At 41.3% G+C, this 55065-nt stretch overlaps 2 protein-coding genes across 2 annotated transcripts in view; one reads left to right on the top strand and one right to left on the bottom strand.

Moving 5' to 3' along the window:
* The window catches only part of slc35a5 (solute carrier family 35 member A5), an 11979-nt gene extending 8169 nt beyond the window's left edge, over window positions 1-3810 (top strand). Inside the window, exons 8-10 of the mRNA XM_085766093.1 lie at window positions 1181-1449; window positions 2445-2791; window positions 3435-3810. Coding sequence (XP_085622219.1) covers window positions 1181-1449; window positions 2445-2510 — 335 coding nt within the window. The 3' untranslated portion in view covers window positions 2511-2791; window positions 3435-3810. The remainder of the gene's footprint in view (window positions 1-1180; window positions 1450-2444; window positions 2792-3434) is intronic.
* A 3457-nt stretch (window positions 3811-7267) lies between these two features.
* ccdc80 (coiled-coil domain containing 80) lies at window positions 7268-37554 on the bottom strand. Its single transcript, XM_085766087.1, has 10 exons — window positions 37206-37554; window positions 35880-36077; window positions 32572-33116; window positions 31269-31622; window positions 29192-29348; window positions 24425-24561; window positions 19513-19664; window positions 17186-17289; window positions 10832-10915; window positions 7268-7633 (listed from the first exon to the last, which is right to left on the bottom strand). The coding sequence occupies exons 1-10, from the start codon at window positions 37552-37554 to the stop codon at window positions 7311-7313; spliced, it is 2403 nt and encodes an 800-aa protein (XP_085622213.1). The 3' UTR covers window positions 7268-7310.
* Window positions 37555-55065: the final 17511 nt, after the last annotated feature.

Genomic DNA, 55065 nt, shown 5'->3' with positions numbered 1-55065 from the left:
TATCTACCCTCTAAAACTGAAAAACTTTTGGAAAACAACTTTTCTCTTCGACTGTTAATGAATCACAAAGCTCAACACCCACCACAGGAATGCACATTTGTTTTAACTCGGTCCTCGCCATTTGATATTTGAAATTAAATGTCCTTCTGTGACTGATAATCTTGTGAAACTAAAACAAAATACTTCTGCAAAGTTACAGGTAACTATAGCGGTGCTATAGACTACAAGTACAGTAAAACCAAAGACAGATCAACAAATCAAAACGTAAAACATGGAGCTTTGATGTGGGGAAGAGGAACCAAACCCTGGTCTGCAGTTTGCAGTCTCATGATTTCCTGTGACCAGCAGCCTCGGGCCTCAGATAAACACAGGAGCAGAGCTGTGGTGCGGCTCCGCAGCTCAGTCATTGTTTGCATGAGATCACTTGTCGGGAAAAAAGCTGTTATAAAGGGATAGTTCAACATTTCGGCAAATTGGCCCATTGCCATAATCCCTATAGTCATAGCAGTAGGTTTGTTACCTTTAATTGTCGGTGCAAGCTATTTATAGAACGGCGGAGCAGAGCTGCGAGCTGCTCGGAGCTACGCTACGGAGGCTCATGGGATTTCTTGGTTTCCCTCATCAAACTCATCAAATACACAATCCAACAACTCCACAACGCTCTGGTGGACAAGTTGTGAGCTGCACATTCACCACGCTATGAGATAATAACACAACGTTACCAGACAGAGTTGTTTTAGAGGGAAATACAGAGACTGATGATGAAAAACTGTCCCTGAAGGCAACGCGCATCAGAGGTTTTGCATGAATTTCCCTCTAAAACAACTCTGTGTGGTAACGTTGTGTTATTATCTCATAGCGTGGTGAATGTGCAGGTCACAACTTGTCCACCAGAGCGTTGTGGAGTTGTTGGATTGTGTATTTGATGAGTTTGTTTGATGAGGGAAACCAAGAAATCCCATGAGCCTCCGTAGCGTAGCTCTGAGCAGCTCACGGCTCTGCTCCGCCGTTCTAAAAATAGCTTGCACCGACAATTAAAGGTAACAAACCTACTGCTATCACTATAGGGATTATGGCAATGGGCCAATTTGCCAAAATGTTGAACTATCCCTTTAAGATAAATCTAGTTATTAATATCAATAAACACGATCGGTGCTCATGAACTCGTCTACTTCCACAGCGGCCCTGGGTCTGTCGGTGGCGTTCATCCTGAAGTTCAGAGACAACATGTTCCACGTGCTGACGGGTCAGATCACCACCGTCCTGGTCACCACGCTCTCCTTCTTCCTCTTCGACTTCCGGCCACCGCTGGACTTCTTCCTGCAGGCGCCCGTGGTCCTGCTCGCCATCTTCATCTACAACGCCAGCCGGCCCAAAGACCTGGAGTACACGCTGCAGCAAGAGAAGCTGCGCGTCATCAACGGAGAGGTGTTCGAGAGGTCCCGAGGGGTAGGAGAGCAAAACACACACACAGAGACACACACATAGGGACAAATCTGGCTCTCGTTCCTCCAATAGTATATGGCTGCAGGCCCAGAGACCTGCACGGTCAGACCCCTTAATGCCACCTAGTGGTTGACTGTAAAGTTGCAACTGCACAAAATCCAAATAAAACTCCAAGATCTAATTGTTTGTGATGCTTGGAACACTTTTAAACTTTTTTTAATAGCCTATAATGAAATAAAATGATTTTAAATGTTCTATTGCATGGGGTTACTATTGGTTTTGTATGCTAATGGTATGGCAAAATGTGTCATTAATTTGTCTCTATGTAAAGGGTTGGTCACAACGGCTAGCTTGAGTAGCGCCAAATTCGTCTGAACAAAATTGTAAACAGCTGGTATTTAGACAAATTAACGACACACTGCTGATCTAAACGGCTACTTTCTCACCTAAACATGTTTGAAATGTGGATAAAGTGATATATTTACAGAGTTTAGAGCTAAAATGAAATCAGCTTCTGACTGCTGGTTTCAGCTCGGGTAGGAGGCAGGCTAACACTACCCATACACTTCCAGTGTTTGAGCTAAGCTAATTAGGGGTGATACGGCTCTATCTCCCTCGTTACTGCACGCACAGTCGAAAGGATGGTGTCTATCTGCTGGTCATGGACTCGGGAGTGAGGCAAGACACGGAAAAAAAAATGTTGGCGTATCCCTTTAAAATCCCCCAAAACCCCACAGTGTTTTGAGCTCTAACAAAAAAAAAGCTGCAGGTTAATTAATTTAACGTCTGTGGCTTTAAAATGTGAAGTATTTCCTCCTCGCGTGTTTCCAGGGCAGTAAATCCTGCCCTGCAGCGTCTTAAAAAACAACCAGCAAAAGTTGTTGTTTGGTGATGATACTGAGATGGAGATGAGAAATACCTTGTGTCCTCCTCTTCTTCCTCCTCCTCCTCCTCCTCTTCCTCCTCTCTGATCCTCTCCCTGTGTTTCCTTTCTGCAGGACGGTGAGGAGCTGGAGCTGCTGACGAAGCCCAACACCGACAGCGAGTCAGAGGAGTCGCTGTAGGAGACGAGACTGCACTTTACAGTATAGAACTCCCTATGTGTGTCCCTGAACGCAGCACGGCCACAGCCTCTGTCCGTCACAGCATTTATTACTACAGTGTGTCGACTCGTCAGGTAACCGCAGAAGAACAGTGTTGATTCATCGTGTGTATGTTGAGACGTGTGTGTATGTGTGTGTGTGTGACTTCACTGCGTCGGCCAGTCGGATGAATCCTGTCGCTATGAGCAGCTATTCCACTGCAGCTGATCGATCGATGAGTTTGATTAATGATTGTAACCAGAGTTGCAAAGGGACGGAAAATTTCCAATACATTTCCAGAAACTTTCCATGGGAAGTTAAGCTGGGGAATTTTTGGAAATATTCCAAATCGTAAACTTTCCATGGAAATAATGGGAATTTATTGGAATTATTGGGAATTTATGGGAATGAACTGGAAATTGGGGGTAATTTAAACAAACTGTATCATATCCAAACATAAATGTAAATATTTTGTTTTGTCATAAGCAGACATTCATGCAAAACAATACAATTAAAAAAACATGACATTTCAACAGATTTACTTTTAACTTTATCAAGTTTTAATTCTTGTATGAACAATTCATTCTTTTACTGAACAGCAAAAACATGAATGTTGGGAAAGAAAATGGCCCTCAATAAGCAGTGTGCTGTGTGCATGTGATTGAGGAATAGCATAGATATTATTCAAGTGTACAAGTTAAATCTGGTTGTTTTAGCCAAGATTATGCTACAATATATTTTCCCCAACTATATTTAAGTTCTCTGTTAAGGGCCAACCTTCAATTTTGTAAATTTCTGATTTATTCCTGTTTATTCCCATATATTCCTGTTAATTCCCATATATTCCCATGGAAAGTTTCCAACTCTGAAAATTCCCGGAATTTTGCAACCCTAATTGTAACTCAGCTTCACTCTGTTTTTTACCTGTTGCCGGCACATAAACATGTTGATTCTCTGAGGTTAAATGGAACAAAGTGGGAATGAATCCACACACTGCAGCTTCAATAATAATAATAACTATGACATTTAATATTATTATTAATGAATTAATTACTTTTTTTTTTCATATGTCAGCTGGAGCCATGAGCACATACACACTCACACACTCAAACACAATAGACCATGTAGGTGTGAAACTAGAAGCACAACTGGTTCTTTTACTTGGCCTTGAACTTTATTTTTGCATTTTGCAGGTGAGTGTGTGTTGTGTTTACTGCCAACAGTGGAATATTATCAAGTGTTATTATTTCTATTCAGAATCTTATTTGTGCCATAACGTTTTTACACTGCAAAAACTCAAAATATATTTGTCTTATTTCTAGTCAAAATTATTAATCTCATTATACCTAAAATATGTATATTTAAACATATACATAGTTATACATAAAAAGTAGCTTGTTTTTAGACACTTTTGACTTATTTCAAGTCTATTTTCACTTGAAATAAGTAGAAAAATCTGATAGTGGAGCAAGTTTTTCTTTCTTATTACAAGCACAAAAAACTTCCTTTCACTGGCAGATTTTTCTACTTATTTCAAGTGAGAATTTGTTTGAAACAAGTGAAAATGATCTAAAAACAAGTTCATTTTTAGGTGATGAGTCTTATTCAAAGTGGAAAGAGATTCGTTTTGAACTAGAAATTAGACATTTTGACAAGAAATAAGACAAATATTCTTGGAAAGATTTTGAGTTTTTGCAGTGTATCTCATGTGAACGACATTTGTTCTGAAATAAACTACATTTAAAGTGAACTGCTTCTTTTATTTTGAAGGGTCGATCCATAAGAAGATATAAAAACCACAGTGTTGTAGTGTAAAGGTGAAATAAGTAGCTGAGAATTAATTGTGTGAATGAAAACTGAACCATGATGATGAAGGAGATAAATAATCAGATACTGTTTTTATTCCCCTGAAGTTTCCTATTTTCTTTCTTAATCATCCAAACTTTATTAAATCAATATCATGTTTAAGTCCAAGTGAAATCTTACAAATATTGATCCCCGAAAGGAAACATATTATTACAGTCCTATGCATAATTGTATCCATATTAACCCTTAATTTAACATGTTTTATGTTTATAAACCCTGGAGGAGGTAACTTGAGCTTTATTGATTTCAGCAGCAAAGAACAAATAATAAAATGTGTTGTTTTCATAATTAAATGGCCTTATAAAGTATTTCCTGCTGTTCTCTCATATGGCCACTAGGGGGAGATGTAGCACCACAGAAGTCCGATCACTGGTAGTAAAACAAATGTTTATTTTTCATATAGAACAAAAAGGAGTATATAAATAAGAACATTGTATAGCAACAGGAACTTTACAAAAGAGAAAATACGACGTGACAGCTTCGTTTCAAATAACTGCACCTCAAATGCAAACAGATGTCCAATAAATACACATATTATGTCTTATCTCAGCCCCGTTATCTACAAAATAAAAAGGTCTGTGCGGATACTGTAGGTTGATTATGTAAATTTTGACCTGAAAGGCGAGTGAAGGAAATGTTAGGTAAACGTAACGTAAAGAAACGTTAACGACGACGTGCAAAAAACCACTCAGAGACATGAAACTAAAGAGGACAGGACGCTGACGGACTGACCACGTCACCTGCAGCAGCAGACCAGACACTGACTGGAAATCCAAGAGCTGTGATTGGTGGAAGCAACGTTTTTATTTATTTATTTTTTTTAAAGTTTCCACTAAGTGCTACAAAACATCGGAGGCCTGCTGCCCTGTGGAGGAGGAGGAGGAGGGGGTCGGGGGGTTAAAGAAGGTCATGATAGAGCCAAACACAAGGCTGGCTGCAAGGCAGAGAGGAGGAGCTAACTCCTTTACCCTTGGTTAGCACACACACACACACACAGACACACATACACACACACACACACACACACACATACACACACATACATACACATACATACACACATAGTTGCACAGTGTCATGCAAAAGTTTGTCCTCCCCCCGGTTTAAAATGTCTGTTAATGTGAACAGTTCATCAAGTGGAAGATGAAACGATCTCCAAAAGACATGAAGTTACAGACGACACATTCCCTTTACATTTTAAACCATATATATACACTATTCACAAAAAGTTAGGGATATTTGACGAGAATATCCCTTTAAAAAGTTCCTGCTACAGTGATATTCTATCATGAAAGACTTTGAAGTAGAAAGATGCAATGGTAGTTTCTTTATCTCAAACAAAAGCTCACAACAGTGGTGTGGCTATAGCGCAACAACAATCTCAATGTCTCAATAACAATTTCATCAAAGTGTTGTCTTGGTCTCATGATGTCAACATTTGACCAGTGTTTCCATGACAACTGAACCACTAAATCAGACGGTGCTTGTGATGTTAGAGAACAGCATGTTATTAAATAAGTTGAACACATTGAACAATTGGACAGAAGTTAAGAGAAGGTCCAATTAAGTTCACCTGTAAAGGTTGTATTGCATTTATGGTGCATTCAGACATTTAATCCAAAAGCCAAACATCCCTAACTTTGTGAGTAGTATATATAGCCTATTTTTAATTTTCATCTTTTCCATTTTCAAACTGACCGAAAAGGAAAACTGGAAACTATCAGAGTGTGTAAGTAGTAAATATCTTGTCTGATACATTGGTCAAAGTTATCTGAGAGCTCAAGTCTCCTGGGTTTCCGGTTCTTTTGCAGGCTGCTGCTTTGTAGGGGTGTGCCAAAAAAATCTATTCACATAAGAATCGCAATTCTCATTTAATACGATTCAGAATCGATATAAAATGTCCCAAAATCGATTTTAAAAAAATTAAAAAATGAAACAAATCTGCTGCTGTCGGCCTCCATCTCCTTAGAATTTAAAAGGCAGCATGTTTAACTGCACTATTTTTTTTGTAATAAAGAGGCACATTTAATTTTGTTACTTAAGCAATATGTGATGTTGCTTTTATGCAACATCTAAGCATGGATAAATGTTTAAAACTCAATAAATGTGGAAAAAGACACTTTAGTCATTCTGTCTTGCAAAGCAGACTGAGGATCCTTTGCACACCGACAGACTGAAGCAGAATCAAATCGTTCTGAATCGAAAACCGATTTTCAATCGAAACGTAGCCCCCAAAAATCAGAATCTAATCTAATCGTGAGATAGTAAAAGATTCCCAGCCCTACTGCTTTGTTTCCCCTTTTTCACTCTGAAACTGTAGAAAACTAAAATAAAACACTGATAAAAGAGTGTTTACTGTTTAACTTTATGTCTTTTGCAGATCATTTCATCTTCCACTCGATGAACTGTTAAACACATTGACAGACATTTTAACCCAGGGGTGGACAATCTTTTTGCATGGTACCACACATAAACTGCAAAAACTCAAAATCTTACCAAGAATATTTGTCTTATTTCTAGTTAAAATGTCACTTCTAGTCAAAACAAATCTCATTATACTTAAAATAAGACTCATCGCATTAAAAAGTAGCTTGTTTTTAGACACTTTTTACTTCTTTCAAGCCTTTTTTCACTTGAAATAAGTAGAAAAATCTGACAGTGGAGCAAGTTTTTCTTTCTTATTACAAGCACAAAAAACTTGCTTTCACTGGCAGATTTTTCTACTTATTTCAATTGAAAATTAGTTTGAAACAAGTGAAAATGATCTAAAAACAAGTTCATTTTTAGGTGACGGGTCTAAAGAGGGTAGTGTTGACTGAAATTGAGACATTTTGACAAGAAATAAGACAAATATTCTTGGAAAGATTTTGAGTTTTTGCAGTGTACACACACACGCACACACACATACATACAGAGTTAGTATCCGTAACCCTGGTGATAGCCGTCCTGGTAACCGTGCTCGTATCCGTGCTGGTGGTAGCCGTAGCCGCCGTACTCGTCCTCGGGGCAGCGCATGCCGAGCGACTGCTGGATGGCCATCTCCTGGCGGCGCAGCTGCATGGAGTCGACCAGGTCGTAGATGATGGCCATCGACCACATGGGCGACGGGTACCACGACTTCACGTTCCCGTCCTTCCCCACCAGCAGCATGGAGAAGTACTCCGGGCTGACCTGGAAGTAGTTCCTCATGTCCTTCACCAGCGAGGCCGACATCCCCTCGCGCTCCACCGTAGCAGTTCCTGCACGGAGGAGGAGAGAGGAGGAGAGAGGAGGAGGGGGAGGAGGAGGAGGAGGAGAGAGGAGGAGGAAGAAGAGGAGGAGGAGGAGGAGGAGGAGGAAGAGGAAGAGGCAGGAATGAGGATTTACAGTTGTGCTCAAAAGTTGACATACCCTGGAAGATTTTGTAACTGTGTATAATTCATTAAAGAGATAGTTCAACATTTTGGCAAATTGGCCCATTGCCATAATCCCTATAGTCATAGCAGTAGGTTCGTTACCTTTAATTGTCGATGCAAGCTGTTTTTAGAACGGCGGAGCAGAGCCGTGAGCTGCTCAGAGCTACGCTACGGACTAATGGGATTTCTTGGTTTCCCTCATCAAACCAAGAAATCAAACTCCACAACGCTCTGGTGGACAAGTTGTGACCTGCACATTCACCACGCTATGAGATAATAACACAACGTTACCAGACAGAGTTGTTTTAGAGGGAAATTCAGAGACTGCTTGATGAAAAACTGTCCCTGAAGGCAACGTGCATCAGCGGTGAGGGAAACCAAGAAATCCCATGAGCCTCCGTAGCGTAGCTCTGAGCAGCTCACGGCTCTGCTCCGCCGTTCTAAAAACAGCTTGCATCGACAATTAAAGGTAACGAACCTACTGCTATGACTATAGGGATTATGGCAATGGGCCAATTTGCCAAAATGTTGAACTATCCCTTTTAAGGAAGACATGAGCTTCTCTTATTTTTAATGGGATTCAGATGAAACTGTTGAGACATCCAGAAATAACACAATCATTTAAGAAAACCAACCAGACCGTGGCTTGGTATCAACAGAACTCCTCAATTTCCACTTTTATGAGAGCTTGAACACCGCTGAGTGGCTTTCTCAAGTCTTTGGATATCTTTTTATCTCCTTTTTCTGTTTTATAAAGTTGAACAACCTCCTTCTTCAGGACTTTTGACAGTTCTTTTGCTTTCCCCATTACATGGCTCAGAATCCAGCAAAGTCAGTGCAGCAATGGATGAAATGTGCAGGTGTTTGTCAGAATCTCATTGACTTTTTATACATAGGCACTAATTACTAATTACTAACTCTGAATAAAAAAAGTTTTGTTGCACTATCAATTATACACTGCAAAAACTCAAAATCTTTCCAAATCTTTGTCTTATTTCTTGTCAAAATGTCTCATTTCTAGTCAAAACAAATCTCATTCTACTTAAAATAAGACTCATCACATAAAAAGCAGCTTGTTTTTAGACACTTTTTACTTCTTTCAAGCTGATTTTCACTAGAAATAATGTGATAATGGGGCAAGTTTTTCTTTCTTATTACAAGCACAAAAACCCTGCTTTCACTGGCAGATTTTTCTACTTATTTCAAGTGAAAATTAGTTTGAAACAAGTGAAAATGATCTAAAAACAAGTTAATTTTTAAGTGATGAGTCTTATTTTAAGTGGAAAGAGATTAGTTTTGACTAGAAATTAGACATTTTGACAAGAAATAAGACAAATATTCTTGGAAAGATTTGGGGTTTTTGCAGTGTATTTTCTGAAATGTATAGCCAGTATTTCACAAATTCTGCCAGGGTATGTAAACTTTTGAGCACAACTGTATATATATAGTATATATATCTTTTTTTACAGCCGTGTTTTTACTTTGCAGACATGTTTGACATTTGCTGGATCTACGCTGGCAGCCGCTCTGGTTTTCACCGTGTTGCACAAGCCTGACTCCCGTTTTTTATTCCTTGTTTGTTGAGCAACATCTGCCCAGTCATCCTACACCGTCTTTCTGTTAAAGCAGGAACCTTTGAGGCTCCTCTGGTGGAATAACAAGCGGAGCGTAGATTCTCTTTGCTGAATTACTGATGAGTGGTGGGACTCTGGAGAAACTCTGGACTGATTGAGATTCTGTGGCTGCACAAAACACCTCAAAGTTAAGATTTTTAACCAGAGTCGAGGTTAGATTAGATCAATTTTTACTCCCGAAGGAAATTTGTTTTGGGCTCAAAGCGCTGAATACAGCTACACAACCCAACAAACAGACTTATATTAATCGTGGATGTTCTTTCAAGGTGTAAACATTTGGTTGAGTTTTGCACGATGATTGTACTGTATATTAATCAGCTGTGATGAACAGAAGATGAACAGAATGACAGAAAACAAGATAAAAGACTAATAATAGATAAGAAATAACATGTAATTTAGAATAAAAGGATCAAATCGAAGGCTAAGATGTCTCTAAAAGAAAAACAGTTGCACAAGAAAGCCTTAACATTGCCAACTGAAGTATTTATTTTTCTCCTTATCTAAGTCTAAATAAAGAATCACTTAAGGTCAGTTCAACCGTTACACAAAAGCAGTTTCCAAACAAAATGAGGAAAAACTAAAGAACAGACTCAAGTTTGTGCTGATAAGAGTTTCTGTCCAGCTCCCTTTGAAAAGATCTGATTCAACCTGAACTTAAAGGAATAGTTCACCAAAAAATGAATTTCGGAGTAGTTGTTTTTTATTCCTCAAAGTGCATCTGGAGACCCCGGAGGTCAGTTGTAACGGTCCAACGAAAACTTTATATGAGAGTCAATAGGGCCTGGCCCAAAAATGTCCATAAAACTACACAGAAACCATTTAATATTCCTCCACACTGCGGGGAGCATACGTCAGTCCGACTGCCCAAAAGTCTGACGGCTCATTTCTCCGACTACCCATTCTACAGTGTTACGGTTAGGTTTAGGGTAAAGTTAAGGGTCAGGGCTACTTAAGTCGGAGAAGTGGGAGGTCGGACTAATGGACGCAAAAATAAAGAAATGTATGGTTGGAGAAATGGGTAGTCGGACAGACGTCATGCGCCCCCACACTGCTCGTCCACTGCAATCCAAGTGTCCTGAAGGGAGATAGTCCAGAGTTTACCGGAAACAACCTCATTTAGGACATTTTTACAGCCTGAACAGTCCTGGATTGTGCTCTGACGTTCATGCGCCCCAGGCAAATTCAATACAGGACTGTTTAGTTTCGAGTAAACTCTGGACTATATCCCTTCAGAGCAGTGTGGAGGAATATTAAATAGTTGTTGTGTAGTTTTATGGACGTTTTTGTGTCGGGCGCTATTATTACTCTCATATAAAGTTTTGGTTGGACTACGAACCGGCCTCCCGGGTCTCCAGATGCACTTTGAGGAATGTGGAGGAGGAACTCCCATCGATCAGGAGGTTCTTACCGTTGATTGGATAGAGCTCCAGGACTCCGCCCATATCCGGCGTCTCCGTGCCGACCAGCTTGAGGACGGCGATGTGCCTCAGACCTGCGTCGCCGCCGCAACGACACAAAATAAACACAAAAGAGTTAGCACATGACATCACATGCCAATTTGTTGTATATACTTTTGTACATTACATTTTATTTGCTATTTTATTATGTATAGTTTGAACGCTTGCGTTGAGGACTGTAGCCTCTACATGGGGTGGCCGCTTTAACCACTGCGCCACGCACCACCCCAAATATCGCAATATCTTTTTTGACGATTTTTAAATCGATTTTTTTGAAAAAAAAATCTTTTTTTTGATTTTTTTTTTTTGGGGGGGGATTTTTTTTTAATATTGTGCAATGTGCATTTGTTCGCCTTTTTTACATACAGAGAGTACAGGTTTTGAAAAGGGTTTAAGTTCACTTTATAATGGAGTATGTTCATTTATAGGCTCCTACAGTATTTGTGTGCAGATAAATGTTAAAAATGCAGACTAAAGATCGAGAGAATCGGCAATATCGTAGAATCGCAATTTAAATCGAATCGCCATCCAAAAAAATCGTAGAAGAATCGAACCGGGAGAAAAGCATATCGTCCCAGCCCTACTATCTATCTATCTATCTATCTATCTATCTATCTATCTATCTATCTATCTATCTATCTATCTATCTATCTATCTATCTATCTATCTATCTATCTATCTATCTATCTATCTATCTATCTATCTATCTATCTCTTAAGAGACAGATAGTACCAACTGGTTTTCTAATTCCTAACCCATCAGCCCATCTGCTCATCCAAACTGATCCCACTGTGGCTTCACTCCTGTTTATTATTGGAGCCGTCCTGAGCGCCGGCCTCTAAGGTAACAGGGAGGAGGAGGAGGAGGAGGAAGAGGAGGAGGAGGAGGAGGAGGAGGAGGAGGAGGAGAACGTGGTGTAGGTCCGTCTGTCTGGAGGAGCCTGTTTTCCTCTGAAGCGAGAAAAGACTCCACATTACTGTAAACAGCCGAGGAGAAGAAGGAAGAAGAACGCCGGCTTTTTTTTTTTTTTACTTGGTGAGAGCCAAAGTCCTGAATACCAGGATCAAACCTCTCAGGCCTTCAGCCCAGTCAGCAGGGACCGGCCTTTTGTCTGTCGGCCGGCGAGGACGGGAGGGATCGAGCAGCCCTGCCTGGGTGCCAGCCGGGCCAAGAGCAACACATGAGTCGGAGGAAAAAAAAAAAGTCCTGGTGGTGCACGGTGTGGGTTTGCTGATAAGCGAGACAAGCTTCCTCCTCCCTCCCCCCTGGAGTCACCTGACTCACTCATATGGAAAAACATTCTCCAGGCTGACGTCAGAGGAAAAGAGATCTCACTTCACTTGAATCAGGCATATTTCACAATGTAAACTCTATAACTAAGGAAAGCATTTGTAAAGGCTCCACAGATTTAAAGGGATACCGTAGTTCAACATTTTGGCAAATTGTCCCATTGCCATAATAATCCCTATAGTCATAGCAGTAGGTTCGTTACCTTTAATTGTCGGTGCAAGCTGTTTTTAGAACGGCGGAGCAGAGCCGCGAGCTGCTCAGAGCTACGCTACGTAGGCTCATTATGGGATTTCTTGGTTTCTCTCATCATCAAACTCATCTAATACACAATCCAACAACTCCACAACGCTCTGGTGGACAAGTTGTGACCTGCACATTCACCACGCTATGAGATAATAACACAACGTTACCAGACAGAGTTGTTTTAGAGGGAAATTCATGCAAAACAGCTGATGCGCGTTGCCTTCAGGGACAGTTTTTCATCAAGCAGTCTCTGAATTTCCCTCTAAAACAACTCTGTCTGGTAACGTTGTGTTATTATCTCATAGTGTGGTGAATGTGCAGGTCACAACTTGTCCACCAGAGCATTTTGCTGGTTGTTGGATTGTGTATTTGATGAGTTTGATTAAGGAAACCAAGAAATCCCATGAGCCTCCGTAGCGTAGCTCTGAGCAGCTCGCCGCTCTGCTCTGCCGTTCTAAAAATAGCTTGCACCGACAATTAAAGGTAACGAACCTACTGCTATGACTATAGGGATTATGGCAATGGGCCACTCTGACAAAATGCTGAACTATCCCTTTAAAAAAGAAGAAGCTCTTTACGGCTTTAGTAAGATGGTTCATTCATCAGACGACCTTTGGCCTGTCTGACTCCTCACATGTATTCATCAGGAGGTCAAGGGGAACTCTTATGAGACCACAGTGAAGTACGTCAGTCCACCTGACCTACAAGAGTAGCTTCCATCTAGACTGTAAACTTTTCTTTCTTCTATTTTAATGACTCCGTTTTTATTACATTTCTCATAAAAAAGAGGAAAAAAAATCATTTTACATATTAAGATGAAAATGAAATGGTTTGAAAAGAGCCAGAGAGAGAAAGCTCCAGTGAGAGAGGTCGTGAGAGATCCATGACCTCTGTTAATGACTTTCTGACTGACTAATAATACATCGAGTGTGTTAAAGGGTCCATTTAATGATTTAAAGTCCCACATTGTACAAAGGTCAACGACCATAATGTGTAGTGTGATTATAAAGCAGCTCTAGGTTCTATATTAATACTGTGAAAGTATCAAAGCCTCAGTCCACAGAGAAATGCACACAGCCTGTATTCAGAAACTGAGCCTTAAAACCAGCCGTCAGGACTTCCTGTCACTTTGTGATGTCACAACAAAGCCCCGCCCCCTCACCACCTGGACCCACCATCCAACAACTTTGCAAGATTTGGTTTCTCTGAGTGTTTTATTCTGAAATCTGCTCTGTTTTTTATTGGATCACTTTAGAAAACAGTCAGCCAATCAGAAGAGAGGTTCAAAGCCGTCTCTCTTGTGATTGGCTGACACCGACTTGTTGTTACTAGAGCTCCAGAGAGAAGCTGAGAGAGGAGATGGAAAACTACACTGAGTTTTTTGTATATCCATTGTATTATACTTTTACATACTGTAATATTATAACTGAAACAATGTATACCTCACCAGTGGAGCTATTTTAAAATATACTATATCTGTGTAATTTGAGTCTCTTGATATTTAACACAGTGATGCAGTTATTTGCTGCTCTAACAACTTCCTGTTGCTGCAGCCAGAAACAAACAAAACAGAAAAACAGGAAAGGAGGCAACAACATGCTGAGTCATTGTGTTGTGTTGTGTTGTGTTCGTCCTGACAGACAGACACAGTGTCGACGTTCAGCCCCACGGAGAAGAATGTTGTTATTATTGTTATTAAGAAGTTATTATTGTAGTTGTTCACATACACTGCAAAAACTCAAAATCTTACCAAGAATATTTGTCTTATTTCTAGTCAAAACTAATCTCATTTTACCTAAAATATGTACATTTATACATACATACATAGTTATACATAAAAAAGTACCTTGTTTTTGACACGTTTTACTTATTTCAAGTCTATTTTCATTTGAAATAAGTAGAAAAATCTGATAGTGGAGCAAGTTTTTCTTTCTTATTACAAGCACAAAAAACTTCCTTTCACTGGCAGATTTTTCTACTTATTTCAACTGTAAATTAGTTTGAAACAAGTGAAAATGATCTAAAAACAAGTTAATTTTTAGGTGATGATTCTCATTTAAAGTGGAAAGAGAATAGTTTTGACAAGAAATGAGACATTTTGACAAGAAATAAGACAAATATTCTTGGAAAGATTTTGAGTTTTTGCAGTGTATTGTAACATGTGAAGCTGCAGCAGTGAAACACAAACAGTGTTTTTGCATCTGAACCAGAGTCTCAGTTTAGTTCAGTTCAGTTCAGTTTCATGATTCTTGATTCTCTCTGCTGCTGCTGCTGCTTCACACTGACCTTAACGTTACCCAGACATGTGTCCTGTCGCCTGCTGCCAAACTCTGAGTCACACCACTCCTGAACATGTCAATCACATGAGCAAACTGATTACAAGGAATGTTTTTGTTTACCGAAGCCCTCCAGATATCTTCGGCATCTGTGTTTGTGTGTGTGCAGCATGCTGTGTGTATATATATATGTGTGTGTGTGTGTGTGTTTGCATGCTGTGTGTGTGTGCAGAGGGATGCCAGATGACAGAACTGGCAAAGAGCTGCTCTGTTCTCTCTCCGGAGCCGTCGTCGAGCTCTTTTCCTTTTCCTGACGACGGCCGGACCTGTTTCTCAACTTTTCCACAGTTACTTAAGTGTTATTATTACTGTATATCTAAAAATAGAGACGCACATTTATCTAAACCGTCGCAAAATAATCTCAACAACCCTGTCTTTTTTGTAAAGATTAATATAAACGTTAAATGGCTCTCGTCTCCTCGGCTAAGCCAAATAAATGCTGTCATCATCAGGAACGCTCTCTTCTCTCTTCTCCCGACTTGAACCTCGTGTTCCCGTCGTCTTGTTTAGATGAGTTCAAGACTCCTGACGTTCCTCTCTGGCTCTGGACTCGGACCCATTTGTCACAGTTATGACTTTGACTCATTCACTGCTCTTCATTTAATTCCTATGAGAAACAGCTCACGATGAAACGATTGCTCTGGATTTATTTCCTCTCAATTCTGCAGCTGCACTCTCAAGTACCACTGTCTAATAACAAGACATGGTTTATTAGTCAAACAAGTGGCTTTATTATTAGTTAATAAATCCTGCTTTCAATGATCAGTAATAAATTTAAATAAAGCTTTTTGTGTTGCACAACTTTCTGGGCTTTGTATTGTCCTATTCTGTCTTTTATTTTGAAGGTTTGATCTAAAAACCATCTCAGTGTAGTTTTCCATCTAATCTCCTCTCTCAGCTTCTCTCTGGAGCTCTAGTAACAAAGGTCGCTGTCAGCCAATCAGAAGAGAGGAGGCCCTGAGTCTCTATTGTGATTGGCTGACTGTTTTCTGAGTGATCCAATAAAAACAAAAAACAAACAAAAATAGAGCAGATTTCAGATTAAAACAAACCAAATCCTGCAAGTTGTTGAATGGTGAAGAGGTGGGGCTTAGTTGTGACATCACAAAGTGACAGGAAGTCCTGACGGCTGGTTTTAAGGCTCAGTTTCTGAATACAGGCTGTGTGCATTTCTCTGTGGACTGAGGCTTTGATACTTTCACAGTATCAATATAGAACCTAGAGCTGCTTTATAATCACACTACACATGGACGTCTACTTTTACACTGTAAAAAAACCCTCAAATATTTTAACAGCTCATTGTTTTGGTTTTCCAGCCTGTAGCTTCACTGATTTGGTCCAATGGTGAACATGCTGCGGCATTTAGCAGCTTTACAGAGCCAGATGTTTCCTCCAGGAGCTGGTGGAGCCCAAACATGGAGCTAAAAGAGTCAAACATGACTCAGAATAAAAGCTAATGCTGCTCAAAGCGTAATCAGGTTCGCTATATTGAATAAAAAGGTGACGTTTCCACTGTTTAAAGGGATACGCCAACTTTTTTTTTTTTTTCGTGTCTTGCCTCACTCCCGAGTCCATGACCAGCAGATAGACACCATCCTTTCGACTGTGCGTGCAGTAACAAGGGAGATAGAGCCGTATCGCCCGTAATTAGCTTAGCTCAAACACTGGAAGTGTATAGGTAGTGTTAGCCTGCCTCCACCTAAAGTCATCAGAGAAACTCTTCAGCAACTCTAAACGGAAACCGGCGGGCCGATCTTCGTCTCAGAGCTGACAAAACTCTCCGGTAAGGCATCTTGAGCGGTCAAATGCCGCTAACGGGACGAGATCGGTCAAAACAGAGGGTTCAAGCAAAGACGGTTTATTTTGGTTCAAGCTAGCTACATCGAGGGTAGGTTGGCTTCCTATTTCAAAGTAAAAGCACAAATTCTATCGTCATGGTTTTCTGTATGTAAAGGGCAACGGGTGTTTTATTTTGTGAAAGTAACCGGAAGTGCGTTGGTCACAACGGCTAGCTTGAGTAGCATGGAATTTGTCCGAACAAAATAGTAAACAGCTGGTATTTAGACAAATTAACGACACACTGCTGATCTAAACGGCTACTTTCTTGCCTAAACATGTTTGAAATGTGGATAAAGTGATATATTTACAGAGTTTAGAGCTAAAATGAAACAAGCTTCTGACTGCTGATTTCGGCTCGGGTAGGAGGCAGGCTAACACTACCTATACACTTCCAGTGTTTGAGCTAAGCTAATTACGGGCGATACGGCTCTATCTCCCTTATTACTGCACGCACAGTCGAAAGGATGGTGTCTATCTGCTGGTCATGGACTGGGGAGTGAGGCAAGACACGTACAAAAAAATTGGTATCCCTTTAATAATGTTTCATTGACTAAAATAAAGTAAATGTTGTGGTTGGTTGTTTTCCAGGCGACTCACCCAGGTTGCAGGCCTGGCTGGTCAGGGCGTAGAGCTGCTGCTGATAGGCCCACTCCTCATCGTTGGGGGCGGAGATGATGAACAGGCGACGTCTCCAGCGGAACCTGCAATCACCGTCAATTTTTAGCTCCGTAACGTTACTGTAAGTGGCACTTTAGTGAAAGCAGCTTGTGCACATATCAGCATGCTGTTTTACTGCCAGGACGATCACACAGTCCCAAAATTATGGTCGGACAGAAAAAAAAACAAAAAAAAAACCCAAACACTGCCAGATCTCGGCTTATTGGTGCTGTGATCTGGAGCTGGAAGAACCCACGTCTCCATGGTAACAGAGAGACAAGAAAAAAAGAAAAAGAAAATGTGACTGCACTGATTCAGCCTTGAGGAGCAGCAGGAGGTTGTGTTACTTTTAATATCCGTGGAAAACACACACACACACACACAGGCTGCGGCAGTCTGGGCAAACGCTGCTTATAAACGCTATAAATTGTGGTCCAGCTGATTACAGGAGCAGAGCAACAGATGTTTGACGGAAGTGGGAACAGTCTGGGTCGGGACCACCCAATAATTCTTCTTCTTCCTACAGTACCAATACTTTAAAAAAAAGAAAGCCCCAGTATGATAACATCTACAATTCAAGGACTTCCAGTTTTTCAGTCCAGCCTCTTTTATTTAAAATATAAAACATACGTGAAGCTGAGATGTTTTGGTTCGTGTACACACACACTCTCTGTTCTCCACGGTTGTTTATGCAGCATGTTAAAGGGTTATTGCCGTTTTTTACAATCTGGACCTTATTTCTAGCATAAAATACGATCATTTACTCACCCAGATACCTTTCGTTTCTTTCCGACGAAATTAGATCCAACTGAGAGCCGCGTATATCCGTATAATGGAGTCTACAGGGCAGCAGAATGCAGCCTCTAAATAACACATTATCTGCAGAGAAACTCCATCATTTCACCAATATTTAGTTGTGATAGGCTAGTGCTATTCCCCTCTGAGTCCGGGGTTAGCTGTTATCAACATCCGGGGTCTGTAGGTTAACCTACTGACCTCTGACCTGGATGATGTCATCTCTGAGCGCCGCCCGGCTCATTCTGATAATAATCATTCTGCTTCGGCATTCGGGTCCATTTTTATCTCAACCAGCCGGAGCTTTAGTGAGTCCAGGTTGAGGAGAGGAAGCCTGTGGAAGCTGAACTTCATCCAGCTGCTCATTTTGTTCTGACAAGTCGGAAACACGCAGAAACGAACCGTAGCATTAGCGGTAGCAACAAGCTCAGAGATGACATCATCCAGGTCAGAGGTCAGTAGGTCAACCTACAGACCCCGGATGTTGATAACAGCTAACCCCGGACTCAGAGGGGAATAGCACTAGCCTATCAGAACTAAATATTGGTGAAATGAAGGAGTTTCTCTGCAGATAATGTGTTATTTAGAGGCTGCATTCTGCTGCCCTGTAGACTCCATTATACGCACTGCAAAAACTCAAAATCTTACCAAGAATATTTGTCTTATTTCTAGTCAAAATGTCATTTCTAGTCAAAACAAATCTCATTATACCTAAAATATGTATATTATACATACATAGTTATACATAAAAAAGTAGCTTGTTTTTAGGAACTTTTGACTTATTTCAAGTCTATTTTCATTTGAAATAAGTAGAAAAATCTGATAGTGGGGCAAGTTTTTCTTTCTTATTACAAACACAAAAAACTTTGAAACAAGTGAAAATGATCTAAAATTAATTTAATTTGAAGTTAATTTTTTAGGTGATGAGTCTTACTTAAAGTGGAAAGAGATTAGTTTTGACAAGAAATGAGACATTTTGACAAGAAATAAGACAAATATTCTTGGAAAGATTTTGAGTTTTTGCAGTGCGGATATACGCAGCTCTTGGCTGGAGCTAATTTCATTACAACGACTTGTGACACCAAAGTTATCTGGGTGAGGAAATGATCGTATTTTATGCTAGAAATAAGGTCCAGATTGTAAAAAAAAAAACGGCAATTACGCTTTAAAAGAAGTTTCTACTCAGGTTTCAGCGGCTGCAGCTTTGTGGCAACTCTTTCAGGAAATCATCAAACATCACCAGTGCACAAAGCCGTGGAGAGATGGTTTTCTAAGTTTGGTGTGGAATAGCTCTGACCTCAGCCCCGCCCTGCAGCTCTGCTACAGATCTACTATGTGTGTGTGTGTGTCTCTGTTGTGTGTGAATGGGGGCAAATCTCTGCAGAAAAACGTCCTTCCTCCTCCTGAGGTGTGATATTTGCGCATGCATGAACTTTTCCGGCCATGTTTGAACGTGCGTTTTGAATCCGAACCTGGACAGGAAGTTCTCCAGCGAGCGGGGCTTGTCCTCCTTCTTGCAGGCGACGCCGTCTCTCTTCTGCTGCTCCATCTCTCGGATGCGGGAGGAGAAGGTGTCGATGTAGTCGAACACGGCCTTCATGGCGATGGGAACCTCGTAGGATTGCTGCAAAAACAACATCAAGCAGAAGCAGAACAGTCACACTACAAAAACTCAAAGGATATTTGTCTTATTTCTAGTCAAAATGTCATTTCTAGTCAAACAAATCTCATTATGCTTAAAATAGAACTCATCACATTAAAAAGCAGCTCTCTATTCAGAATCTTATTTGTGCCATAACGTTTTTACACTGCAAAAACTCAACATCTTACCAAGAATATTTGTCTTATTTCTAGGCAAAATGTCATTTCTAGTCAAAACAAATCTCATTATACCTAAAATATGTATATTTATATATATACATACATAGCTAGACATAAAAAAGTAGCTTGTTTTTAGACACTTTTGACTTATTTCAAGTCTATTTTCACTTGAAATAAGTAGAAAAATCTTATAGTGGAGCAAATTTTTCTTCTTTATTAAAAGCACAAAAACCTCTCTGTCACTGGCAGATTTTTCTACTTATTTCAAGTGAAAATGAGTTTGAAACAAGTGAAAATGATCTAAAAACAAGTACATTTTTAGGTGATAAGTCTTATTTAAAGTGGAAAGAGATTCGTTTTGACAAATTCTTGTAAAGATTTTGAGTTTTTGCAGTGCACACATGCTCTCTCTCTCTGGCTCTCTCTGAAAATCTGGTCGAAGCCACAGAATAAATAAATCAATATGACTGCAGAGAGAAAAATCTGGAGCTGAGCTGCTTTTTTTTTTTTTGTTTAAACAATAGAGGAACATGAATCCAATAAAGTGATGAAACGATGTGTTGGTGGATGTGGTGGTGTGACCTTTCGCTGTGTGTGTGTGGGTCTGTTTAATAAGTTCTGGGAAGACACAGTAACACACCAACGTCGTGATTTCATTTACCGATTGCAAAAAAAACAATCTTGAACATGTGACACATGCACCACAGCTACACTGCAAAAACTCAAAATCTTTCCAAGAATATTTGTCTTATTTCTTGTCACAATGTCTCAATTTTAGTCAAAACTAAACTCTTTCCACTTTAAATAAGACTCATCACCTAAAAATTAACTTGTTTTTAGATCATTTTCACTTGTTTCAAACTAATTTTCACTTGAAATAAGTAGAAAAATCTGCCAGTGAAAGGAAGTTTTTTGTGCTTGTAATAAGAAAGAAAAACTTGCTCCACTGTCAGATTTTTCTACTTATTAAAAGTTTAATATTTGCTTGTAAAAAGTAAAAAGTGTCTAAAAACAAGCTACTTTTTAAATGTGATGAGTCTTATTTTTAAGTATAATTAGATTTATTTTGACTAGAAATGACATTTTGACTAGAAATAAGACAAATATTCTTGGTAAGATTTTGAATTTTTGCAGTGCACACACACAGTCACACCTTCCTCTGGTTGGTGGACGCTGCAGCTCAGCTCTTTCACACCTTCTCTCTCTCCACTTCTTTGCTCTTTCTGCCCTTTTTCTGTCTCAGGCCGACGCCCACATCCTCGTCCGCTCACTGCCTCGCCTGTCTCTGCCTCTGTCAGCTCAACACAGCTCAACACTGGCCTCTTTGATGCAGCTCTCCAAAAACAGCCTGCTGATTTACCCTGGCATGCACACACACACATAGACACACACAGGTGTTGGGCAAAATGTCATGTTGTGTGAATTAAAACAGTGTTTCAGTTAAGGTCAGCGTGTTGGCAGTGTGTGTGTGGACAGGTCAGTCCACCTTCAAAGAGAGAGGGAGAGAGAGACGATCAAAGTGTTGGACAGATGTGGTGGACGACTGGACGTGTAAATACAAGAGCAGGAGACCAACAGCAGCAGAGACCGAGGCGAGGCTATGAATAAAACAGGAAAACAAGCCTGAAGGGGGAAAATATGATTCAAAGCAGGTTCAGCACTGCAAAAAGTCAAACTCTCACCAAGAATATTTGTCTTATTTCTAGTCAAAATGTCATTTCTAGTCAAAACTAATCTCATTATACCTAAAATATGTATATTTATACATACATAGTAAAAAAGTAGCTTGTTTTTAGACACTTTTGACTTATTTCAAGTCTATTTTCATTTGAAATAAGTAGAAAAATCTGATAGTGGATCAAGTTTTTCGTGCTTATTACAAGCACAAAAAACTTTCTTTCACTGGCAGATTTTTCTACTTGAAAATTAGTGTGAAACAAGTGAAAATGATCTAAAAACAAGTTAATTTTTAGGTGACGAGTCTTATTTTAAGTGGAAAGAGGTTAGTTTTGACTAGAAATGAGACATTTTGACAAGAAATAAGACAAATATTCTTGGAGAGATTTTGAGTTTTTGCAGTGAGATTGTTCAAATATCATCAGAGGGACCTTTAAGACCTCCAGTCTCAGAGGCTTCAAAGGGAAAAAACCCCCAGAGAGAAGCTTTTTCAAGTCAGAGTTCAAACCTGGTTTCATTTATTCTGTTAAACCCAAATCTGGTCTGGTCTGGATCCTGTCCTACACAGTATTTACAGTATTTACAGTACCAGTGGTCGATAACCACCCAGGTGGGAACACCTTGTTAAGGCTAAATGCTAACGTAAGCAGGGGAAGATGACTACATTTAGAGGTGCACAACACTTAAATCAACTTGCAAAGCAAATATTCACATTTCCTTTTCGTTCATGATCCTCACACACATCGGCCTGACACCTGCGATGACAGATTCCAGATTCTTTCACGTTTCACCAGTGTTGGAAAAACAAACAAAAAAACCCCAGCAAATTTACTGGTTGCACATGTGCAAGTAGATGAAACATTGGTAACACTTTACTTGACGCCTATCTCTAAAACGCATTATAACCATACTTATAGTGAGTTATAATGCAGTTATAGCACTGTATAACTATAGTTATAAACACTCATAAATGACCATAATGCTTTATAACAATAATCATAACACACTATAAAGCATTTTATCATGACTTATAAGGTCAGGTATTATAATAGGTTATAATTGTTAGTATGATTGTTATGCTTATTGTTATAAAGTCTTATGGTAGTGTTTATAATGATTATACACGTTTATAAACCAATTATAACACATTATAACTATATTTATAATGCATTATCAATGTGGGCATTGTCAGCGAGTTACTAACAATTATAACGTATTATAATACCTGACCTTATAAGTCATGATAAAATGCTTTATAGTGTGTTATGATTATTGTTATAAAGCATTATGATCATTTATGAGTGTTTATAACTATAGTTAAACAGTAACTCATTATAAGTATGGTTATAATGCGTTATAGAGATAGGTGTAAAGTAAAGTGTTACCCAAACATTTACTTGCACCGTCTCAATTTTTAGGAGCAAAATGCCTCCATCAGTCTGGAGCGCTGGGTAAATATAAAAACTAATATTTTCCCCCTCTGTTTTCAATAATAACATCACAACAGATCATTTTCATAAAGATCTTCATCTACTCAAACCCAAAGATCTGACGTCTGTTGCATACAGGGACGTTTGGGAAGCTTAAACTCTTTTTTATTTTCTCTGTATACACACAAACACCACACAGCAGCGGCAGCAGTTTTTCCCACAGGAAATCAGGACTTTTAATGCACCGTGTCCTCTCACTGCCACGCCCCACCACCGATCTGAGCTCAGTCCACTACTGCACCGCCAAGCATTCATTCAGGCTCCAGCTTTGTGTTTGTTTATGTTTTTACGTTGATATGCTATTGTTTTAAAGTCATTTTATTTATCAGTATATTTTACCTACTGTATGCTTGTGTCGTGACTCTGTGGTACTGGTACTTGTTGGGGGAACAGTATTTCATTTTTTATGTACTGTATGTGCAGGATAAATGACAAATAAAGAAATCAAATCATTTTCAGTGAACTGGAACTTTAGTTTTCGTATGGAAAATGCATTAAAAGACATCATTTTACAGATATAGGGTTGTCCTTTTTTATTCTACTGTTTCTATTTATTGCATCTGTTTACTTGACTGTTTTATTAACAATGCTGTCTACTGTCTTATTGTCCTAAGTGTTACTGTTTGAGCTCTTGCGAATCCTTTTCCAATGCGGTCTCCTTCTGCAAATGGCAAATAAACTGACTCTGATTCTGACTCTGAGGGTTTTAGATAAACGGCATCAAGTTTAGATGGACAGACAGACCTGATGGGACTTTGTTCGTTTCTGCTTTGACAGGAGTTTGTATTTCTTGCTGCTGGATGAAAACATGATTCTATGTTTATATGTTCCTGTCCATAAACATACTGCATCTCTCTTGTCTGTGCAATATATCAATGTACACTGCAAAAACTCAACATCTTACCAAGAATATCTGTCCTATTTCTAGTCAAAACTAATCTCATTATACCTAAAATATATACATACATAGTTATACATAAAAAAAAGTAGCTTGTTTTTTAGACACTTTTTACCTATTTCAAGTCTATTTTCATTTAAAATAAGTAGAAAAATCTGACAGTGGAGCAAGTTTTTCTTTCTTATTACAAGCACAAAAAACGTCCTTTCACTGGCAGATTTTTCTACTTATTTCAAGTGAAAATTAGTTTGAAACAAGTGAAAATGATCTAAAAACAAGTTAATTTTTAGGTGATGAGTCTTATTTTAAGTGGAAAGAGATTAGTTTTGACTAGAAATGAGACATTTTGACAAGAAAAAAGACAAATATTCTTGGAAAGATTTGGAGTTTTTGCAGTGTAAGTGTTTTTTATTCTACTGTGTTTAATGTATTATACCACTCAGGCCTATACTGTAACACTGGTCCAGGACCTGCGGCTCCAGAGGAACGAGTCCCTACCTTGACTCTCATGTCGGTGTCGGTCAGGATCATGTAGAAGTCGTCGTGCGTCATGCTGAACTCCTTCCTCAGCTCTGTGATCAGGTCCTGGTTCACCAGGTCCTCCTGACGCAGGCCCTTCATGGGTTTGTCGTTCTCTGGAGACGAGGGGACACAAGAGGACAGGAGGACAACTTTTCTTTAACATCTTCCTTGATATTTTATACGTGAGACTCTTGGTCTGACAGATGAAAAGGCTCAGACACAAACTGTGAGAAACGACTTAATGTGCTGTGCTGCTGTACAACAAGTTCCTTCCATCAAATTAAACCACAATAACACAAACTCAGAGTGAGTGAGTGTTGGGCTCTCAGACATCAGCAGTAAAAACGCCTTTTTTCCACCGTGAAGTTGAAAACAGACGAGTGTGAAGCGACGCTGCTGGAAAAGGGCAGAGCCAATCAGGGACGAGTCCACAAAGAGCAGCTTTTATTCCCTCAGATCTGGCAGCAGCGTCGGTGACTTCCAAATTTACTGTCGCTGGCGTTTACAGAGGCCAGAGCGAAAGCCTTTAATCACCACCGCCTCCGTGCATGCGTGTGCACAACACACACACACACACACACACACACAGACACACACACACAGAGAGAGAGAGGCCGCAGAGCCGTGTGTGTCTCTGTGTGTGTCTCTCTCGGTGGTTGTTTCACCCACTCTGTGATGTGTAATGTCATGTGCATGAGCAATCACATCAGGAAAACCCCAGCAGCTCTCTGGGAGACAGGACACACACACACACACACACACACACACACACACTCAGGACTGCACACACAGAAACACACAACAAAACACAGTCGCGCTGCACATGTTCTCAACACAACCAGCCAACAACTTATAACACTGAGCTCACTAGACTGAGGGAGGGGCCACACTGAAAGGACCACTTGTTTGTATACAGTACATGCTCACACACACACACAGTGCACTGCAAAAACTCAAAATCTTACCAAGAGTATTTGTCTTATTTCTAGTCAAAATATCATTTCTAGTCAAAACAAATCTCATTATACCTAAAATAAGTACATATACATACATAGTTAAAGTAAAAAGTAGCTTGTTTTTAGACACTTTTGACTTATTTCAAGTCTATTTTCATTTGAAATAAGTAGAAAAATCTGATAGTGGAGTAAGTTTTTCTTTCTTATTACAAGCACAAAAAACTTGCTTTCACTGGCAGATTTTTCTACTTATTTCAAGTGAAAATTAGTTTGAAACAAGTGAAAATGATCTAAAAACAAGTTACTTTATAGGTGGTGAGGTGGAAAGAGTTTAGTTTTGACTAGAAATGAGACATTTTGACAAGAAATAAGACAAATATTCTTGGAAAGATTTTGAGTTTTTGCAGTGTAGACACAGGTCACACACCTTACGTCTGCTGCATACAGTGACGTTTAGGAAGCTTAAACTCTATTTTATTTTCTCTGTATACACACAAACACCACACAGCAGCGGCAGCAGTTTTTCCCACAGGAAATCAGCACTTTTAATGCACCGTGTCCTCTCACTGCCATGCCCCACCCCACCATTACAAGCACAAAAAACTGAAAATTAGTTTGAAACAAGTGAAAATGATCTAAAAACAAGTTAATTTTTAGGTGATGAGTCTTATTTAAAGTGGAAAGAGATTAGTTTTGACTAGAAATGAGACATTTTGACAATAAATAAGACAAATATTCTTGGAAAGATTTGGAGTTTTTGCAGTGTGTGACCCTCTGGAACAAAAGTGTAAGTATAGGTGTGTGGGTGGTGGGCGACGTCACCTCAGCTCTTTTTCCAGCATTCCTTCTGGATAAAACCTCGTCATCGTGCGGAGCGACACACACTCATAAAGTTTTTACAAAGTAGGTTTTACACGTCCCGACGTTAACACGCACTAACACACACACACTACTAACACACACCGACTCCCCCCGGAGACTGGGGGTTTGGAGACGGCTGTAAAATGTCTCAAAATACACGGACAAGCTGCCGAGCACAAATGACACAGCAGCTCTCGTAAAAACACCCCGCTGTTCATTTCCTTTTGAACGAGGAGCTGTTTAGGGAGTTTAAAAAAAAAGAAAAAAAAAGAGGATTTTTAAAAGGTGAAGTCATAATTACATTGAGAGAGTGTGTGTGTGTGTGTGTGTGTGTGTGTGTGTGTATGTGTGGGGGTGTGGTGATGTAACTGTCTTACACATCAGCTGCAGATAAGCAGAGGCAGAGTTACCCCCCTGGTTCAGGAGGGTGATGCAGGAGGAAGGTATGTTCCTCCTCTTCCTCCTCGCTACGTACAATACACAACACCTACAAGAGCTCATCTGACCTATTACGACAACACACAAGCACTGGCTTCACTCATGAATAAAACTTTAAAAGGTATATTGTGTAGGAATTCCTCCCATCTAGCGTTGCGGTTGTATATAATAGTATTTTTCATGCTGCATTCACGTGAAATTGGGCAGACGGCAGACGGACGACAGCCGCTGCAGGTAACGGCATAAACAAGCCTCTATGTAAACAAGTGGTCCGTCAGCACGAGGCAAAATAATACACGTGACAATATGTTGTCATGGCGATGTCGTATCGTTTACCCGACCCACGTTTTACCGGCTTTCTCTGGACTTTTGTGACTAAAATGACATCTGGTTTGTTACCGACGGCCGTCTGCCCGACTGCAGGTGAATGCAGCACACTGCAAAAACTCAAAACTTACCAAGAATATTTGTCTCATTTCCAGTCAAAACAAATCTCATTATACTTAAAATAAGACTCATCACATTAAAAGTAGATTGTTTTTAGACACTTTTTACTTCTTTCAAGCATATTTTCACTTAAAATAATTTGATAGTGGGGCAGGTTTTTCTTTCTTATTACAAGCACAAAAAAACTTGCTACACTGGCAGATTTTTCTACTTATTTCGAGTGAAAATTGGTTTGAAACAAGTGAAAATGATCTAAAAGCAAGTACATTTTTAGGTGATGAGTCTTATTTTAAGTGGAAAGAGATTAGTTTTGACTAGAAATGAGACATTTTGACAAGAAATAAGACAAATATTATTGGAAAGATTTTGAGTTTTTGCAGTGCATCAGTGTATTGCTCCATTCCTCCTCACTGCGTTACCGCGGTGACTTTTCACAGACGCCACCTCGACCTGAGCCGACAGCTCCGGTGTCTCCGCTGAGTTTCCGTGGTTTCCTACCGTCACGCTGCCGCTGAACGTAAAAACATGGAGACACCACATGGCAGCAGCACCGAGCTTACCCGCTCCATGGAGATATGAATGATATGAACGGCTCATTCAGAGCTGAAAGGAACACTTCAGTTTGTTGATGGGGGGGATTACTGATTAATGAAAAACAGACTTTTGAACCAAATAATCGATTTTCGTGAATAGAGAACATTAGAAGTTACACAATGTCCCTTTAAAGTGAAAAGTAACTGCTCCCGAGAGGCGCAGTAAAGTCAGAGCAGAGAGGCCGAGATCATGGGAATCAGCAGTGTCACCTGCTCAGACTCTGGCAGAGTCCCTGAATGTTAAAGCAGGAGCTGCTGCTGCTGGAAACATCTCGTCTGAGGAAGGTAAAACAAGGACAGGACAGCAGAGGACGTGGCAGCAGGCACCTCTCTCTGCCTCTGAGTTCAGATTGTGAACGTTCCCATCATAAAAACTGAACCAACAAGTCTGAGCCGTGGAAACTGTAGTGAGCTGCAGGGAAGAGACCGGTCTGCAGCGGTGAGAGTGAAGTGAAGCTGTTTAACAGAAATGAATACGAATATTTTCAAATAATTCAAATGATATGTACTGATTTGATTAAATTTTACCAGATGTGGATGGTGAGATGACAGAATATGTGTTTATGTCAGTATTTAAAGCTCCATACAGTATAAAGGTAGATGTTTGTGTTAAAGCTCCATACGGTATAAAGGTAGATGTTTGTATTAAAGCTCCATAGGTAGATGTTTGTGTTAAAGCTCCATACAGTATAAAGGTAGATGTTTGTATTAACTAAGCTATAAAACCAGCGGTCAGGACTTCCTGTCACTTTATGATGTCACAACAGCTAGCAGTCACACCAAGTCCTGCCCCCTCACCATCTGGACTCACCATCCATCCAGCAACGTTCAGGATTTGGGATTTGGTTTCTCTGGGTGTTTTATTCTGAAATCCGCTCTTCTTTGAGTTGAAGTTAATCAGAACAGACAGTCCTGACAGTTTGACACTCTCTGAGCTCATGTTTGAGACTTTTTCAGCTGCGCTTCACCACCAGCTTCTCTTCTTCAAAAGATTTAAAAAAAAAAGTGGAAAACATCCACTGAGACTTTGGCTTCTCCTAAACAATTATCCACAGTTAGGTGAATGACTCAGCACAAGATGTATTTGCCCAGCGGCCAGATGGAGGAGCTGGATGGAATAACATCGATGTCTGAGAGAGGGAACTGCCAATCAGTGGCGTGCACGGGCGGGGGGGGGGCAGAGGGGCCAGTCGCCCTACCTCGTGGCCCAATTGTTGAAAAACGTGTGCTAAAATGCCCCCTGGGAGCCAAAACGCGCGTTAAAGTGCCCTCATGGCAGCCAAAACGTGTGCTAAAGTGCCCTCTTCATGTGCCCTTTTTTCTTCCTTTTCGCCCCTGCCCTTCAAAAAGTCTATGCACGCCACTGCTGCCAATCCACGTATACAGCCCCCGGCCTGTTTGACTCACTGACACTGAGAGAGCGAAGCTACTAGGCTATAGCTACTCACCCAGCTGGTAGTGGTCGATCTTCATGGTGGAGTTGGTCAAGGAGCCAAAGATGGTGATGATGGAGACTTTCCTGATGGCCATCTCACACACCGCCTCCAGGTACTCATCCCTCTGCTGAGCATACATACTGTTCTCCTCACTGGGGGATGTAATCAGCTGGAAGGAAGGAGGAAGGGAAGGAGGAAGGAAGGGAGGGAGGAAGGGAGGGAGGGAGAGGTTAGCATGTCATGTAGCTTATGCAATTAAACACACACACACGCATATCCACACAGGGAGCTGCAGAGGTGGTGTTTACATTAACCTGCGGGCCGCTCACAGCACCGCGGTGATAAGAATCTCTACTCGCTGCAAAACAGAGACACTCAGTCTGTCAGCACACAGATGTGCAGACTTTCCTGCGCCTATTACACTGAATTAGGAAATATATATATTTTTTTTAAAAGGGTGGGACAAGTGGACAATTTGCTGCCTTGGAGCACAGGATGAATTTTCTAGAAATTAATAAGAAATAGATTTGCTTCTCCAGATGTGAAAATAGTTTGGCTTTAAAAAACTAACTTTTTCCAGCTCTCTGATTTCTGTTTTGGAAAACAAACAAACACGCTCTGATTGGAGCATTTCCTGTTAAATGGTGCAGAGTAGTGACCGTACCTTCCAGCTACACAACCTGGGCAAGAAAAACTAAACACAAGGTACTCATGTTGAGGATTTATGACTTCTGGTTTTTCTGTCAAATCACTTCTCTAAATTAGCTTGTTTGCTTCTCTGGCTGACCGCCTCTTATTGTGGAAAAACAAAAAAAATCACATGTAATTTGGTGGAGCGAAAGGAACTTGTGTTAAAGTTCACTTCTGATGGAGAAGAGGCAGAGAGTTCACTTTAAAGGAGCAGTTCAATGTTTTCGGGAGTTTAATGGAAGATTGATGCTACTAGCCAGATAGCTTAGCTTAGCATAAACACCTGAGACAATGGGAAACAGCTAGCCTATAGCTCCATCTAAGGGTAGGCTAATCAGATTTTTAGCCATGCTAAGTCTCACTAGATGTTGCATGTTTACGAAGGTGTGCATGCTAGACTCTTGTGGTGCGTTACAGTTGTACTAAGAAGTCAGAAGTTATAGGCTAGTAATTTTAATCTTTAACGCTTCCTGAAGTCAGACGAATCCCACCAGCCCCGACATAAAAATTCAAGATGGCTGCTACTCGCTACTCGTTAACAGTGGTGAACACTATTTTAGCCTACAGTTTATTTTATTTTTCTCATAGTTGTTTCACACACTGTTATCCCTGGACATCTTCCTACACAGTGTCTGTTTCTGTAAAAAAAAACTCCTTGAGTGTTGTTATCAAAATAGTATCGCTAACAATGGCTAGCAGTGGCGGCTAACGGCTAATGGCCTCTTCGTTTTGGTGCACATTACATGTTTTTGATAAGGGCTTTTTAAAAACTTTATAAATTGTTTGCATTGGAATCTTACCGTACAAATCATTATATTTTTGTTTGTTGTATTATATTTTTTGTTATAGTCTATAGCCTAAATCATCCAGTTTTCCGACTTCCATGTTTGCTTTTCAACTGGAAAATGCTCAAATCTGAGGTGACGTCCCTCCAAGCTCTGAGCCATCATGAGCCTGGCACAGTGACTTCCTGGTTGTCTGACAGAAAGTGTTTGTGCTTTGGAAGCTTAATCGTGTTCATGAATTAGCTTTAATTTATTTGTGTGCAGAGTTTGTTCCCTTCAGACTGAGCCAGACCAACGGTTTTCCCTTTGTTTCCAGCTTTGTATCCTATGCTAAACTATGCTAACCAGCTGCAGGCCACAGCCTCATATAGAACAGACATATGAGAGTCACAGGAATTTCTAATCTAACTCTGGGCAAGAAAACACATGGAACAGTGTGTGTGAGTGTGTGTGAGTGTGTGTGTAGGAGTTGGTCGATGTGAGCAGTTTAATAATGCTACTGTATCTGAGGACACATATTTCCCTCTGGCTGCCTGCAGCCTGAAACAGGATCTTTGCCAGGCAACAGAGTGAGTGAGCCCTTTTATGAACTGACTGTTATGTCATGCTCTCACCAGCAGCCGCCTCCTGTTCTCAAAGTAGTCCAGGAAGGAGCTCAGAGATCCCTTCGGAGGAGGCGTTGGCTTCTTGGTGGGCTTCGGGTAGTCCTCCTTCTCGGGGTACTTCAACAGCTTCTTTCCATTTTTCTTTCCCCCGATCTTCCCCTCTTTTCCCTCCTTCCCCACCTTCCCTCTCCTCTCTGCCTTCTTGGTGGCCTTGTCCGCCTTCTTCTTCTTCTTGTCGTGCTTGTTGTGCTTACCCTTGACCTTCTTGGTGGGACTGCCCTCGGTGAAGGTTTCTGCCTCCTCGGGGTCTCCCACCGTCGGTCTGCTGGGTTCATACCTATCCTCGTACTCGTTAGTCAGCACCTGCACAAGAATAAAGAGGTAGACGCTTTAATACAAGCTCCATACAGTATAAAGGTAGGCTAGACGTTTGGGTGACCCAGAATAGTCATTTCTTTATTTATTGAATTGGGACAGTGCACATTCATCAACACTGACGCATTAAGCATCAGGGTAAATGTGCCGGACTTAGCACAACTGCTAAATTTCAGCCACAGTCCCAAGGCAGGTTTCTAGAAAGCATAAACACAGAAGACTTTAAAACCTTGCTATGACAAGTCATACAATGGACAATTACCAAACAGAACACAGACAGACAACCTCATTGTCGAATTGTCGCAAAATGTGGTTTTAAAAAAAAGATTGTAGCCTATACCATTCTGAATATATAGGGGTACTCCCTGTTGCTGAACATCTGATTTTACGTATAATTTCTTTGTTTTGTTAGAATATAGGAGAACCTATATTGTTTTTTATCAAAGATCCATACAGTATAAAGGTAGATGTTTGTGTTAAAGCTCCATACAGTATAAAGGTAGATGTTTGTGTTAAAGCTCCATACAGTATAAAGGTAGATGTTTGTGTTAAAGCTCCATACAGTATAAAGGTAGATGTCTATGTGTAGTGTGATTATAAAGCAGCTCTAGGTTCTATATTAATACTGTGAAAGTATCAAAGCCTCAGTCCACAGAGAAATGCACACAGCCTGTATTCAGAAACTGAGCCTTAAAACCAGCAGTCAGGACTTCCTTTCACTTTGTGATGTCACAACAAAGCCCCGCCCCCTCACCACCACCTGGACCCACCAACCAACCAACCCTTGCAGGAAATGGTTTCTCTGAGTGTTTTATTCTGAAATCTGCCCCTCTGAGAGATGTAAAACTACACTGAGATGGGTTTTTTTTTGGTTCCTCTTATGGATCAATACTTAGTAGTAGAAAGTAGAAAACACGCAGCTTTATAAACTGTTCACCTTCTCTCCTCCGTTCTTCTTCTTGGTGGGTTTGACCTTGGAGGGTTTATGTGTGGCGGGCACCAGCTTGCGTCCGTGTGGGTCTCTGCCGTCCTTGTCGGTGCGGTTGTCCCCGGCCGGCGTGGTTCTAGTAGCCGGGTACCGCTCCCTGTCTCTGCGGCCGTCGTAGTACGGGTCGGCGGTGGTTCTGGGGGCCGGGGGGAGCCACAGGGCGGTGGTGTGAGCTCGGGTTGGTTTCTGGGTGGTGGTGGTGGTAGTAGTGGTGGTAGTGGGTCTTCTTGTGGTGGTGGTGGTGGTTCTTCTGGTCGTGGTGGTGGTGGGTTTGGTGGTTGTTGTCGTGGCTTTGGTCGTTGTTGTCGTTGTGGCTCTGGTTGTGGTGGTGGTGGGCCGGGTGGTTGTTGTGGTGGTGGTTGTTGTTGTCGTCGTCGTGGTCGGCCTTGTCGTTGTCGTCGTGGTCGTGGCAGCTGTGGTTGTTGTTGTCGTGGTGTGTATGGGCTTCCTGAAGATCTTCTTCCCTGGTTTTCTCTCTATAGGAGAGTCCACTACTGTGACACGAACACAAACACATCATGGGTTTAAAAACGCTGATATACAGCCCGTAATAAAAGTCACCACTTGGATTTAACTAAACTAATAGGTAAGAGCTTCCCAATAGTGCATGGATGATTATGTTTAAAGAGCAACTAAACCCCTCAGTTTTGGATGACGTGCTCTAAGCTTGAAATTCAAAAAATGCCTTGATTATGGGCGGGACTCCAGGAGTACTCTCCGATCCCCCCTCCCCCCCATTCACACCCGCGAAATCACACAAAAGAGAAAAAAAAGTAATAAACACACATCAACACTTCTGCTAGCGCTAACGAGCTACTAACGAGCGACTCTAACAGCACTAGTAGCACGGACACTACTAGGAGAGGACGCCAGAGCCGTGACACAGCATTTACAGCTGATCCGCCGGCTCGTTAACTCGTTAACGGCTCGTTAGCGCCGGCCGCACTAACGATTCCCATCCAGGCAGCTGTTAGCAGCCGTTAGCCGCAGCAGAGCAGCAGAGCAGCTAGAGTGCCTAGCAACCGTTAGCGGCAGGCAGCAGCCGGTGCTGATTGGTCGGGGAGCTGGTGGCCGGTGACGAAAGCTGCCTCCAAAGCGTCATCTGCCTCCATCTCAGCCAATAGAAAAAATCGATTGTAATAGCCGCGTTTCAACCCATAGAGGGCAGTCACTCTACATTTTTACTACAAAATACACCAAATTGAAATATTTTGACTAAAATGTCAAAAGTTGGACCAGAATCAACCTACAACACTACTTTATACCCAAATATATTTGTTTTCAGCAGAAAAAAGTGGTTTAGGGGTTTAGTTCCTCTTTAAGCTGGCAACAACCCTATTTAAAGGGATACGCCAACTCTTTTTTTTTTTTTACGTGTCTTGCCTCACTGCCGCGTCCATGACCAGCAGATAGACACCATCCTTTCGACTGTGCGTGCAGTAACAAGGGAGATAGAGCCGTATCGCCTGTAATTAGCTTAGCTCAAACACTGGAAGTGTATGGGTAGTGTTAGCCTGCCTCCACCTAAAGTCATCAGAGAAACTCTTCAGCAACTCTAAACGGAAACCGGCGGGCCAATCTTCGTCTCAGAGCTGACAAAACTCTCCGGTAAGGCATCTTGAGCGGTCAAATGCCGCTAACGGGACGAGATCGGTCAAAACGGAGGGTTCAAGCAAAGACGGTTTATTTTGGTTCAAGCTAGCTACATCGAGGGTAGGTTAGCTTCCTATTTCAAAGTAAAAGCACAAATTCTATCGTCATGGTTTTCTATATGTAAAGAGCAACGGGTGTTTTATTTTGTGAGAGTAACCGGAAGTAACCAGAAGTAACCGGAAGTGCGTTGGTCACAACGGCTAGCAGCGCCAAATTCGTCCAAACAAAATTGTAAACAGCTGGTATTTAGACAAATTAACGACACACTGCTGATCTAAACGGCTACTTTCTTGCCTAAAAATGTTTGAAATGTCGTTAAAGTGATATATTTACAGAGTTTAGAGCTAAAATGAAATCAGCTTCTGACTGCTGATTTCGGCTCGGGTAGGAGGCAGGCTAACACTACCCATACACTTCCAGCGTTTGAGCTAAGCTAATTACTACGGGCGATATGGCTCTATCTCCCTTGTTACTGCACGCACAGTCGAAAGGATGGTGTCTAACTGCTGGTCATGGACTCGAGAGTGAGGCAAGACACGGAAAAAAAATGTTGCCGTATCCCTTTAACCCTAACTGATGCAGTCTAATTTCTTAAACAACCATGTCTGAAGACACATCCTGTGGTCGTGGAAAAGATGTTAATCTGTTTCAGAAGGGTCAAATTATTGGCATCAGGCAAATAAAACATCAAAGGAGATTGCAGAGACTTGTAAAATTGGGTTAAGAACTGTCCAACGCATTATTAAAAACTAAAAGGAGAGTGGAGAACCATCGTCTTCAAGGAAGAAATGTGGTCCAGTGTGACCACAGAGTTCATATATCAAGTCCATTGAGAATCTTTGAATAATTAATACAACTCTGGGCGGAAATAAATGTTGTGACATTGCAGAAGCTTATCGAAGCGATGCCACAGTGAATGCATGCCGTAATGAAAGCTAAAGGTGGTCCAATGTTAGAGTGTGTGACTTTTATTTTTGGACGGGCAATCGGGCATATTTTATTTGAAACTTCTTGTCCTCTGATATCTTTAAAGGTACATTGTGTAGGAATTACTCCCATCTAGCGTTGTGGTTGTATATCGTAAGCGTATTATTCATGCTGCATTCACGTGAAATTGGGCAGACGGCAGACGGACAACAACCACTGCACGTAACGGCATAAATAACATAATAACAGGAGAAGTTATACAATGTCCCTTTAAGGCGTGAACCTTAATTACAAGAAATATCTATTTTCAATCTGCATTCATCAGAATCACAAGGAAGTCTGGATTATGCAGCCTTACAAAACATAGTGTCATCGTTTTCATTGGAAATATAGCCTACTCTAGTGATGATGAAATAGCCGCTGAGAGAGAGAGAGAGTGGGTGAGTTCTGTGGAAGATGCAGAGGAGTACAGAAACACTGATGTTGATGCTGATATTTTTATGTGATATTTTATTGGAGGGGGAAACCACAGACAGAATTACATTTCCCACCACAGCTCTCTGGTTAAAGCATCAGACTGAGGCGTCTTGTTCAGAGGCAGAGCTCAGAAAAGTTTCTCTTATGAAAACACAACTCCCCCTCCCCGCTCATCCCTCCTCCCTCCCCGCTCCTCTCACCTGGTAGCGTGCCCTGCTCCACCTGCCCCTCCACACCTGCTCCTCTACACTTCTGGACGAAGCCTTTCTGCCGGAGCTTCTCCAGCTTCCTCATGGGCGACTGGTCGATGACCTCGTACATGGCCTCCAGCCTCACCGGGTAGGGGTACCGCTCCTCCACCTGCAGTGTCTTCTTCAGCAGCACCATCCCAAACTTACCTGCACGTCACCACATCACAGGTCAGATCACAACTTTTGAGATGTTTGCATTAGGGACGTCACGATTACTTGTTTTCACAATTAATCGCCACAATGAATTAATAAAATAAAAGTAAATGCACAGATACTGGTCCATTTAACTAACATAACATGGAATTGGTAGGAATTTAAATGTTAGTGTGTCATTTGTAACAAAAAATGATTAAAATAAACATAAACATTTGGTATAGAAGACAATTTATGACCTGTATATTTCAAACACTTCCACTGGGGGATTAATAATTGGTCATATATTAATTAGATACTTGGGATATTTTGTGTAAACAAGTAATTTAATTATATTTTGACTATATTTGATTTTACACATTCATAGTGTTGCGAAATTAAAGGGATAGTTCAACATTTTGGCAAATTGGCCCATTGCCATAATCCATATAGTCATAGCAGTAGGTTCGTTACCTTTAATTGTCGGTGCAAGCTATTTTTAGAACGGCGGAGCAGAGCCGCGAGCTGCTCAGAGCTACGCTACGGAGGCTCATGGGATTTCTTGGTTTCTCTCATCAAACTCATCAAATACACAATCCAACAACTCCACAACGCTCTGGTGGACAAGTTGTGACCTGCACATTCACCACGCTATGAGATAATAACACAACGTTACCAGACAGAGTTGTTTTAGAGGGAAATACATGCAAAACTGCTGATGCACTTTGCCTTCGCAGTCTCTGTATTTCCCTCTAAAAAAACTCTGTGTGGTAACGTTCTGTTATTATCTCGTTGTGGAGTTGTTGGATTGTGTATTTGATGAGTTTGATGAGGGAAACCAAGAAATCCCATGAGCCTCTGTATAGCGTAGCTCTGAGCAGCTCGTGGCTCTGCTCCGCCGTTCTAAAAACAGCTTGCACCGACAATTAAAGGCAACGAACCTACTGCTATGACTATAGGGATTATGGCAATGGGCCAGTTTGCCAAAATGTTGAACTATCCCTTTAATTAATGCATAATAATCGCGATAATCGTAATACCGTGATTATTTCTCTGACAATAATCGTACCAACAAAATGTATAATGGTGACATCCCTAGTTTGCATCCAGATGTTACTCCTCCTCCTCCTCCTCCTCACTCACCTTTCTCCAGCTTGAGGAAGCTCATGAGTCTGGGGATGAGCGCCGTGTCCAGCGGCTCCTCCATCACCTTCCCCTCCGTGGTGATCCTCCTCACCTTGCCCCCCATCTCTCCCTCCTGGTGGAACATGACGATCTGGTGCACGTGTCTCTCGGCCAGCTCGCAGTACACGTCCGGCTTCAGGAGGGACATCATGAGCCGGTAGTAGCCGTCCGAGTCGTGAGGCGCCGAGATCACCAAGACCCGGTTCTTCCCCGCGAAGCTGGCCAGCAGGTTGGGAGAGCCGGCGCTGCTGGGCATCCTGGCCACCCGGCCTCTAACACCGCCGCCGCCGGCCTCATCCTGCTGCATGTCCGCCGGCTGACTGGGGGCAGTGGTGGACAGTAACGGAGTCAATTTACTTGAGTACTGTACTTAAGTAGGCTACATATCCAGAGAATTTGTACTTTACTTGAGTATTAGATTACTTTGGTGCTTATTACTCTTACTTGAATACATTTCCAAGACAAATATTTTTACTTTTACTCAAGTTAAAGCAGAAGTAAGCGATATTTTTGTGTTCATATAAGTCTTAAATAGTTATATCTTCCGACAGCAATCACTTATAAAGAGTGTTTGGACCGAAACACAGGTCTGTCAGTCACTCTGCTCTGCTGTAAGCCGAGGAGAAAACGTCTTGTATACTTCCTTGTATCCTACAAGTTTTATCCAATGAGGAGAGAGAACAGCATAAAGGGGCGGTCCTCTCTTTGTGTGCAGCCAAGGGATGCGGTGAATGTGGTGACGTAGGGACGAGGACCAATAGATCCATGACGAGGGCGGGGACTGCTAACTCCATCGGCTGACAAGAAGTTAGCCAAAACGACCGGATCGCTTACTTCTGCTTTAATATCTAGGAAGGCTGAAAAGTACTCCTTACTTTCAGGTCTGCTTTTTTTTCTTTTTTCTAAAATCCTATTGAACACAAGCTGTTTGTCAAAGAAGGAAACCCTAACCCCTAAAAGCAGCACATCAGTGCAGCTGGTTTCAAAGAGTTAAAGCAGAAGTAAGCGATCCGGTCGTTTTGGCTAACTTTCTGTCAGCCGATGGAGTTAGCAGTCCCCGCCCTCGTCACCACATTCACGCGCATCCCTTGGCTGCACACACAGAGAGGACCGCCCCTTTATGTCGTTCTCTCTCCTCATTGGATAAAGGTTGTAGGATACGAGGAAAGTTTTCTCCTGGGCTCAGAGCAGAGCAGAGTGACTGACAGACCCGTGTTTCAGACCAAACACTCTATATAAGTGATTGCTGTCGGGAGATAGAACTATTTACTGACTTATATTAACACAAATACTCCGCTTACTTCTGCTTTAATTTCTAGGAAGGCTGAAAAGTACTCCTTACTTTCAGGTCTGCTCTTTTTTTTTTCTAAAATCCTATTGGACACAAGCTGTGTTTGTCAAAGTAGGAAACCCTAACCCCCAAAAGCAGCACTTCAGTGCAGGTGGTTTCAAAGAGTTCATTCTCAGAAACAAGAGTTAAAAGCTCCTTAAATTCATTTAGAAAAAAATATAGTAATTCACTGATGTGAAAAATAAGACATTTACTCTTACTCTTACTTTTGCTTAAAGTAAAATTAAAAGCATGTACTTTTGGATACTTAAGTACCTTTAAAAGCAAGCACTTTTTTTACTCTTACTCGAGTAACATGTGACTGAGCTACTTTTACTTGTATAATGGAGTACATTTTGACCAGTAGGCTTATTTGTACTCTTACTCAAGTACTGGGGTCGAGTTCTCTGTCCATCTCTGACTGGGGTTCAGACCGACCCTCCTCCTCTGCAGCAGCGGCCGTGCTCCTCCAGCTCTCCTGGCCGCAGCTGGGACTCCCTCATCGGCCTGAACGTCCTCCTTCTCCTCCGTAGCGCCCGTGGGGCTGTGCACAGAAATCGCCGAGCTGAACCCAGGGCGCAAACGTCCGAGGACGCGCTCCCTGCTGTTGTTGGATTTGGATGCGCCCTGCTGGACATGTCCAAGTCTTACGCGTCGGTAGTGCAACGGTGCAACCCGCTTGCCCTGATGAGTCTGTTGTTGTTTGTTGTCGGCTTCTCCCGTCCAGGTCAGCAGGTACAGGAGGAGCGCGACGCCGAGCACAGCGGCTCTCATCATCATCCTGCAGAGGAGGTGGTGATGTCGGAGGAGAAAACTGGATCAACACTCAGAGATCCAGTGCGTCTTTAGCGCATTTGAGGTCGATAATCGATTAATTCCAGCGTGCACACACATACACTCACACATACACTCACACACACACACACACGCACCAGGCTGGTCTGACAGGGAGCTCTCTCTCTCTCACTCACTCACTCACTCCATGCCTTCTGCTGCTGCTCGGATCCACTTCACTGCGCGCTTTTTATCTATCTCTCTCACACACTCACACTCACACACACGGTGAAGAAGTTTGTAGTTAAATCCAGAGCTTCATCTCAGCTGCACTTCCGTGTTCAGGTACTATATAATAATCCCATGGCAGATGAGCACAGATTATTCATCTCTGCATCCAGAAACAACTTCCCCCAGTGATTCCTCCTCCTCCAGCTCCGGACAAAAATGAATGAAGTCTGAATAAGGCAAAAAAAAAAAAAAAAAAAAGTTTGGAAACCACGTCACATCTCCAGATCAGACCAGACCAGACTTCTTCACTCCGACTGCATTGTTTCTATTCCTTCTTCCTCTTAAACGGAGCTCTGGTTAGTTAGTTAGATCTTGTGGGAGCAGCAGCAGGAGAAACCAAACCTCCCGTCGTGTGATCGCAGCAGATCAGAGTGTGATCCTCTGCTCTGTGGAACCTGCGCTGACTCTGCATGGGCAGGAAAACGCGCCGCCTCCTCCTCCTCCTCCTCTACTTCTTCCCAGGTTTGCCTTCCTTCGCAAAAAAGAAAAAAAAAAACGTCCGCTTTTGGAGGTTTTCCCAGAAATGTCCACACTTCAACCTCAGCCTCCGGACTCCTGGCGACGCGATGGCAGCAGGACTGACGGGTTGCCAGTTCAGTCTGCTCTGCTGCAAACAAACACCCCCCTTTTATTTACACTAGAAAATACCTTTGTATACCAAAAACTCCGTGTCTGCGGTGGTTTTTATGTTTCGAATAAAAGTGGATAGAGAGAAAGTCCCGCGCCTCGCCACCGGGAAGAGAAATGACCATAATCAGACTCAGTGTCAAGTTCCTCCTTTTTTACTGTAAGCCAACAGGGAAACGCCCCCAAACCCCCATCCCTCTCCACCATCATGTCCTCCAAGTGGACCACAGTTTCCCATCTACCTCCAGAGGGCTAGCTGCTTCTTATTTTTGGTTTTGCAGAGTCTCAGTGCAGAGGGGGAAACAGCCTGCAGAGCAGAGGTGGAGAGTAAATTTACTTTAGTACTGTACTTAAGTACATATCCAGAGGATTTGTACTTTACTTGAGTATTAGATTTCTTTGGTACTTATTAGTCTTACTTGAATACATTTCCAAGACAGATATTTTTACTTTTATTCGAGTCAATTTCTAGGAAGAAAAGTACTCGTTACTTTCAGGTCTGCTCTTTTTTTTTTTTCTAAAATACTATTGGACACAAGGCAAGGCATCTTTATTTATATAGCGCATTTCATACCATCAATGTGCAGCTGTGTTTGTCAAAGTAGGAAACCCTAACCCCTGAAAGCAGCACATCAGTGCAGGTGGATTCAAAGAGTTAATTCTCAGAAACAAGAGTTAAAAGGTTCTTAAATTCATTTAGAAAAAAAAAATAGTAATTCATTGATGTGAAAAATAAGAAATGTACTCTTACTCTTACTTTTACTAAAAGTAAATTTAAAAAGCATGTACTTTTGGATACTTAAAGGGACAACGAGGAGTTTCTATTCGGTTATAAAAAAGTCTCACGTTAATGTGGATGAATCTCCGCTACCCACACTTGTTAATGGGCCCATTTTCGATAAATATATCGTTTTGTCTCTATTGTTATTTTGTTATTATTAGTGGTGGTGGAAATGCTGGGCGAGCCGACCAGCGTTTCCTTCGTGGCGAGTCATGAGAATAACGCCGCCGAATCACCGTTTATGGTCGGAACTACGGTGGTATCTGAACCTTTTTGAACCTCTGACTTTAATTCTTGATGAATGAAAACATGAGTCTGTCTTGCGCCGGTCAAAGAAATGTACGGTGTGCGCAGAGGCTCATAAATGTAGTGTGAAAACACTTCGCTTTTCCAAAACTCCTCGTTGTCCTTTTAAGTACCTTTAAAAGCAAGTACTTTTTTACTCTTACTCAAGTAACATGTCGACTGAGCTACATTTACTTGTAACGGAGTAAATTTTGACCAGTAGTATTTGTACTCTTACTCAAGTACTGGGGTCGAGTACTCTGTCCATCTCTGCTGCAGAGCTGGTGGTGTATACTTAAAGCTAGGAGAGGTTTGACCTGACCATCCATTTTTCTGTCCCTCTGACTGTTTATAGTGAGAAACAGCATGTTTATTGCCAGAATCACATAATTGCACTGACTTGTCTTTTTGCTGCTTTTATGACGGCTCTTTTAGCCTCTTTCCATTTCCTCTAAGAAAAGTTTCCCCAGTTTGGCTTGTAATTAAGACCTAAGTAAAGAAAAGCAAACCGCTCGGTCGGAGCCACATCCACTCTCACTGTGAAGACAAAGTGCTGCACCGAGTCAACCGGCCGGTCGGCCTGTTGGTCGGCCTTACAGCAGCGTGGAGAGCTGCTAATTCATGTCAAAGAGGATCAATGCTGCTGCCACATCTCTGTGTCTGCACCAAACATGTTATGTAATGAGACAGTGGTGCTTCAAGTGATGGGATACAGATGGATTTGACACAGCTGGGAATGATAAACATTCCCGGCCAGACTTTGAGAAAGACAAGAGACGCTAAAAAAACCCATCAAAAAAACAATGTTAGAATAATTAAAAGTCTCAGACTGTGAAGCAGCGACTTTAGTTTCATTATGTGATTAAAAAAGAACAATAATTAGCAGCTATTTACAGCAGGAACATGAAGACGTCTGTTTCTCTTCACACCATCACTGGGAGTCATTCACAGGCCTCGTCCCAGCATCCTGTCGTCCTCCTGATGTCAGCAGATTGAAGAACAGCTGCAGGACAGGAACAGGACTTTGCACCATCTTAGCTGTTGCACTTTACCATTGCTGCCTGATGCAGTATTGCACTATGGGCCTATGAAATGGACTAATCGATGTCTTCTTATCGTTGTCTTTTATGATGTCCTGCATCAATTCTAACATGTGAATGTTTATGGATGTGCATTTGCTTTGGAGTATAGCATCTCTAATTTCGTTGTACCAGTACAATGAAAATAAAGACAATGATAAAGATAAAGGACAGGATAGGACAGCCGATCATGTGATTTCTGTTAAAGTGATAGTTGAACATTTTGGCAAATTGGCCCATTGCCATAATCCCTATACATAGCAGTAGGTCCGTTACCTTTACTTGTTGGTGCAAGCTATTTTTAGAACGGCGGAGCAGAGCCGTGAGCTGCTCAGAGCTACGCTACGGAGGCTCATGGGATTTCTTGGTTTCCCTCATCAAACTCATCAAATACACAATCCAACAACTCCACAACGCTCTGGTGGACAAGTTGTGACCTGCACATTCACCACGCTATGAGATAATAACACAACGTTACCAGACAGAGTTGTTTTAGAGGGAAATGCAGAGACTGCTTGATGAAAAACTGTCCCTGAAGGCAACGCGCATCAGCGGTTTTGCATGAATTTCCCTCTAAAACAACTCTGTCTGGTAACATCACAACTTGTCCACCAGAGCATTTTGGAGTTGTTGGATTGTGTATTTGATGAGTTTGATGAGGGAAACCAAGAAATCCCATTAGCCTCCGTAGTGTAGCTCGGTTCTAAAAACAGCTTGCACCAACTATTAAAGGTAACAAACCTACTGCTATGACTATAGGGATTATGGCAATGGGCCAATTTGCCAAAATGTTGAACTATCCCTTTAAGAGTCACAGAGGCTGTGCTGCTGTTTGGACGAGCTGGTGCCTGGTTGTGTTGACCTCACTGACTGAATGAGTTCTCAATGTACAGAAGTCTCTGTAATTTGCTCTTTAATTACACTCCGTCCCTCCGTCCTCCTGCTGCCCACAGCCTGAACAGGCCTGAATCACATCACTCTGCATGAGCCACAGTGCCAACCGTTCCCAGCTCTGCCAGCCTGTGGTAGGATCCTGGACGCTTGTTTATTGCAGAACCTTTGTTTGATACCTTCAGACGAACCACATGTGTCACACCAGCAGTCGTTTACACTGAGGCACGAGAGGAGCAGATGCACGAGGTTTAAACATCTGGTTCATGTGTCGTTCGTTCCACATGTGCAGCCGATGCAGAGCTGCTCAACTCAGCATCACCCAGGATCCTCTCTCCATCCAATCTAATGCACTGCAAAAACTCAATATATTTGTCTTCTTTCTTGTCAAAATGTCTAATCTCTAATCTCTTTCCACTTAAGATAAGACTCATCACCTAAAAATGAACTTGTTTTTAGATCATTTTCACTTGTTTCAAACTAATTTTCACTTGAAATAAGTAGAAAAATCTGCCAGTGAAAGCAAGTTTTTTGTGCTTGTAATAAGGAAGAAAAACTTGCACTATCAGATTTTTCTACTTATTTCAAGCGAAAATATGCTTGAAAGAAAGAAAAAGTGTCTAAAAACAAGCTACTTTTTAATGTGATGAGTCTTATTTTAAGTATAATGAGATTTGTTTTGACTAGAAATGAGACATTTTGACTAGAAATAAGAAATATTCTTGGTAAGATATTTGAGTTTTTGCAGTGTGATGTTGATGATGGTGGTGGTGGTAAACACTCGCTCATCTTCTGCAGTTCTTCAACATGCGTTTGGTCAGCAGCAGCAGCAGCAGCAGCAGCAGCAGCGATGGCGGTGGCGGTGGTGGCGTTGAGTACGTGTGAACACCGGAAAACCGGCAAAACCAAAGTATGTCTTCTGGTGGACACAGTCGTCCCGCAGCGCACGAAGGAAATGGCGGAGAAACTTAAACAGCTGGAAAAAATTAAAAGAAACTGCAAAAACGGTGGCGAGACGACTCCAGGACGATCCTGGAAGAGACACATGCAGCAGAGCGTTAACCCTTCGTCTTGTGGTTAGGATGAGGCGTTGTGTACAGCTGTGGTTTGATTGACACCCGTCAGCCCGTGTGGTATTGGCACGAAGCTCTGGCATCGAACTCGGGCTCAGCTCAGTATGAAACAGCAGGATTATTGTTTTAGAAAAGAGACATTTTGGCAACATTTTCCCTGCAACTCCTCACTGAGTCTGACACCCACGTCTGCAGCCATCTGCGTCTCACATGTTGCGTTCAAAGACTTTTCACGAGCAGTGTAACACACGTCTGGAGCTGTCGGCCCGAGCCGAGATGTTTCGTGAGAACTCTCAGATGTCCCATAAAGCGGTGAGGGTGTGTGGAGGAATGGCTGAATTTAATGATGAGGGTTCAGTGGATGTGGAGTTTCATCCCTCCCAACATGTCGTCACCTTTCAGAGACAGAAACATGTCAATCGTCGCGTCGTCGAGCTCCTCAGCTGATCCGACATCAGCTACATTGATCGGCTGTGCTGTTTGAAGGAGCTCTGTCTCTCACTCCACCGTCACATCCTGACCCCAGTGAAGTTTGTTGTTGACGCAGCACGTTCAGTCCCGGGTAGCGTTCATAAAGACAACGACCTTTGACCTCGACCCCTCGACCTCTGAACTCTGCCTCTGTTTCATCAGCCTGATGACAGGTCAGTGAGAGGGAAACTATGGTGCGCTGCATGCAGACAAATCAGTTTACCATCAAAACAGGTTCGACACAAAGATACAAGAAATATCTAACACGAGTTATTGTTCATGAAAAACTTTAAAGCTCCAGATTTTATTTCTCTTTTATGTTTTATTTTGGAAGTTTTGAGCCATAAAAACCATCTCCTTTTCTCTCTCAGCTTCTCTCTGCAGCCCTAGTAACAACAGGTTGGTGTCAGCCAATCAGAAAAGAGGAGGAAGATCTGAGCCTCTCTTCTGATTGGATGACTGTTTTCTTAAGTGATCCAATAAAAACAGAGCAGATTTCAGAATAAAACACTCAGAGAAACCACAAATCCTGCAACAAAGTTGTTGGATGGTGGGTCCAGGTGGTGTTGAGGGGGCAGGGCTTAGTTGTGACATCACAAAGTGACAGGAAGTCCTGACGGCTGGTTTTAAGGCTCAGTTTCTGAATACAGGCTGTGTGCATTTCTCTGTGGACTGAGGCTTTGATACTTTCACAGTATTAATATAGAACCTAGAGCTGCTTTATAATCACACTACACATGGACATCTACCTTTATACTGTATGGAGCTTTAATACAAACATCTACCTTTATACTGTATGGAGCTTTAACACAAACATCTACCTTTATACTGTATGGAGCTTTAATACAAACATCTACCTTTATACTGTATGAAGCTTTAACACAAACATCTACCTTTATACTGTATGGAGCTTTAACACAAACATCTACCTTTATACTGTATGGCGCTTTAACACAAACATCTACATTTATACTGTATGGAGCTTTAACACAAACATCTACCTTTATACTGTATGGAGCTTTAACACAAACATCTACCTTTATACTGTATGGAGCTTTAACACAAACATCTACCTTTATACTGTATGGCGCTTTAACACAAACATCTACCTTTATACTGTATGGAGCTTTAACACAAACATCTACCTTTATACTGTATGGAGCTTTAACACAAACATCTACCTTTATACTGTATGGAGCTTTAATACAAACATCTACCTTTATACTGTATGATACTGTGTGAGAATGCGAGGATCGGAGTGTGAGTGTTTGGAATATATTTTGGGTTCATTTCACGCAAAATGTATTATGTGGCTATGTGTATGTCTATGTATATTTGTATGTCTCCTTCCTGTGTATGTATTCCTGTCATTTTTGTGTCTGGGCCCCTTTTAAAAGCTTCTCAGGGTGTCCCATTTCACATATGAAATTACAAATATTTTAATGATTTTAATACCTTTTCTATATATGTGAATAAAGATGATGATGATTAAAAATGATGATGATGTATGGAGCTTTAACACAAACATCTACCTTTATACTGTATGGAGCTTTAAACTGCTGATTATAGAGATCAGGAAATGTCCTTTAATTGGTGTCTGCTGTTATTTCCCAGCATGCCTCAGACTCCTCCTTGACCACTTCCACCCATGAACATTTTTAAGCCTTGGATGGAGTTGAAAAGAGAAGACCGACCGACCGACCGACCGACCTGCTCAGAAATAAAAAAAGGGCGGTGCAAACATGTGACCAAAATAACCTAATGATTCTCATCTGTCACGTTTTAGTGGAGCAGCAGCGCAGCACGACTGGAACACAGAAACTATTTGACTAAGTGGGTTGATGTGAGTCAGAGCAGAGCCGAGGGGAATGATTTTCTCTTTAGCTCATGATCTTTGGTCTCATGCTGTCACTTGCAGCCTCCCTCCATTGTTCTGTTTCCTCTATTTAATGTGTGCGACTGTTTTTTTTTCCTCCCTCTTCAGCAGAATCTGAGTTCACATGTTAAAACACTGAGCAGCTTTCAAAGTATGTGAGTGTGTATGTATGCTATGTGTATATATGTGTGTGTGTGTGTGTGTGTATTGCTGGCTTCTGGGTGTGGAGCCTAATATCAACCAGCCACAACCACAAGAGTGTTTTTGCTGAGAGCAGCCAGAGACCCCGGCGTCCACACTCCTGTTGTGAACACCTTGTGCAAACAGCAGAGAGTAAAAACCCAGTGGAGAGTAAAGCACTGATTTATTGTGCTGGTCCTGTGTTTCTTTTTTTCTTTTTTTAACACTTCAGGTTGTAGGACTCTGGAGAGAGAACGAGAAACGAGGCCACAAGCAACGAGAAATACCTGAAAGTCCTAAAAAAAGAAAAATGTAACACACCAGCAGGTCAGATGGAAAACACTCACAGCTGTTTTCATCACACACACAGAGAGAAAGAGAGAGTCTGAAGCTGAGTTGGCCTGAGGATTTTTATTAAATCCAACACTGATCGATGCAACATCATGTCAGACACTCAGGTTTCTGAAACCAGAGTCGGCCCGAGGCTAAGCACCTGCTTAGGGCCCCCAGACCACTAGGGGGCCCCGAAGAGCAATTACAAATGGTCAATGTGGCCAATGCGGTCCGAGCCTCGGGCCACGCAGGCCAAAAAAACTACCCTTTCCCCCTTTTCATACAGGATTTGAATCCCGGCCAAACCCTATTGGTAACCCTTTAATTTACAGGCCGCTATTTACGTGAAAATGTCAAGAAACAGCTAACAATTAATTGCATCATAATAGCCTAGAAATAACGGTCAATTTCGAGGAAATATCGCCAAGAAATAACGATTGATTGCGTAGAAACACTATCGCGTGAGTCTTTTAAAGGGATAGTTCAACATTTTAGCAAATTGGCTCATTGCCATAATCCCTATAGTCATAACAGTAGGTTCGTTACCTTTAATTGTCGGTGCAAGCTATTTTTAGAACGGTGGAGCAGAGCAGTGAGCTGCTCAGAGCTACGCTACGGAGGCTCATGGGATTTCTTGGTTTCCCTCATCAAACTCATCAAATACACAACCCAACAACTCCAAAACGCTGTCGTGGACAAGTTGTGAGCTGCACATTCACCACGCTATGAGATAATAACACAACGTTACCAGACAGAGTTGTTTTAGAGGGAAGTTCATGCAAAACCGCTGATGCACGTTGCCTTCAGGGACAGTTTTTCAGCAAGCAGTCACTGTATTTACCTCTATAGCAACTCTGTCTGGTAACGTTGTGTTATTATCTCATAGCGTGGTGAATGTGCAGGTCACAACTTGTCCACGAAAGCGTTTTGGAGTTTTGGGATTTTGTATTTGATGAGTTTGATGAGGGAAACCAAGAAATTCCTTTAGCCTCCATAGCGTAGCTCTGAGCAGCTCACTGCTCTGCTCCGCCGTTCTAAAAGCTTGCACCGACAAATAAAGGTAACGAACCTACTGCTACGACTATAGCGATTAGGCAATGCCAAAATGTTGAACTATCCCTTTAACTAGCTCCTCTTTTTATCCTTATGCTGGCTTTTATTTTATTATATCATGTGTTCTATGCTGTATTTTGTATCATGTTCTCATTCTGTATTTTATTATGTCCACTGTTTGGTGAGTTTTCATGTTGATTCTATGTTTGATGTGGTTCTTCTTCCTCTGCTGGCTGCACAACAAACTGCCCCATTGGGGATAATAAAGACACCTTGAACCTTGAACCTTGTAGAAATAGCCCAGAAATGTCAGTCAGTTACAGAGGACTTGGTGGAGAAAAATTCTGGCCTTTCCCAAAAAAATTCAAAGCATGAAAAGCATGTGTAATCTTCTGCCTTTATAAAAAACATGACATTACTATGAATATTTCTAGGCTATTTCTTGACATTATCATTAACAGCCTGCAAATGAAAGGGTTACCACCTTAGAAATGCCCCTAATAGCAGCTTCAACATTTCTGTGCGGAAATGTTCTACTTTGTTGGGTAACAGTGAAAACGCTATGGGCTTCCATAGTTCCCCTTTAAAGGACATTTTAGCATTCAAATCTATGGAGAGTGCCTCAATGTTGGAGACTCTAGTGGTCAGGAGAGGATCTACAGCTTTATTGGATTTAAATGTTGTTTATAGCCTTTTATTCTGACCCATTACATAAGAAATTATTGATTTTAATCTTTAACAACAGTTTTGATGATGTGTTAAATGTTTTGGAGCCACAATGACAGTTTTTAAATGGTAATTTGAGTTACGTAATATCAATATAAATTCAAGAAGACTTTAACAATGTGTTTATGAGGTGATGGGATCCTGCTGTTGTTTTTGCTCTTTGACTAAGTTCAGTAAGGTCAAAAATCCTGTGTTGGACCTTTTTGTTTCTCTTGGACAGTCAAGCGGAGGATATTATTTAATAAATATAGTTTGAGTTAGTGCGTGAGTCAGCGCCTCCGCTAACCTCCACTGGTTAAAACAATTTAAATTGATTAATCACTACAGAATGTGAGCAGTGAGTCAGATGTCTGCACCAGATTGCTTAAACGTCCTCTTAGCTAATAGACAAACCTTCATATTTCCACATTTTCTACATCTTAAACTCATTATTTGTCCTTTTCTGGGACTTTCAAATGCATAAAAACAAGCTTTAAAGGGATAGTTCACCCAAAATTGAAATTTCACTCATTATCTATACTCACCCTCATGTTGACTAAGGGCTGGGAGAAGTTTCAGAGTCCTCCGTGGCTTCTCTGAGTTACAGGGGGTCTCGGCGTAGCAGTGCATGTCCATATAACGGTTGCAAATGGATACCAACTGTCTTCATAACAAAAAGACACACCAAAAAACATCCAAATACCTCCATGCTGCTCGTATGTAATGTCCGTCTTGTATTGAAGCCCCGAAATGCGAAATTGTTCCGAAAAAAATTAAATAAGTCTATATTTCAAGCTTGTTTTGTAGCGGAAGCTCCTCTTCCTGGTTCGCCAAAGTTGGACGAACCAGGAAGAAGAGTTTCGAGAAGCTTCCGTTACAACACAAGTTTGAAATATAGACTTATTTAATTTTTTTCGGGACAATTTCGCATTTCGGGGCTTCAATACAAGACGGACATTACATACGAGCAGCATGGAGGTATATTTGGATGTTTATAGGTGTGTCTTTTTGTTACGAAGACAGTTGATATCCATTTGCAACCGTTATATGGACATGCACTGCTACGCCGAGACCCCCTGTAACTCAGAGAAGCCACGGAGGACTCTGAAACTTCTCCTAGCCCTTAGTCGACATGGTGAGTGAAATTTCAATTTTGGGTGAACTATCCCTTTAAACTCATTCTCAGGTGCTGGAGGATCTTCATCAGTGTGAGAAGCTTTTAGTTGAATAAACCTCTGTGGCAGACAACGCCGCCCATTGACACATGTGAATAGATTCTTTAGTAAAGTTTGCTCAGCTAAGTAGCCTCTAAGTGTGTTCGCCCACTGATGTGTACAGCTGTGTATTAGGATGATTATGTCCATGTGTAAACTGAACTCAGGGCTTCGGACCCGACTCGATCCGCCTGAGCTGCGGCTGCGAGCGCGAGGCCGAGCCCGGGCCCATTCATCATGTCAATAGGGAGCCTTTCATTGGGGTGAAACATCATAGTGGGCCTGCGGTGTGGGAGGACAGACCATGAGTCAATCCCCACATGGCGCAGCTTCCCAGCTAATGACCCTAACATGTGGGACGTTCAGGTCCTGCTTGTTCTGTGGAGCAGAGCAGATAAATCATGGAGCGAGGGAGGGAGGGAGGCTTGTTTAAGGGTGAACCTGAGACTTAAACCTGAACCGGGGGGGCGGGGGGAGTTAGATCTGCACGGCTGCAGCCTGAACATGATGTCTTGCTCATGCTGTCATTGGTTGAATATGGGTTTTTAGAAAAACATGGAATTTGTTTTTTATTTCTCATTGGAGTCAAAATAAAACAAAACCTTGAAGACCTCAGACTTCGTATGTGTTTTTAAAGGGATAGTTCAACATTTTTGGCAAATTGGCCCATTGCCATAATCCCTACAGTCCAAGCAGTAGGTTCGTTACCTTTATTTGTCGGTGTAAGCTGTTTTTAGAACGGCGGAGCAGAGCCGTGAGCTGCTCAGAGCTACGCTACGGAGGCTCATGGGATTTCTTGGTTTCCCCTCATCAAACCCATCAAATACACAATCCAACAACCCCACAACGCTCTGGTGGACAAGTTGTGACCTGCACATTCACCATGCTATGAGATAATAACACAACGTTACCACACAGAGTTGTTTTAGAGGGAAATACAGAGACTGCTTGATGAAAAACTGCCCCTGAAGGCAACGCACATCAGTGGTTTTGCATGAATTTCCCTCTAAAACAACTCTGTCTGGTAACGTTGTGTTATTATCTCATAGCGTGGTGAATGTGCAGGTCACAACTTGTCCACCAGAGCGTTGTGGAGTTGTTGGATTGTGTATTTGATGAGTTTGATGAGAAGAAACCAAGAAATCCCATGAGCCTCCGTAGCGTAGCTCTGAGCAGCTCACGGCTCTGCTCTGCCGTTCTAAAAACAGCTTGCACCGACAATTAAAGGTAATTAACCTACTGCTATGACTATAGGGATTATGGCAATGGGCCAATTTGCCAAAATGTTGAATTATCCCTTTAAAGTTGGTTAAATTTAGTAGAACTGACATGTACAGGTGTAAAATAGGGGGAAAAAGCAAAAAGTAAGTGAAGCCATTGGTTGGTTTAGGCACAGATAAGTAAAGATTGCATGTTGTCTATGACGTCACTTCCTGCAGCTCATGTAGCCTACTCCATCTAGCAACAACCGCTCCACAGATTCAGTCCTGTGTGTGTGTGTGTGTGTGTGTGTGTGGTGAGGGTGGTGAGGGTGGGGCCGACTGCAACGAGCTGCATCCACAAACTCAGCAGGACAAAGCACATTCCTGCATCACATTAGTTTGGAATAAAGACGGAGTTAAAAAAAAGTAAGAAAGAAAGAAAAAGAAAACGTAGCCTGATTTATCTCGGGGAGCACACTGTAACTCCCCCCAAACACACACACATATACATATACACACATATATACACACTCCAAAATCAACTCCATGTGAAGTTCAGTAACCGGTATGCTAATGTTTTCTTTCTTTCTTTTTTTTTTTTAACCCTGGGAATGTGTGAAGGACGCCGAGGAACAATAACAAGAGGATATGGCAAGCCATTTTAACATTTAAAAGCCAGACTAGATATGTGTTGCAGATATCTGTAATTCAGTTTTGCCTAGTCAAAAAGAATATTTCAGATATCTGCAACTACGTTCTTCCTATGTAACTGAATTACGACTAGTACTAATTCCAGTTTGAGATATCTACAATTTGATTCTGACTAGTCATAATTCCAGTTCAAGATATATTTAATTCACCTCAATTAAAGATATCTACATGTCCCTTTCCAGATATCTTAAATTAAGTTTTGACTAGGCGAAATGAAGTTGTAGATATCTCAAACTGGAATTATTAGTTACAGATATCTGTAATTCACATAGTGGATATCTGCAACTGAATCGTAGATATCTGTAATGACAAACCCCATACACATGAATGGAAAAAGTGACGTCATTTGTCCTACAGGAAGAACATAGTTGTGGATCTGAAATGTTCTTTTTGACGAGGCAAAACTGAATTACAGATATCTTGAATAAAAAATCCAACTATTCAAAATGTAATTAGGACAAGTCAGAAAGACGTTGATGTTAATTCCTGACAGTCAAACTTTAGCTTTTAAATGTTAAATCTGCTTGCTGTAAGAGGATCCTTATAGACGTCACCCACTGTGTTCAACTTCTGATCTGATGCATCGGCCACGTTACAAACTGGAAATGATTCCTCTTCTCCGTCATCATCATCATCATCATAGTGCAGTCAGAGCTACTTCTGACAAACAAAAAAGCTGATTTTAACATATGTTGAAACTGTAATGATTCCCACATGGACAGTCAGAGAGTGAGTGAGTCATCCCAACAGGCCGACACCGCAAAAAGAAAACAGTATGAGTATGAAGAATCTACAACACAGCACAAAGAAATGGAGGTCAAACATCCAGTGCATAGCCATAGGCGGAGGAGGAGGTACAGTACGATGAGAAATATGAAATATATGCAGCATTAAATATGTGCAAATCAGCCATATGTTGCTGTTTCTGTCCTCTGGAGGCTTGTTGTTGGTTCCACTGCAGCTCAGGCCGGATAATGACTTGCAGACGTCCACGATAGGAATTGAGAGCGCGGGGACTATTAACCTTGAATATAAACCACATAGACACACACACACACACAAGCACATACAGTGTATATATAAATATATACGGAGCTCAACTTTTCTAAAAAATCCAAGTGCATATCAAAATAGAAATCCCATGCCTGTGCGGAAGGAAATAGCTGATATATAATAGAGCACAGATGAGGATGATAATGAAATCTGGCTGCGCTACAGTGTAAAGAGATCCAGAGGCCGGCCGCCGCGCTCAGACCAGATCTTAGACCAGATCCAGATCCTTTTTTATTTTATTTTTTATTTGTATTTTTTATAATTCTTTTTTATTTCTTTCTTCAGTTCATCCACACGCACCAAAAAACAGAACAAAAATATAAAACAAAATTAAAAAAAAAACACATAAAGGACAAAGCATACCTTCTAATGTGTACATACAATGGGCAACACGCTGCTAGATGCTACCACTGGCAATCAAGTCAGCAACAACAACCCAATACAAGTGTCCAGTGGGCAATAGCAAACAACCAAGAACATTCAACAATAGTAAAAGTAACAACAATGATAAAGGGGGAAAAAAAGAAAAAAAAAGAAAACACGAACAGCTATTACACCAAATTTAAAGTAAACTAACCTATTATCGATCAGCGAATTGTTAAAAATAAATAAGTAAAACATAAAAATGAGATAAAAAGGTAAAAAAAATAATAATAATAATAATAAATAAAAAAATAGGAGAAACAAAAAGCAGGAGCAAATAAACTTCAACAACAAAAACATCCATAGAGGAAGAAAAAAAACAACAAAAACAAAAACCCACATTCATACTCATACACACCCCACACTCACGCACACAAAAGAATACACAATGCCGAGTTCCTTTGAACGTATATTTACTGTATGCTGTAGATCTGTAGATCTCTGCAGCTCTCATTTACAAGGAGTCATAAATTGAACTCCATACCTCCAGACCAGATCCAGATCCAGATAAAGACCCGGGGCCGGAGCAGCAGCGGATGTTTTCCTTGGATTGGGACGTCGATCATGCTTTGATAGGCATCTTTAATAAGCCTGTAAATGTGTCAGGCCTCTTGCAGCTTGTCGAGTCTCTTTGGATTATTAGTAATTTAGGAGGAAATGTCCCTCTCTCCGAATCCGATTTAATTACTCCTGGTTGTTTGGATAAATTACTCTATCAGCTCGTCGTTATGCTTTTTCCTTCTCCCCCTCATCTAATCGTGTTTGTTTTATTATTATTATTATAAAAAGCAATTTTGATTTCCCAAGACTTTTAGCCTTCACAGTGCGTTTTTTTTTGTAGATGAACTCTGATACGTTTGTTAAGATTCCTGGTTTACGCTGATGCATGGACCAACAGTCTGCAGGTTTACATACCTCAGCACCAGCCACATGCATCACTTGTGATTGCAGACTGTAAATAAAGGTGATTTCCACCGTGTTGGCACCGACTTAAATATTTAGGAATGAACCGCTGCATGTGAACTTTAACATGATGCACGGTGATGTCATCATGACCAGAGTACATGAAAACCAGTAGCCTAGTATCAGTTAACAAGGTCTGTTGATAGATGGCTGCACAAATAAAAACATAGAATATCTGAACATGTGTATTATTTTAATAGCTATAAACAATAAGAAGGTCTGTTTATAAATGTATGTTTATACATGGCACTAGGCCCAGTTAATATAAAACACAATTTTGTACAACACGATACTATAACGTGTGTTTATACAGATGGAAATGTTTTTATGTTTATTGTGCGTTGCTAAAAGATCAGTGAGATTGTCGGTTAATAACGATATAAATATTCAGATGGAATAAGTTTAAATCATAGGCTACAGTCTATTATTGGAATCGAAAACCAGAACCGTTAACAGGACAAGAATCGTAACTGGGATCAGAGCCGGGGGCAGAACCAGGACCG

The sequence above is a fragment of the Trachurus japonicus genome, chromosome 21 (assembly GCF_045865225.1).
Source record: "Trachurus japonicus isolate A0001 chromosome 21, Traja_1.0".
Taxonomy (NCBI): domain Eukaryota; kingdom Metazoa; phylum Chordata; class Actinopteri; order Carangiformes; family Carangidae; genus Trachurus; species Trachurus japonicus.
This window is presented reverse-complemented; position numbering and strand designations above follow the sequence as displayed.

Bases quoted from the DNA above. Each gene is read 5' to 3' on its own strand.
- ccdc80 (XM_085766087.1), bottom strand. From the start codon at position 37,554: ATGCAGCAGGATGAGGCCGGCGGCGGCGGTGTTAGAGGCCGGGTGGCC. The intron at 33,117-35,879 runs GTGAGAGGAGCG...TTCGTGTCACAG, and splicing joins GGAGCAGGGCACGCTACCAG to TAGTGGACTCTCCTATAGAG. The intron at 31,623-32,571 runs GTGAACAGTTTA...ATTCTTGTGCAG, and splicing joins AGAAGAACGGAGGAGAGAAG to GTGCTGACTAACGAGTACGA.